The 71,545-nt window shown below is 40.9% G+C and overlaps 5 protein-coding genes and 1 pseudogene across 6 annotated transcripts; 1 reads left to right on the top strand and 5 right to left on the bottom strand.

The window, feature by feature from the left end:
* Positions 1-5,543: 5,543 nt before the first annotated feature.
* Positions 5,544-7,494, bottom strand: LOC107279697 (ethylene-responsive transcription factor 1-like; annotated as a pseudogene).
* A 22,059-nt stretch (positions 7,495-29,553) lies between these two features.
* Positions 29,554-35,280, bottom strand: LOC107276775 (light-inducible protein CPRF2). 2 transcript variants are annotated; one of them, XM_015765335.3, is made up of 6 exons: positions 35,050-35,280; positions 32,191-32,278; positions 31,511-31,664; positions 31,244-31,319; positions 31,040-31,165; positions 29,554-30,115 (listed from the first exon to the last, which is right to left on the bottom strand). In XM_015765335.3, exons 1-6 carry the CDS (start codon positions 35,164-35,166, stop codon positions 29,771-29,773), a joined length of 906 nt encoding a protein of 301 aa, XP_015620821.1. In that variant the 5' UTR covers positions 35,167-35,280; the 3' UTR covers positions 29,554-29,770. The 2 variants fall into 2 exon arrangements, with proteins under 2 accessions (XP_015620821.1, XP_015620822.1); XM_015765336.3 differs by lacking the exon at positions 35,050-35,280 and adding an exon at positions 33,001-33,159.
* A 3,066-nt stretch (positions 35,281-38,346) lies between these two features.
* Positions 38,347-40,363, bottom strand: LOC4352722 (auxin-responsive protein IAA31-like). The gene is made up of 3 exons (NM_001423614.1): positions 40,084-40,363; positions 39,623-39,985; positions 38,347-39,326 (listed from the first exon to the last, which is right to left on the bottom strand). The coding sequence occupies exons 1-3, from the start codon at positions 40,233-40,235 to the stop codon at positions 39,248-39,250; spliced, it is 594 nt and encodes a 197-aa protein (NP_001410543.1). The 5' UTR covers positions 40,236-40,363; the 3' UTR covers positions 38,347-39,247.
* Positions 40,364-49,739: 9,376 nt separating this feature from the next.
* LOC4352721 (auxin-responsive protein IAA30-like) lies at positions 49,740-55,039 on the top strand. The gene is made up of 5 exons (NM_001423613.1): positions 49,740-50,366; positions 52,630-52,877; positions 54,032-54,164; positions 54,321-54,382; positions 54,524-55,039. Exons 1-5 carry the CDS (start codon positions 50,014-50,016, stop codon positions 54,559-54,561), a joined length of 834 nt encoding a protein of 277 aa, NP_001410542.1. The 5' UTR covers positions 49,740-50,013; the 3' UTR covers positions 54,562-55,039.
* Positions 55,040-56,185: 1,146 nt separating this feature from the next.
* Positions 56,186-60,108, bottom strand: LOC4352720 (putative uridine kinase C227.14). The gene is made up of 12 exons (NM_001423612.1): positions 59,967-60,108; positions 59,678-59,826; positions 59,525-59,583; positions 58,773-58,850; positions 58,168-58,360; positions 58,061-58,091; positions 57,923-57,981; positions 57,768-57,841; positions 57,201-57,287; positions 56,932-56,993; positions 56,811-56,839; positions 56,186-56,478 (listed from the first exon to the last, which is right to left on the bottom strand). Exons 1-12 carry the CDS (start codon positions 59,998-60,000, stop codon positions 56,386-56,388), a joined length of 948 nt encoding a protein of 315 aa, NP_001410541.1. The 5' UTR covers positions 60,001-60,108; the 3' UTR covers positions 56,186-56,385.
* Positions 60,109-63,279: 3,171 nt separating this feature from the next.
* Positions 63,280-67,905, bottom strand: LOC4352719 (F-box/LRR-repeat protein 17). The gene is made up of 11 exons (XM_015763476.3): positions 67,346-67,905; positions 66,109-66,210; positions 65,596-65,740; positions 65,329-65,513; positions 65,114-65,218; positions 64,911-65,008; positions 64,591-64,829; positions 64,419-64,485; positions 64,240-64,325; positions 63,838-63,936; positions 63,280-63,711 (listed from the first exon to the last, which is right to left on the bottom strand). The coding sequence occupies exons 1-11, from the start codon at positions 67,846-67,848 to the stop codon at positions 63,646-63,648; spliced, it is 1,695 nt and encodes a 564-aa protein (XP_015618962.2). The 5' UTR covers positions 67,849-67,905; the 3' UTR covers positions 63,280-63,645.
* Between the last annotated feature and the right edge of the window lie 3,640 nt (positions 67,906-71,545).

Here is a 71,545-nt window from a genome sequence, read left to right as displayed (position 1 = left end):
ATTTAGAACCGGAACCGATACGATGCCGGTAACATCTCACCAGTGACGGTTTAAATAAAAACGACACCAATAATAATAGGAATTAATGATTTGATTCAAAAAATTAAGCACACTAACATATGAGGTATTTGTGCCAACTCGACAGACTCTCTAGATAATATGATTGTGTTGTCCAAGGATAAACTCTTCTAGCGAAAGGTTGGCTTTACCTGGAGAGTGGAATAGAAAAACAACAGTTATGTGTTAATTTGTCAATTTATCGAAAAATGGATCATCTATTACACACAATTTGAGGGCTATTTATAACAGTCCAAATTTACAGTCTTATGGGTCATATATAGGATTTTCCATTATTCACTACTACAAAAATACACAAAGAGGGCGATCCTATAGGTGCCGGAATTGCTAAAACCGACATCTATAGACATTTCCCACCTCCACGGGCTGAAAAAATATACAACCGGCACTTTAACCAATTGTAGGTGCTGGTTGTAGAGAAAAACTGATACTAGTACAATAGGTAACTTTTTTAAATGGCACATTTAATTTATCTTAGGTTCCAGTTAATTAAAAAACTGGTACATATAATTAATATATTAGGGAAAAGTCCGAATTACATCTCTAAACTATTAGGTGAGTACAAATTACCCCATCAAACCCAAAAACCAGACATCTTTCATCCTCAACAATTAATACCAGATGAATTACCTCCCGACTCAAACCGGAGTGGTTTTGGTCCTACGTGGTAGTCCAGTTAGCATTTCTTCTTTCTTAAATCGATGGGCCCCACCTGTCACCTCTCTCTCTCTCTCCTCCCTCCCCTCACCTCCATCTCTCTCTATGATCGAGCAGTCGTTGGAGACGGAGCTGAGGATGGCAGCTTAGAGCGGCGGCGAAGGGCGAGTATGGCAGAGGCAGCTCGGAGCGGCGGATGGGAAGCCGAGGATGACAACGGTGGTGGGGACGACGGAGGTAGCTCGGAGCGGCGTCGGTGGGTTGGGATGGCGGAGGAAGCTTGGAGCGGTGGAGCGGGGGGAGAGGGGGCGAGGACAACGACGTGCCGATGCCGACGCTCAATTCTCTCCCTCTCAACCCCCTCTCTCTCTCATCTCCCTCTGCGAGGGGAAGCCGAGGACGCTCACAGCCGTCTGCGTGCAGCTCGGCCTCGGCCTCCGCTGTGAGGACTCTCGCAACGACCAGCGCGTGCCTCCTCCTCGGCCTTCATCGCGAGGACGCTCACAGCCGCCGACACGTGGGGCACCTCCTCGGTATCTGACACGTGAGAGAGAGAGAAGTGTGAGAGGGGAAAGAGAGAGAGGAGAGAGATATGACAGGTGGGCTCCATTGTTTTTTATTAAAATATTTGTTGACTGGACTACCACGTAGCACCAAAACCGCTTGCAAAGCTGCTTTGGGGGAGCGGGGGTTTCATCCGGTATTGATAGTTGAGGATAAACATGTCTAATTTTCGGGTCTGAGGGGGTAATTCATACTCACCCAATTGTTCAATTGTGTAATTCAGACTTTTCCCAATATATTATAGGTGCACCCAAAAAACCGAGCCAAATCGAACCAACGAGCGGGAGGGAAATATTTTAGCCGAACCCATGAGTAGCACTAGTATTCGGCCTTATCCTCTCATCCCCCCTCTCTCTCTCTCTCTCCCGTCCTTCCCTTCCCCATCCCCCTCTTCTCCTCTCCTCTCTTGTTGATCGCCACCGGTATCATGCATCAGATCAGCGGCGGAGGCCGACCGTCCAGTCAGTTTCAGGAGGGAGATGACTGGGGACGCGGGATCCGCCGATAGAGACTTCTCCCGCGAGCGGCGGTGGCATCGATTTCTACCGTCCAGTGGTAGAGGCTCCTGTGGGCGGATCCAGTGGCGGCGGCGGTTCCCGCAGGGGCAGATTGTCCGAAAAAACCGTTTTTATAATAGTGAGTACTACGAATTTGGATATCATGACTCTGTCGAAATTAGAGATTAGTAAATACTATGATTTTACATCACGTACTAGGTTTGTTTTTTATGGGATAGAAAGAGTATTATTAACGGGATAATCTCAAGGCAATATAGATATTGTAACAGGTTTGTTTTGTATGTGATAGAAAGAGAGAGTATTATTAACGGGAGAATCTCGAGACAACATAGATATTGTACCATGCATGTTTGTTTTTTATGGGATGAAAAGAGTATTATTAACGGGAGAATCTCATGGCAATATACCATGTTTGTTTTTTATGGGATGAAAGGAGTATTATTAACGGGAGAATCTCGAGGTTACGTAGATATTGTACCAGGTCGGACTGTTGGTCTTGCGGTTGGACAGGGTCTTTTGCTGGACTGTTGGTTGGACAGGGTTGTTTACTGCTCGCAGATGCTGAGAAAAGGAAAGGCTGGTTCTGCTGCAGGCCTCATCAACTCTGATGCTGTGCATTGTACTAGTAGTACAGCTGATGCTGTGTATTGTTGTTGTTGGCTTGCCCACATTCCTTCTAGGTCTCTCTCGGATGTGAATATAGTATACACTGCTCCATTATAAAATTACTACTCCCTCTATCCTATATTATAAAGGATATTAGATGAATATGACACATACTAGTATTACGAATCTGTATCTTGTCCAAATTTATTATACATCCTAAAAAGTGGCTCATCCATCTAAAATCCATTATAACGTAGGACGGAGGGAGTAGTTTTAAAGCATTAGTACTTGTTACCGTGTCCTTTTCACTTCCTACCAAAAGTGGGTATGTTTGACATGAGAGAAAAAGAGAAGATTGAAAAGATACGTAAAATAAGAGATGTCATCAGTGCATAATTAATCAAGCACTACCTCCATATTTTAATATATGACACCGTTGACTTTTTAACCACGTTTAACCATTCGTCTTATTTAAAAAATTTATGTAATTATCATTTATTTTATTGTGACTTTTTATCATCAAATATTCTTTAAGCATGGCACAAATATTTTTATATTTGCACAAAAATTTTGAATAAAACGAATGATCAAACGTTGTTCGAAAAGTCAACAGCGTCATACATAAAAATACAAATACGGAGGGAGTATTAATTATTTTACCTTAAAAAATGAATTAATACAATTTTTCTATAGAAAACTTTTGTAAAGAAAAAGCCACACCGGTTAACGGTTAGGAAAATGTGCGTCCAACAAAGGAGGCTCTTCACTTATACCTTTCTTTGTGCTGCTCTCAAAGGCAGCAGCCTCAGAGGTTTCCACTCCCGGTAGTGCCACTGTTGCTGGTGGTGCTGTCCATCCACACATTTGCCTGCAAAAAATTACCACCAATAATCCATCTTCTTATCCCCATCCATGTATCGAGCAAGCCGCCAAGACAACCGCCGCCGTCGCCACGCTGCCACAATGGAGGAGGTCGTCGGAGTGGAAGACGACGACGGAGTTGAGTTCGATGAGCAGGAGGAGGAGGAGGACTTCCACGACCTTGAACAAGAGTTCCTCAGGTATTGCATGATGGACACCGACGACGACGACGAGGAGGAGATGGCCATTGCCGCCGTCTCGCCGCCGCCGCGCCGGACTCCGGCCAGAAGAGCTAGCGGTTTGTCTCTCGATCTCTCTCGACTCTCTGCATATTTTTCATATATGTCGTGTCTCCACAGTCAATAGCATATATACATAGCATTTACATTGTCATTCTTCCGATCCTTCGAATGATATGTCGTTCAATATATGCATATTTTCGTTCTCTGCTTCACGATGTTAATCTAATTAATGCAGTAGTTTATTTTGTCAGTTCCGGAATGTAGTGGCATCAGATTAAGTTGGATTTCGATACTAGCTATTTTCAGGTTGGCCATGCTTTGACATTTCTAACTACGGTCTGCAGCTAGCTGCATACTTAATTTGATTGCAGCTTGAAACCAGTTCCACTAGAAAGAAAGAGTAACTAGGCTTAACCTAAATAAATTGGTCATCTTGAGATTGATTCCACGCACAGCTAATTAAACAATAGTAATACTCCACCCATTCCAAAATACAAGGGATAACTACCTTTAGGCCTAGTTTTTTTTTTCTCAAGTCCAAATTTCAACTTCCTCATTTTTTATTAGCACGCTTTTCAAACTGTTATGATACGTTTTTAAAAATTTTCTATGTAGAAGTTGTTTAAGAAATCAAATAAATCTATTTTCTAAGTTTATAATTACTAATACTTAATTAATCGTGTGCTAATGAGCTTTTTCGTTTTGAGTGCACTAAAAGTCCTTCCCAAAAGAGTTGATCGAACCAAGCATTAGTCTAAAGACAAAAAAATAATTATTATCACCTTCCTGATTGTATTACCCTAAAAAAATACAATGCATGCATCCAAAATAATTAGAGATCTTGAGGGCAAAGGATTTAAATAATAATAATTGAGTAGAAATGATGTGCTACATGCATACACTTCTTATAAATCACCTTATATTTATTTTGGATTGGAGGGAGCACTTACTATCGTGATCCTTCTTATAATTAATCCGACGCACATTGCAGATTCCACTGGTTCCTTTTACTCTTCGACTTGGAGGCCTGCACCGTCAATGTATATGACTCAATGGATAAAAAAGAGTCTACGTTTGACAAGGTTTTCGAACTTATAGACAGGTACTGTCATAAGTTCCTATGTTAATTAAGAATCTTATTATAATTAATTGCTACTATGAATCATAGCTTTAAACTCCATGTAGGGTTTGGTATCAGTTCCGTCATTTGGTCCGCGGCAAATGGAGAGAAAGACTTAGGTGGAAGTTTAATTTTCCTGTGAGTACATAGGCTCTACATTTATATTGAATCTACAATTCAAATACATACAAGTGTATATTAATTAGATCTCTCGCCGTTTGTCATTTATTTATAGTACGCAAAGAAAAAGCAGGGAATTAACTTGTGCGGCTACTACGTGTGCGAGTATTGCCACTGCCTTGCAGACCAAATCTTCACCACAAGAGAGCTCGATGTACATACAAATAAATTCAAAATTTCATTGCGTACGTATCGATTTGTTGTTTAATTACTAATTAATTTCATACATTCATATAGTTTATTCGCATGAAGGATAACCTCACACACAAGGAATTTATCGCGGCGGTTCAAGAACAACTCATGGGATTCATCAACGAACAAATCCTTGATCCCAAGGGTGAATTCTACTACGACGGAAATACAATTCATACGTCCTTAGCTTCTAAGATAACGACTACTACTACATCGAAATCGTAGCTAGCTAGGACATCATAAAGGATTGTAATTAATACATGTCTATTTTTCTATATGCATGTACACATTTTCTTTAATGTAAATATATATTTAGGTCATATATATATATATATATATATATATATATATATATATATATATATATATATATATATATATATATATATATATATATAAACCATGCAGCAAAAGGGCCATGCAAAAAAAAAAGGAAAGATCGATCTTTAGTCCCGGTTATTTCACCCGGGACTAAAGATAGCGATCTTTAGTCCCGGATTGGTAGTCCCGGTTTGAAAACCGGAACTAAAGGGGGTTACGAAACGGGACTACAAACGCTTTCTCCACCAGTGCCGGCTCGTCGGCGAAGTTGTACACGGCGCCGCCTACGACGAGCCCCATGCAGCTGTAGGGCTCGAACTCCCACCCATTTGTTGCCTCCAATGCATTACCCAGCAACACCGGCGCCATCTCCCCGGCTGCCGGCTCGACGCCGGCGGGGGCTACCATCTCGGCCACCACCACCGGCTTCTTCCTCTTACTGTCCATCTTCTTGTTGGCCACGGCGGGAGCCGGAAGAAGTGGAGCCACCGGCGGCGGCGGAATCCGGAAGTTGGTCCGGGCGTTGGGGCCGTAGAGCCGCCGCGCGACGGCGTCGTACGCCCATGCCGCCTCCTCGGCCGTGTCGAAGGTTCCAACCCACGAGCGGGAGCCCTTGATCATGTTGTCCCTAATTTCGGCCGACCACCGCCCGCTCTTGCGCCGGTGGATGCCGTGGAAGCGGTGCCGGTGCTGCTTCTTTCTCGCCGTCGGCCGCCCTTATCAGCTGCGAACACCCGCCGGATTAAATATTGATATGCACGTTTTCGAGTATATATGTGAATCTGAAAAAAAAATACCATAACAAAAATGATTTGAAAAAAAAATCATTTCCCCCTGCCCGGCCTCTTTCTATTGCATTTGTGCTCTTTTCTTTTTAAAAGATATATAATGGAGAGCCCTTTAATTTGTCCTAGGAAAAACCAACTTCTAGAAGTAGTGTTATAATAAAGAATAAGAAAGAGGCTATATATGGTACATACAGAATGGCCAAATCGGTAAGAGCAAAGACCGTGATGTTGATCTTATGGTTTGGTAATTATATAATCAGCAGTAAGTCTTTAGGGTGTGTATTTTTCTCTCCCTTGTCTGTACAAAAGTTGTCCAACGCCCTCAAAAGAAGGTACACAGCTGATCGAGCAAGGACCAGTGTCCTTCCAATAAGTTGGGAGAACTAGCAATATAATATTATTAGTAGTAAGCAGGACAAGTGCTAAAGAATACTCCTATACTCCACTTCCTCCATCATATTTGTTGATTGACATGCTCATGAAAATACTCATCAAAGTAGTACTTCCTCCATTTTATAATGTAAGACTTTCTAGCATTGTCCACATTCATTTAGGTGTTAATGAATCCAGACATATATATGCGTTTAAATTCATTAACATCTATATGTATGTGGGCAATGCTAGAAAGTCTTACATTGTGAAACGGAGAGAGTAGCTAGTAATTAGAGCTGGAGCAGCCATACATAATATATTACTCTATCTTCATCGAAATAAATCAGCTTTTATATCCGAATTTATTTTGACGTACAGTGAGACAAGAGAGCGGTGTCTACTCAATCTATGGCCCTGTTTGGGGGAGCTTGTCCCAGCTGCAGCTTTTCTCAAAAACTGCTTCTGCTAGAAGTTGCCCTAAACAGTTCACAACTTCTGAGAATCTGTAGTTACAGATTCTGAAAAATGAACTAAGAAGCCAGAAGCTGGAGAAGCTGGATTTCATAGCTTTTCCAGATTCTCAGAAGCTGACTACCAAACAGCTGTTTCTCAGAATCTAAAGCTTCTTCAAACATGCCCTATATAATATAAACAACTACTTAACTACCATACATTAGACTAGCTAGCTAGAGATATGGAAAAAGGAAATGAAAATACTTATGAAATTATAAAGACGGAAAACGATGAGCACGCATGAAAATAACTATATATATATAGTGCCGAGATTATTAACCTTTGGCCGGGAGTGTGGTGTTTTCTCAGTACCTCCTGAACTCCTCCTCGTAGTCGTCGTCGTCGTCGTCGTCCGACAACACCACCACCACCGTCGTCTTAAGCTTCTCCTCGCAGCCGCAGGGGCCTCGCATTGCCCCCACCGCCGGCAGCCGGCGGCTGCTGCCGGCGGCGCCGCCATTGTCATCGTTTTCTCCGCACATATTATCGATCGAGATCAAGATATGTTTAGTCTACGTACTCCTATCTTAATTAATTAGCTAGGTCTTGATGCGTGCGTGCGTGTGTGTTTTTGTTGTAGGAGTAGCAGCAAGCAAGAGCGAAGCTTTTCCTTATTGGAAGTGGGAGGAGGCTGCAGAGAGCAGCACTGCATTTAAGTAGAGATCAGACGTTGGCAGCTTTAGAACGATGTGAACGTCTCAAAAAAAAAAAACAGAGAGGCCATTTTCCGGTTTAAGAAAAAAGGAGGGAAAAAAAATCGGGCCCGGGTGAAAGATTCTGCTGGTCTCTAAAATCACATTAATTTTGTCATAGACGAAATCATCACAAAACGTTTTATTATAATAAAAAAGTAATTAGTCGTAAATACGAAATCATGCTGAGTCACGGACTAGCTTCAACCTATCGCATCGATCGGATAGGTTCAGCCACATGAAACATATATAACAACCTGAGTTAGACCAGATCGGCTATGGACTGGATAGATCAGTGGATAACAGACCCTAAACATGCCTCATTGGCTATAATACTGTCTACCATATTTGATAAAGAAGCTTAACACAATATTGTGATGGAACAATATTTAGAGCAGAATAAGATAATATACCAGCTAATACCCTAGCACAGACTTATATAGGCAAATCAATCTTTATAAATATACTTCATCCGTTTCACAATGTAAGTCATTCTAGCATTTTCCACATTCATATTGATATTAATGAATTTAAATAGATATACATGTCTAGATTCATTAACATCAATATGAGTATGAAAAATGCTAGAATGACTTATATTGTGAATCAGAGGGAGTATCAAACTATGAGCGGTTAGCAGTTTAGATAGCCCAGCCGATACCGAAATAACTTGATATAGCTATATGGAGTGATCTGTCTATATAAGTGGCAAATATACATAAAACTTAGTAAAGAAGTATATATATTAGGTTAGATCAGTTGAAACTCCAATATTATACTTAATTATAATTGTTTCAAGGATAGTTTCTTGGGTTCAATAAAAGACTATGAATGATGCATCACAAAGTAGATAAAGAAACCTAGAGCCTAAACAAGTAAACAATCACTTTTCATGATGATAGATGTCTTAACTGATCTAATCTAGTAAGAAGATTTAGCTGAAACCGGCAAGAACCCTAAAGCGAGAACCAGCCGATAGGGGTAAATCTAGATACTAAGACTAGATTAGCTAAGACATGATAGCAGATGACCATGATAAAAGGACTAAAATATCTAAAGTGACATAATAGCCCCGATAGCACAAGCCATTGAGACGTGTTACCTCTTGCGAAGCGAACTCGTCGAAAAGTAAAAACGAAAAGGGTGGCGATGCGCCGAAGTTGTATTGGATTGTCTCCTGTATTACAATGCTAAAGGGGTCCTATTTATACACCGAGTACAAACTTAGTCCATTATGGACACAACTCAAACCTTGTTAAAGATAAAATACAAACAAAACCATATACGGCGGTCTCTTATCAAAATCTCTTACAAACTGACATAACTAACCTAATTAATACATACAATTGCCTTATTCAAGCTCTATCTATAATTGGCAATGACAATTATTTCAATCTAGGCCCATGTCAAACCCAAGTCATACTATATCGGCCGAATCGGCCATCGGCTTCATCAACCTTGATTAGCTCACACTTTGTTTTCAGCCGGTACGACATCTAGCCGATGCACAGTCCGTCTCCAAATCCAACTTGATTCCACACCAAATCCGCTTCGATTTTATTCCTTCTCCGAATCTGATGCAAAATTCCATTGTTAACAGATACCTTTGGTACTAGATTTGTTACCAAACGCTAGTGCATAAAGGTTCTTACAAGGCAATCAAAACTTATTTTTGCACTTGGTTGGGTGGCTCATCTCCCTCGAGATATCTATAAAAATCAGCATTTTTCTGAGGACAGCACAGAGAAAATCACTTTCCACGAATGGTTACTTATGTCGTTCGCCTATGAAAAAGGTCATGAAAAAAATAAGTCCTCAAAACCAAAACCCTAGCTCCTATCTGTCGGTATCACCATAGCCGTAGTAGCCGCCGCAGCAATCAACGCCGTGCACGAGGCCGAGGGAGGCGGAGCTAGTCACCCCTCCTAGGGTCGGGGGCGGCGGTTTGTCGTTCCTGAGTCCGCCATAGTCAGATCCACCCTCGTGGGACTCGTCGCCATTGTCGTCATCGAGCTAGCCACTATTGTTGTCGCCGTCATTGTCGTCGTCGTTGTTGCCGAGGCCCCACTACTCTCGAGGCCGGGGGAGGTGGATCCACCACTCCCAAGGCTGATGGCGGCAGATCCACCCCTCCTGGGAATAGGGCAGCGGATCTGCCACTCCCTAGTTCGGCGCCATCGGATCTGCCCACGCTCGGCTTATCGTCATTGTCATCGTCCCCCTAGCTGCCATTGTCGTCACCCTAGCCACCGCCGCCATCGACGTCGTCGTCATTATCACCGAGGCTCTGCTGCTCCTAAGAACGGTGAAGGGGGGATCCATTCTTCCCTGGGAGGCTAGGGGCAGTGGATCCACACCTGTGCAGCTTGCTACCGCCGTCATTGTCGCCTCGTCATCACAGTTGTCGTGGCCGCTCCCGTTACAACTGTCGTCGCGGCCGTTGCCCTTGCTCCCTAGGATGGAGAGGGGGTGAGGATAGAAAGGAGATAAAGGAGGAGAATGTGGAGTGAGTGGGGAGTTGGATTTTTTTTAACAGATGAGAGAAAAGAAGAGGGGGAGGGGGAGAAGTTGGCCCTGATGCTAGGCGAGCCTCTTAATAGCCTCACCTACGAAAGATAGGTTTATATTCGTAGGCGTGTCTGTTAGGTGGCCCACCTGCAAAAATTGATTTTTGCATACGGTTCTTGTCTCCTTCGCAGGCCAACATTATTGCAGGCGAACGATGTCATGTCTCACCTGTAGGCTAGAGGGGGTCTCGTATAAAAAAAAAATTAATAGTGAGAAGTACCAGACACGATTACTACATGGACCAAATCTGGTAGCTATACCACAATATATAAAGTCATCGAATATAAACTATACCATTGCAATGCTATGTTTTATAGTCCTTCAGATAATAATAACGATAGTAGAATTTGTGGACAAATCTTTTTTTCGAGGGGACAGGCAGGGAGTTCCTGCAATTCACTGTAGAAGAAAAGAGTTGATCTAGTTTATAAGAAAAACCGGACCCAGAAACCTTATAACATCACGGTTAATTAATGGAAAACCGGCGAAAACCCTGACATTGACATACTGAACCTAAGAACAGCTGTCCAAAAAGGAAAAAAAACTCCTAAAAGGAAGCCTTCAAGAAGGTTATGCCAACAAAACGATGACATCATCCGATCCTAACGAATCTAAGGTTTTCACTCGTTGAATTCTCTTGAAGTGGAGTTGAACGAGGGCTCCAATAGCAACGCCTTCAAGAAGGTGAACGACGCCCGAAGACGTTGCCGTTGCTAGCACCGGAAGCAGAGCAAGGCTTTCGCCTCGGAGTCCCCATCAACCATACCATCCATAGCGGAAGCCACCAATTGCCACCTGCAGACCGAAGTTACCTGCACTATTCATACCACCTGCCCAACGACCGGACTCCATGCCACCCCCGACCCGACCGAGGACACACCGGATCTGGACCTAGAGCCAGATCCGGTCGTCCTCCTCATCACCACCACCGGCCGACGCCACAACGCCACCACCAGCGTGGGAGTGCCACAATGCCATCGCCAGATGAGGGGCAGGCCACCTGTAGCACCGTCCACCGTCGGCTGCCCATGGGGGAGAGCGACGTGAGATGAGCCAGAGGATTTTCATGGACAAATTATATCTGGTAGTCTAGTTTTATGGACAAATCTTGTGTATCTCAATTAGTTATGCTTTATACGATAGTAGAATTATATTTGATATACAACACTCATTTTTATTTTTTATGTGTATTTGGTATATAAATATATTGACCAACACCATTATTATAGGTAATATAGGCCTACTATACGCGATGAGTAACAGGATAGATCTTTCTCGTTTCTTCACATTAACGTGCTACTATGCATATGTAAATTATTTCTAATCCTCAGAATTAATAAACATGTGACCCTTTTTATTTAGCCCGTCTCTTTAGGACCGATATATATATAGAGAGAGACATATACTATATCCGTTGTTAATACATGGCGCCATTGATTTTTTAAGATATGTTTGACCATTTATCTTATTAAAAAGATCATGCAATTATCCTTTATTTTACTGTGACTTGATTTATGATCAATTGGTCTTTAAGCATGACTTAATTTTTTTATTTACATAAAATTTATTATCCTTTATTTTACTGTGACTTGATTTATGATCAATTGGTCTTTAAGCATGACTTAATTTTTTTATTTACATAAAATTTATTATCCTTTATTTTATTGTGACTTGATTTATGATCAATTGGTCTTTAAGCATGCTTAAATTTTTTATTTACATAAATTTTTTTAATAAAACGAATAGTCAATTGTTCTAGAAAAAGTCAACGATATCATATATTAAAAAACGAAGGTACAGTATGTTCAGTGTATGCATGTTGTCCAATAGAGACTTGTGCAAGTTGTGCCAGCCCTCTGCCAAGACCCACCTGGCATCCTTGCCACTTGTGCAAGTTGGCTGGCCTGGGCCCACCATCAGAGTTTTGTCCTCAAGTGCTCTTAAAGGAAAAGAAGAAGAAAGGTCATTATTATTGCCTCGGTCTAAAAAGATTACAGTTTTGTATTTTTTATGTTCGACGTTTGACCGTTTATTTTATTTAAAAAAAATTATGATTATTATTTTATTATTATTAGATGATAAAACATAAATAATATTTTATTTGTGACTAATTTTTTTAATTTTTTTTATAAATTTTTGAAATAAGACGAACGGTTAAACATTAGATACGAAAATCCACGATTGCATTTAAATTGGGACAGAGGTAGTACTATGTATGGCTGAGTGATGAATTTGGTTGGGAGGATTTTCTATTTAAGTACCTTGCTCCTTCTGTTTTTTCGGTTTCTCATATGCATTTTTTTCAAAATGTTTTAATTAATGACTGGATTTCTTGTCTCACTGATGGTCAACTAAAACATTTATCCTATCCTGTTCTTTTTCCATGGTTGAGCGTACGCCTTGTCGCTCCCTAAATTTAATAAAGAAGTAAGAGAGAGATAAAGTGAGTCCACAGTATAATTAGTGGAGTAGTATTTTGCAATAGTTTGATGCAGCGTAGTATTATTATCTTTAGATGATATATGATGTACAAGTTGATTCTGCTATCAAAACTTGGTCAGTACTAGTAGCTAGTTTATTCTTCACATATATGAACTATAATTTTATGCTATTATTATTTTGTATTTTTCACTATAGTATATTCGGTAGTATCATGTTTTGTATCATGACTTGTCATTTTATTTCATTAATTTTTTTAAAAAAATAATAGTATAATATCTTATAGTTATATTGTGGGATGAAGTTAGTAAGAGTAAGGATAATAGTGAGTTATAAGTCAGCTATACGTTTAATATACGCTTATATGGAGAAAAGAGAAAATAAAAAAATAAAGGGTGTTGGTTCTTATGCAAGAGCTAGATCTGCATGTGCTCTAAGATAAAAAAATATATATATTAAAAGCATAGGTGAGAAAAAGAGAGAGGAGAAGAAAAATTGAAGATAATTTTATAGCTAATCTATTATATATGGCTAACATGAATTAATAGATAACAGGTAGCTTTAGGGTGTATTTAGTTCCACGCCAAAATTGAAAATTTGATTGGAATTGAAACGATGTGACGGAAAAGTTAGAAGTTTATATGTGTACAAAAGTTTGATGTGACGTTTTTGGGTTCAAAGTTTGGAACTAAACTCGGCCTTTATATTAAACTTGCTGTAAAAAGCTCATCTTTTTTTTTCATGACATGACTGTCAGCTGCGTATGATGATGGATTAATTAGACTTAATAAATTTATCGGAATCTGTAATTTGTTATGCTATTATTCTATGTTTAATACTTCAAACAACATGTCTCCGTATATCTGATGTAACACGCCAAAAATTTTCGTTGGCGAACTAATTAAACAGGCCCTAAGATGAATTAATAGGAGTAAACAGGCCCTAAGATCGATCCATATTCATCATTCATGAATGCATGACCGAGATGCAGTGTCGACTGTTCCATCGTACAGTACAGTATTATTTATTTCTAATATAAATGCAGGACCGATCCGACTATAGCTAAAAAAACGGAGTATATGTGTAAATTTGAATAAATATATATTAATTCTTACCGGTCTTACCGGAATAGAAAGGTGCCAGATTTTAGTACACAATTGACACTTTTCTCTCATAGGATAATTAAATAGGTATAGATTCTATTTAAAAACCAATCTCTATTCATGGAGAAAGGTGCTGGCTTTTGGTAATATGGCTCTCCGTAGGGTGGGCGCGTGTGCGGGAAAGTACTCTATAGGTACCGGTTATACCATTTCTGGCACCTATATAGTATGCCGACATATTTGTCCGTTTTTGCAGTAGTGCGTACCACGGGAGTTATCCTATTGAATTTTAAACATGTCCGTCCTGGTCTTATCCGAATAGGTCTTCCGCATCTTACCATGTGAGATGGTTCTCTATTACCACTCCTCTGGACATGGTATCCAATCCGGATATATATATATATATGTGTGTGTGTGTAGAGGATGAAGGTATATTTAATTTATACTTGAGAGGTATTCCATATTTGTTACACCGATGAACAATACATATATATTATTTTAGCGAAATGATTAGGCAAATTCTTTAAATGAATATAAGGCATTTTATATATTTTATATTTTGAATGAAACAGAGAGAGCCCTGATATTAATTCACATGCACATATATATAGATAGATCAAAACACAAAGAAAACCATACTAGCTAGCTATATTGTACAATACTATATTTCCTAGCTAGTTACACATACAGAGACGATACAGTATATGCATGGGAAATATAGACCCAAATTAAAATAGCTTAATTATTTTTGTGAAGGAAGGGATTGGATTAGTTAGCTATGCTAGCTAGTCGCGCATCGTCAAGAGGAGATAATCAAGGCGGCAACCGTATTAATATTGCTGCTTGTTACGGGAGGCAGCAGCCAGCAGCCACATCGCCGGCCGGCGGCTCGGCTCCGCCGCCGTCGGCTAGCTGCTGGTCCACCTCGCTGAGGACCTTCATGTACCCGGCGCCTCCACCATGCCACCGTCTTCTTCTAGGCCGGCGCCGCGCCGCCATTGGCATCTGATCAGATCAGGTGTAGTCGTAGTAGCAGCGGTGGCCGCCCGACGGCTTGGGGAAGCCGTGAATCCTGCGCGCCTCGACGGTGTCGTAGACAGGCCAGCGGCGCCGCCGCCTCTGCCGTACGTGTCATCCCTGATAGATCTCTGCCGCCCACCGGCCGTAGGGCTGCTGATGAGTTGTTTAAATTATCCATGATTCAACAGTTCTAATTTGTTAATTATCAGAGATAATATAACCATTTGACTCTTGATTTTTATTGTATTTAATCTTATACTATCTCGGCTAAGTCCAATCTATTAAAATTATGGTCAATAAGAGAAGAATGTTAATAATTATATTTTATCTGATCATAGCAAATGACGATTTATCTCTTTCATACAAGTTGGTGATAATTTCTATTATCAAGGCATCGGCCCATATTCGGATACTATGTAAGTACTTGATATCTTATATTTACTCAATTCAATCTTATACCGTCTCGGTTCAATCCGAACTATCAAGTTTAGTTCTTATAAAGATTTAGATTGATTGCAATTATATTTCATCTCTGTCGTGGCGGCTGTTTTCTCAAACTTAGTTCTTTATATCTAAACTCCATCGGTTATAGCCAATCGGTCTAGAATTCCATCGGCATTGGTTGGGCACATGATACTATATCGGCAACGTACCCCATGGCCCTTAGATCCGACCTTGCCATTTTTATCTTGCTAGTTTCATTATTAAACTAATTGGTATCATGGTATATCCTAAACCCGATTGATAGGATCTACATTAGAGTTAAACAGATCCCTCAGACATTTGTGTACGACAAATTTCACGTCACCAATGAGGCACCTTCTATAGCAGTCGGATACTGGTCGTGTAGACATCTGGTATCCATAGTCTCCACAGGCATGTATCAATCGGTACCTGTTTCTTAAATTTCATTAATTATTTCTGGCTATGCACGTAAGGAGGCAGTATCCCCCTGTGTGTACTGTACATGTAGCCACTTGTGCAAGTTGGCCTGGCTTTTGTGTACCCACTTGTGCATATGCTCTGTCCGGGGAAAAAAAAGGAAAAAGTAAAAGTTTCAGATCAATGTGTAGATCAAAAAAAACACCAATGATATGGAGCACTCAGATAATTTCCATATCGGGATATATTTCCTCTATAGTCTATCCAACTTTTAAGTGCAGTCGTGTGGGTTTTAGTGTACAACATTCGATCGACCGTCTGTCTTATTTAAAAATGTTATGAATTTTTTAAAAAAAATTAAACACACATAAAATACTAATAATAAAAACAGCGTAAAAACTACACTATTTTTAATTAGGACGGACAGTATCAGATTGCTAGTTACTGTACTTGGGGAGGGTTGGAAGAGTCGTCGATCCGGAATCCGGCGCCGTGCTCCCAGGCCCCTTCCGCTGCGCCGCCTTTCCCCACCTTCGTGAGATGATGTCCCCGTTGCGAAATCCGGCGGGGTGAGCACGGACGTAGGCGAGGGCATCACGGAGGAGGGAAGGTGCGGGTGGGGCGAGGAGGGAGGAGATGAGGTGGAGGGAGGTGGTCTAGGCGTGGGCGCGATGGCGGGCGGAGGTGACGGCGACGTCGATGGTGGGGACGGCGGTGTGACATCCTGGCCCAAAGCTTAATAGAATTAATAGAATACTCATACCAACAAGTTTCAACTTCTTTTCTGGAAGCCGATCTCCAAAGAACTCTGAGGTTAAGCGTGCTTGGCCTGGACCGACCGAGAAATTCTTCCGTGTGCACACAAGTGAGAACAAAGTTTGTAGAAAAGATTTGTGTTGGTCTGTGAGGGCAGTCTATGTCCCAAAAAAAGCTGCAAGATGTAAGTGGGCCCGGCCTAGGAGAGGCAGAAAAGCTGCCAGATGTAAGTGGGCCTGGTCTGGGAGAGGCAGGATGTTACAGAATGGTATCAGAGCCGATTCTCGCGGTTTCATGGGCGCGTCTGTCGCACTTGCGTAGACATGGTGTGCATGGCTGGTGTGGACCCGGAGTGGTCACATAGCATGGCACATGCGCTGGCACTGGACACACGCACGTGGCTAAGAGGGGATGTTCCTGGCTTGGGGTTGACCGACGAGGACGTCGATCTCTTAAGGGGGTGAGGATGTGACATCCTGGCTCAGGGCTTAATAGAATTAATAGAATACTCATAGCAACAAGTTTCAATTTTTTTTTCCGGAAGCCGATCTCCAAATAACTATGAGGTTAAGCGTGCTTGGCTCGGAGCAATTTTGGGATGGGTGACCGACCGGGAAATTCTTCCCGGTGCACACGAGTGAGGACAAAGTATGTAGAAAATCGTACCAACAAGTTTCAATTTCTTTTCCGGAAGCCGATCTCCAAAGAACTCTGGGGTTAAGCGTGTTTGGTCTGGAATAATTTCGGGATGGATGACCGACCGGGAAATTCTTCCCGGGTGCACATGAGTGAGGACAAAGTGTGCAAAAAAGACTTGTGTTGGTCTGTGAGGCGGGACATTATAGACGGCCGGTGACAAGCACTGCCTCGTGGCAGCCACCGGACGCTGACTGTGGATGGAGCGGTGTCGATCGGCGTTGGGCGAGAGGAGGAGGACGACCCTGTCGCGGGCCCACAGGTCGGCTGCAGCAAGTAGAAAGGAAGGATCAGAGGGAGGCATTCCCGTCATTTCAAAATTTCTCTCCTCTCTTTCAGCCTAGAAAATATAAAATAATGACTCCGGTGTCTTACAGTCAATTACATAACTTTTGTAGTGTCCACGGGCAGTGTTACGTTTTTACGGTGTGTCTCAGCCAATTACATGATTTTTGCGTGTCCTGTATCAAATTTTGCCTTTTCTTTTTCTCAAGGGAAAACACTATTAGGCATTGCCCAGTGCTACCCCCATCCTAGAAAGACCTCGTCGTTTATGGTTATTTTATATCTAAAGAAACATTAAAATAAGAGTAATATATATTTAAAAAAGAAATAAGATAAAAAAATCACTAGTGGTTACAAATGTTGTAACCAATCAGTTCTCGAGAGATTCTTAAAAACAGTCAGGTATATATATAAAAGCTGTTTTAATTAATTTGTTGCTAGCAGACAAGTATATACTCCCTCCGGGTAGATAATACTTGTCGTTTGGACAAGAACACAGTCTTAAAGAATAACTTGGACCATTATTTTTCATTATAATATGTATAAAAGTGTTAACAAATATATTATTTTATTAAAGTACTTTTAAAGTCTAATCTATACATGTAATCATCATATTTGAAAAATAAATATTTTAAAAATAATTCATAATAAAATATTTTAAAGTTTGACCTCACACTTGTCGAAAACGACAAGTATTAATTACCAGCCCGGAGGGAGTATGTAGATCCAAATATATGGATTTGTGGAGCTAAAAATACCTAGCTTCATAAAATTTTGGATCTAGAGCTATGCCAAAGAACACCTCATTCATATTGATCCAGGTGACTCTGTACTTATCTGAATAATAGCAAATAGAATCGATCCTTAATTTCATGGACAACTATTCATGTCTTCATGCTCAGTTACCTAGCTACTTATTTTATTTAGTGAAAATTGGGAAGATTTCAGTTTAAGTAAGAAGATGCCAGATTCACGTTCACGTAGCCTCATGATGAATTTAATCATGAAAAAATTGTCGGTAATTCATGTCTTCGTTGTCAAATGTCAATTCATCCATTAATTTGACAACAGCCAGTGAAAATTCAGTGCCGCGACATGAGCTGAAATCGATCTGCATCATGATCAACAAAATCTTTAGGATGAGAATTTAGTAATTTAATTAATTATATACATATCATCCACTCAACAAGTAGATACAAGGAAAATATGCATGTGAAATTTTGGATTCATTTATCTCTTCAGTGGATAATAACCAATAATGAACCAAAATTATTCAGAAGCCAAATTGGATTTGGGCATTTTGGCTAACAATATAATGGGCCTGGTGAATCAGAGTCGGTAAACTGTGCACATGAGCTAGCTGCATTTTGATAAGGAACATATATAGGAAAACTAGCTGCGTTAGAAGTAAAAGGAAAATTTGCTGGCAGTAGTGTGTGGCTGAACTCAGATTATTTATGAATACAACAATTTCAGTTGTGTACAGCTAGAATGCCAGTTAGTTTTTTTTTTCATGAGAGATGGGGAGAAATGGAGAATTGCCATAAAATGTCGGTTTGTATTTTCTTTTGTTTCTATTTTTTTTCAAAGATAGGGAGGATATGATGGTTACAATAATAGTATGTCTGTTTGGATAACTCTATAAAAGGACTTGGAATACAATCTTGGATATGCATGAGCTTACATAGTAGTGTACATGCATCCTTTGTGACTCCTGAGATCAATAAGGCTATGTTCTTCTCCTTGCTTTCTCAACTTATTTTTCTTTTTTTTTACGAGCATGTTTTCTAAACTGTTAAATGGTAGTACGTGATCTTTTGCCAAAAGTTTTCTATTGAAAACTTTCTTTAAAAAAATCATATTAATATATTTTTAAATTTTTTAAACTAATACTTAATTAATTATACGCTAATGAATGTTTTGTTATATACGTGCCGGCCGGAGAGGAGTGGTTCACATCCGCTCCTCCCAAACAAAGCCTATAAGAATGCAAGTTATCCATCTATATAATTGATTTCTTGTGAAAATAAAATACTACAAGTAGCTGGAGTATCTCACTGGGAATGAAGAAGGAATATATTTCATTTAGTTGTGCGTGGAATAGATCTATCAAATTAAAATGGTAATAATAATAGTATTAACTTTGTGGAACTTTCAAGCTGCAATAAGGGTGTGTTTGAGGAGAAGCGGATGATACGCAAAACGAGGTAAGCCATTAGCACACGATTAATTAAGTATTAACTATTCGAAACTTTAAAAATAGATTAATATGATTTTTTAAAGCAACTTTCATATATAAATTTTTTATAAAAAACATATCATTTAGTAGTTCGGAAAACGTGCGCGCGGAAAACGAAACAATCTTTCTCTCTTTCTCCTAACCTAGTTAGAAATGTCAAAGCTAGCATGCTCATCCTGACGTGGGATTTGTGTGTATCCCAACTTAATCTAATGTGCAGTAGATTCCAGAACCAATAAAAACACACACACACACATTCCATTCCATTCTGTAAATCTAGAAAGGAGAGAATTAATGGCCGATTTGGGAGGAATTTTTTTTTTAAAAGGATCATCAGAAGAAAACGCGCGCAGAAGAACCTTTGCCTCCGATGGCCGGAGGCCGGCGCGGCGGCGAGACGGCGATGACCTCGTCGTCGTCCTCCTCCTCCTCCTCAAACTCACGGTGGTCGTCGTCCTCCATCGTCTTTCCCGGCCGGGACGGCGGCCGTGTGCCATCAACGCGGCGGCGGCGACGGCGTGGTAGTTGTCGGGCAGGCTCCTTCTTCCACACATCGATCTTTCGTCGTCGCAGCGGCAGCGGCAGCAGCAGCAGCAGTGACACTGGAGGTAGTATAGGTAGCTAGCTAGCTATTAGGGGTCTATACTGTAGTACTCTACTGTCTACTCTGTTGTGGCCTTTGAAGAGGAGGAGGAGGAGGCAATACCCAAAAATTAATGGTGACCCTAATTTTACGCTAGGAGAAGAAGAATTAAGCAATGAATCGATGAAAGCTTCACAGACAGCTGCAGCTTCACAAGAGGGGACACGTACGTACGTATACAGTACTGGAGAGAGGAGCTGATCAGCAAGCTAGCACCATCAGCAGTGGAGATATGGACACGGATGGGACCAAATCGAGACAAGACGACACAACACGCGGCTCAACTTGATTTGGGGACCTGCACCTAGCTAGCTTTACCCCCATCTTTCTGACAAGTGAGAGCAGGGCCATTGCCATCTCGATCCGACCAAGAAACCCTGGGCTCACGCAGGACCGACCAACAAGTCCAAGGTATAGTACTCCCATCCATCTCTCTCCTAAATTAATGTTATTTTTTCCTCTATCCTATAATATAACAACTTTTCACTCTTAGAATTTGTCTTAAAATATAACAACTTCCTAACCAATCACAATCCTCCACCGTTCACTTTTATTTCCTAACTACATCTACTACTCATCCAATCGCAACCCTCCACCACTCACTTCTATCTACTTTCTTAATAACTGTGTCTAATCCTAAAACTGGGACGGAGGAAGTACGAAATTATAATCCATGCTTAACTTTAATTAGAGCAAGAGTTAGTACAATACATTTACATCAGCCGGGTATAAGGATGTGTTATGAGTTGGCTCAACCATTATCAGATGTGTATATCTATTTTTTTTAATACATATGTCCAGCACGAGAAATCTTTATATTTTGGAACGAGAGTAATTACTATATACTAGTCAGACTATATACAATTGTTTCAAGATAGGACGGTATATCCAACTGCCTAGCCAAATAACTTTATTAATTACCACTCATGTTAGGAGTCGTTTGTTGTAAACTGGTATTGTGTTTTTTTAAGATAACAGACAACGTCCGGCCTGTACATTCTAAGGTGAATGCACACGGCCAAAACTGCTATTGTACGTGTGTGATGTGTACATATAATGTATCCGTTTGTATAGCCAACAACTAATTAATTAAGCTATACACATTATTACTTCCTCTTATATATGTACACTTAATAATATGGTCCCGTGCGGAGCTTGCAATATTGGGAAGCTAGCTAGTTAGGGCACAATGGATTCGATCGAATTTTCAGCGGGAACCATATATACCAATCGTTTTGCTAGAGTTGCTCGGCTGAGAGCTGGAGCTTCTGGCAGTTAATTAATTGATATTTTACTGACCCTATTAGCAGCGCAGTAACCACTGCTAGCTAGCTCATCCGAGAGCAAGGCTAGTAATATTTCGATTATTTGCTGTTTGGTTGTTTGCATGGTTAGTAACCCTGGTACGTTTGATTGTTTGCTAATCCAGGCTATAGCTTGGCTGGGCAAACCAGCTCTTTGCTCAATTACTAGGCTTGCCTTGCCTCACCGTTTGGTTAAATTGCTTTTGATGGCAAGATTTAGCAGCTAGATGTTTGGTTTGTGTAGCATGAAGGTTAATCAATATGAAATCAAAGGACAGCCCATATTATTTTACCCTTAATCGTATGGAATCAGAGGTTAATCAACTTAACAGATCGAATTCAGAAGACACAGAAGGATCCGTGCGTGATGAACATGTATCGATTAAAGAAAAGAGATGGTCTGGAAGAGGAACAAAGGTATCGGGGTACAAATTCAGGAGCCGCTGCACTCGACTTTACCACCAACGTTTTCACGCGAAAGAAGATTGCCATCGGAGGAGAGCTGAATTGGCTCTCCCTTGGAAGCGAGCCTTTTCTTGCCCAATCAGGCTAGCTTGCTTCCAGAAGCGAGCCATTTTTGCTGCTACCAAATGGCATGCTAGCCCTAGCCTTAGATCCAAACGTACCTAATTGATTTAATTTTTACAACTTGAACTCTTCAAACCCACACATATATTGAACTTAGCTTCTTATATATGTTGATTAATTAAGCACGGTTCACTATTGTTGCCATTATTGTTGCGCCTTCCTCCGTTTAACATCGGAATCCTCTGCCAGTACTGCTCGCTAATATATGAACCCGAGGATCTATAAGACCCACATATAAGTGAGTGTGTACAGTACAGTAGAGGAACAGCATCTCATCGCTTAGCTCCACTGCCAACAAGTCCCATGAGCCTTTTCATCACAACCTAAAATACTCCTTAATTTATCCTAAAATATATGCCCATATTGTCCCGTGTTCTCTAATCCGGATTTATATACGTGTTCTTAGTGATCTGAAAACAAAGGCTGAAAAATAAACTTCGATAAAAAAACCCTAAAATTAACTTTAAATTTAAAGTTGCAAATTCAAATTCTGGCTGATAAGTATAAGCATAAGCGAAAAGACGAGGCTGTAAACCAACAATGTAAATTCCTCGTTACTATTAGCCACGTGTCACATAATTGCGTGATCTTGAAAATATTAGACCCTTCAGACTTTGATAACACCTGCTACCTCGATCAGTCTTATAATATAATATATAGGATTTTACCCGTATAACTATATGGACAAAATCTAGGATGATGGTAGTAATTAATTACTTCATCTCTCCCAAAGTACAATAACTTTTAGCGTTTAAAATTTATCCTAAAATATAACAATTTTTTCACCAGTATTCTCTTTCCAGCCTACCATTCAATTTCTCCACTTACATTCCCTTCTTAACTAATCATAACATTTACTAATTAATTCTATCTACTTTTTTAATTAATAACCGGGACGGAGGTACTATATATTAGCCAAACAATAGACAGCTAAATTAGACGTTGTATCAATTATGTCAAGACTAAGGAATAATATATAATTTAATTTTAATTTAATCTAATCACATGAGATTTGTATATACTCCTAGTATATGCATGTTTAGGGATGGCAATTGTGCCCGTTTGCCCGTTTACCCGTGGGTAAAAACCCTATTAGGGTTGAGTTTGTTCTCTATTTTATACCCATGGGTATCTTATTGGGTCAAAAGCTATGCCCGATAGGTAAATGGACATGGGCATGGGTCACTACCCATGCCCGCTTTACCCGTTTACCCGCGAAATCTAACTTACATGTAGGCTAGGAGCAAAATTCACTAGAATACATAAGCCACGTTCTTTGTTTTTTACAGTTTCCCTTTTATTTTCCTTATTATTTCTCTCCCCTTACTCTATCGCTGCCAGAGGAGAGACACGATACCAAGGCGGAGAATATTTGATGTTTTAAGTTCGATTCGAACTTAGAAACTTGTAGACTTTTTGTCAACTGCTTTTGTTGTGGCGGGTAAACGGGCACGCCCGCGGGCATAAGGTGTCCGCGGGCAATGGGCATGGGCAACCATCCTTACCCGTTATGTAGTAATGGGTATACCCACGGGCACAGATAATCTCACAAGCATGAGTATGGATAGGCACTACCCGTGCCCGACGCGTCCGATTGCCATCCCTATGCATGTTTGGTTGTTTTCTCTCGCTGTTCCGGGACAGAACGTACGTACGGTTGATGCAGCCGCAGCGCAGCTGCTGCATTTGCATGTGACAATTAATCTGCACCAATCAAAGGCTTTAATAATTAACCGCGTGTTAATCCCTGGAGTACATGTCCTTTTCTCTGTCCCAATCGTACACTAATTAACCACACATAGTACTACAAGTTGTGCAAGTGGTAGTGGCCACTAAAGGAAATATTAAATTAATATAAACAACGACCCTGCTCTGCTTTATATCCCGTCTGTAACAAAATAAGTTAGGCTAGTACTCCTATCCTGACTTTACAAAACCGATAAAATTTCATGAGAACCGATCAGTTTTTTATGAAACCGTTAGATCTCAATTTGTGAAAACCGATCGCTATTTTTTATGGCGTTGAACAAAATTCATCGGTTTTTACCGGTTTTCGATTAGATTTCGGTAAACCGATGAGAAACGGTTTTTAACTTCAAAATCGAAAAGTTAAACTATGCTCCTATCCTAGCATAAGATATGATCATATATCATAATACTACGGATCTAAATGTACACATAAATATTCAGATTCATAGTATCAATATATCATATCCGATACTATTAAGTTATTTTGGATAGAAGGAGGCCAGTATGTATATTTTTCTGATTCAAAGATACTCAATTTTATAAATAAATTAAGCATCATATCCATCAAGCTACTCCAGCTATAGCTGGGGCACACAAGTTGCATTGTACGGTAATACTGCTATAGCTAGGGAGTACTGAGTACAGAAGTAGTACTATGTCAATAGTTACTGTACACTGTACAGATGAGGATGAGCATGAATATCGATCTGCAGCTAGTAAATTTTGCACACTGGAAAACGACTGCTGCCCCTGGTTTTGCACGATTCATTCCTTTGACCATGATCGGGGAAGGTGACGCTGTGACTAAATATATGCATGTATATAAGACACTGCTACTCTATAGTATAATAGGTAGATGATTTTGTAAATTTCAAGTTCTTATTAGTTAGTATATTATATCTTTATTACTTGAGAATTTTTGCGTCCAGCATTTTGTACCTCCCGATACTAGTACCTATAGGTACCAAAACAAATCAAAACCGTTTAATTCCGGGTAAGATCGGGAGAAAAAAATAGCAGAGTAGGTGGCGGCAGAGGAGGAGGCGGCGGCGGGGTGGTGGGGGCGACGCCACGACGGCGGACCAGGCGCCGGTGAAGGAGGCGGTAGCCGCGGCGGCGGCAAAGCGTTGCTAGCGGAGGAGGAGGTGGCAGTAGGGGCGGCGAGGTGACGGAGCAGGAGGAGGAGGAGGCGGCGACGGTGGAGTAGGCGCCCGCAAAGGATCGGAGGAGGAGGCGGCAGCGACGGCGGAGTAGGTGCCGGCAGCAGAGGACATGCGGAGGAGACGAGGCACGGCAGCTGGGACGAACGAGACGACGCACGCCTATCCTTCCGCCCGTAACTCTCTTATCCATCCGCACGCGAAATTACATTCTTGCCCCTCCACCTCTATTTATCGCGAAGTACCAAATCAGGGGCAGAAGTGGTACCTGGCGGGTAGGGATGCACGTGGGCCGGGTTAACCCAACTACCCAGCGACCCAGCCCATGAAACATGGGGTCAAAACCTCATGGGCTTACCCATGAAATTTCATGGGTCATCATGGGTCGACCCACAGTGACCCATGGAGCATTATGGGCCGACCCATTAGCTAGGTTTCAGGTCGAGTACCAGGCAGGCAGGACCAGCTGCGCTGCCGCATCGCTCCTCACACTCCGCCGCCGCCGCATCGCGCTGTGGAGCTCTGCCCCTCTGCCGTTGCCGTCTACCATGGAAGAGCGAGATGCGCACCCTCAAGATCGCCGCTTGGATGCTCCATTTCTCCTCCCTGCAGCGCCATGCGCACCCCCAAGATCGCCGCGCAGCTGCCACCAGCAGACCTCCCAACCGGCCATAGAAGAAGGGGATGGATCATATGGGCGGATGCTCCAACTTTCAGCGCCTCACCCACCATCACTCTCGCCGCGCCGCCGCCAACGATGGACCTCAACATGTGTCGATGCTGCAGGTATGCAAGATTCTCTATTTGCTTTGAATCAAGAAATTGGGAGGAATTGATTGGATGTGTGCATTATATTGGGAATTTGGGATAGATTTAGAATCAGTTCCTGAAGGGCAAAGATTCAATGAAAGCTAAGTCAGGTTCCAAAAGGAAACGTGAGTATCATCGGATTATAGTGAGAACTGAGAACTGTGATTCAGTTTGCCCTGGACCTTGATCTGTTTCTTTTGGACCTGTTTAGGCAGAGATATGTTTTGTCTCCTTGGCTGCCTTAAGATTTTTCTACAGACAATGAGAAATTGGTCTTTTCCTGCCTAATACTATGTCTCTACTCTTTAGTGACCTCTGAATAGTATCTAGAAATTTCTGCTTGGCCTTATGTTTGAATACTAATGTTAGCAATGGTACTTGGTTCCTATCAGTTTGTCGGTTTTAGGTTGATTTTAGGCTGATGTCAAATGATTAATCATCTAAGAATTTTTGGCTTGTATGCTACGTGCTGCGTGCTGCGGTGCTGGTGTCATTTTGCTTGTATGATGCCCTGCAGTTTGCTTGCTGCTGTTAGCCGCGGGCCGCCCCATGGATGGCTCTTGGGTCAGTGGGCCAAGCATGTTTTGTGGGTCGGCTTGGGTACCGTGGGTCAGACCTTAGGTCGACCCAGCCCGACCCACGTGCATCCCTACTGGCGGGGGTGTGGCTAATGGGCGATCGATTGTGTGGATCGATCACCACCTATTCCCCCTATACGCTCTTACTCCCCTTCTTTTCTTCCAACTACATCATAAATTTAAAAAAAATAAAAACGACGTTGGAAAACATTATGTATAGAAATACTATATATAAAAAAATATTTGAATTCAAATTCAAATTTGAAACGGGTATAAACTTTAGGTGTATAAACTTTATATGTATATAAATACTATATATAAAAAATATTTGAATTCAAATTCAAATTTGAATCGGATATATAAATTTTTGACTTATAAACTTTAGGTCTCTCAACTTTAGATGTGTAAACTTGAGGTGTACAAGCTTTAGGTGCATAAATTTATTTAAATTTAAATAGAAAAGTAATGTGGTGCCAAAAAAATAAAACCACGTGGAGGAGGAGAGTTGATCGCTCCAAGCGATCGATAGTCCGTTAGCCTTTTCGATCTGGGGTACCTAACTCTGTCAACCGTTAGATCTGGCCCAATCCAACGGACATAATTTGGTACTGCCAAGTACTGTTGGACGGTAAAAATCTTATTACTTTCGTTTTGGTTGCCGATTATTACACGATGTTCGCCATAACGGCGTTTAATTAGCAGCTGACGCCCTAGCTCGCTGCAGGCCTTGTTTTGACTTTCTCATCCCACAGCCCGGCCCAAATGCTTCTGATCCTCTCAGATGGGCCTGTCAATAGAAAGAGAATTTGGCCCATGATATTTCTCTTTCTTTTTAGGAAACAGTACACCGAAGGTCCCTCAACTTGTCATCGAGTTACAAAATCATCCTCAAACCGTAAAACCGGATACAACACATCCCTCAACTTACAAAACCAGTGCAAACTAGGTCCCTCGACAGTTTTGACTCCAGTTTTATCCGATGTGGCAGCTGACTTAGCTTGGGACCTACGTGGGTCCCACATGTCATCCTCTTCTTTCCCTCCTCTCTTCCTCTCTCCTCTTCTTTTCTCTCACTGGCAGCGCAGCCAGCGGGTGGGGAGGAGGCCGGTGGGGGAGGCGGGAGTCCGGTGGCAAGGCAGTGGCGAGGCGACGATGCGGCGTCGCCGACGGTGCGGGTGCGGTGTTCCATCTGCTCGTGCGCCATGTTGCTGGCGTGGTTGGCGGGGAGGCTGGAGGAGTACTTGTGGGAGGTGGGGAGCGGCGTGGGCAAGGCGGCGGCGGTGGCGGCACGGTGGAGGTGGCGGCGACGGGGAGGCCTTGGAGGTGATCCTCTCAAAGCTGAAGGTGAGCATGGAGGAGGCGGTGGAGGCCTCGATCTTGAGGTCGTCGTGCTTGCGGAGGACGTTCTGTGCTATGGCCTTGACGTATTCGGAGCGGTTTTCGGCCTCGGCGACGGATTCCTCGGCCTTGCGGTGGAGGGGCGCTCCTCTTCCAGGTTAGCAGCCAGGTCGTGCAGGCGCTACGCCTGCGCATGGGGTTGGGGTTTTGAAGGGGATGGGGATTTTTGGGAGGAAGAGGAGGAGGTGGAGGGAGGGGGCGGGAGAGGGACAAAGGGTCCTCTTCGCCGTGTCGTCGCCGCCGGCTTCTCGTCGCTCGTCCACTCGTTGGGAGGGAGGACCGAGGTGGGAGGATGTCGTTAGGCGGTGCAGCGGTCGGGCCGAGGTGGCGAGCGTCGACGACGACGAGGCGTGCGAGCTGGTAAGCGGTGCGGACCTCTTCATCGGTGGCGACGTCGACGATGAGGGCGAGGCGTCCGCGCATACCTCTTTCGCCTCCCCCGCTGGACGCAACCACCCGGGAGCCACTGTCACCGGCCGCACCACCCTCTGGCCGTGCACACCGCCGCCTGTGCGAGAGCAGAGAGCGAGTGGGAGGAAGGAAGGAGAGAAACAAAGAAACTGAAGAGGGGAAAGAGAGCAGGTGCTGACGGGGACACCCTGCCATGTGAGGTCCACGTGGGTCACACGCTAACTCAGTCGTCACATGGGACAAAACCGGGGTCAAAACAGCCGAGGGATCTAGTTTGCACTAGTTTTGTAAGTTGGGGGATGTGTTGTATCCGGTTTTGTGGTTGGGGGACGATTTTGTAACTCGATTACAAGTTGAGGGACCTTCTGTGTACTTTTTCCCCCTCAGATCACATCTCTCATGGTCCATAGGGGCGGCTAGGCCCAGGCCTGCGTCCATGGGAATTAGGCGCACAAACGCGCGCGGCCCAGTCGAGGCTTCAATCTCACTACCTGAATGTATTACTGCTGGTTCGATTGAAGAAGAAAAAAACAAAATATGGTAGACAACGTATATAGATTATGTGATTATGAATTCATTGACGTTTTCTTCCGGATTGTAATTAAGTTTATGGTTTAAAGTTTGAATTGAGAATTCGGACGGCCGAAATAACATTGAAGATATTTATTTATTTTACCTAGTCATTGTTCTTTTTTTCTTTTTACTTGTATATGCTCTGAGTTTACACGGTGAACAGTCTGTCTGAATTTTGACACATCCCTGCATTTGGTAAATTCGCATTCAGGCAGCAAATTAAGAAATCACTCTGATCAAGAACTGGAAATTTTAACTTCAAACTAGCTGATAACTTTTCCATTGTAGTTTGTAAGCACTTCATGATATATAATTCCAACTATATTCCGCTAAGATAGCTCCTAGCTTGTGAACTCATTTCTCCCAAGTATGAAATGTACTTTCAAACCCTTCCATCTATTTTACAATATATTATGTGCTTGTATCCTCTAAATGGGCCAAAACAAGGACTGTAGTGGTTTAAGCTTATAGGGCCAAGACAATTTATAACTTTATATGACTCAATACAATGATACTCCCTCCGTTTCACAATGTAAGTCATTCTAGACATATATATCACAATGTAAGTCATTCTAGCATTACCCACATTCATATAGATGTTAATGAATGTAGGCACGCATATATATCTAGATTCATTAACATATATATGAATGTGGGCAATGCTAGAAAGTCTTATAATATAAAACGGAGGAAGTATTTACCTTTGAGACAGTAAACACAAAAACCTCCCAAAGAAATTAGATAGTATACATAAACTATGTATGCATCCAGGTACATTGATGCCACAAACTCCATTACCAAAAACCTTAATACGCCAGAGCACCAGAAGCTGGTTTTAGAGCAGTATCAGTATACCTGCTGTTACTACTTATTATCACAGGCAGTAGCTTCAGGCAATGACAAGGCTGATGCTGCCTCAAAATGTGTCACATCTCCAGCATGGATTCTCTTCTGCAGGTTCTCCAAGCTTGCGACACGCCGCACGGACGGTGACCTCAAGGCCATTGCTGCACTTGGCACAGGAATTGCTTCATCTGGGAGGCTACAGTTTGTCCAGTCGTCTTCGACGAGAGCAGCAGCAGCAGCAGCAGAAGCTGCGTCTGATACACCTGAAGAAACGGGCATGCTGCTTGCAGGCATTTCAGATGTAGTGAACAATTGAAGTCCTATTCCAGTTACTCTCCTCACCGCTTCTTCAGCTATATTCACCTGAACACAAAGCACTTCGTTACAACGTAAACGATATGAAACCATAAGATTATTAGCAACCACAAGCTACATTAATATAAATTATTTTGAGAAGAACAATAGTATAAATCAGTGTCTCAGTTGTAGCTCCACAACAGATCTATTACAGTAAACATTTTACAGAATTTAAGTTAAACCCGAGCTGATGTTTTTGGGAAAACAAATTCAACTTTATATATAAAGGGACAGAACAATAGGTTCTTATGTATACATGTTCCTTTTGATATCTCTTTGTGTGTAGTGTTGTTGAAAACAGGATTGAGAATTTGAGACTACCAATAAAGCCTACTTTGCAGCAGCAGTCATCACTGTACTGAATGTTTTGAAAAAAAAAAACACCTTACCATGCAAGACATAAATACAGAGTTGTGCATATACTCACATACAAGCATTAAACAAATGTTTGTATGATTGTGCCCTGTTTGGACTCCTCATATGAAGGTTTTCGTTCTTCTCAGAGAAAAAAGCCCTTCCATAAGGAGCAAACCATAGATTTAATGGGACACACTCTTGGAGCATCACAACATGGTACAAGCGCTTTTAAAATGTTTTGTTTCTTTTTTTACAACGCCACACCTGTAAGAGAACATTGTTATTCTTAAAACCAAAACTAAAACAAGAAAAATATTAAAATACACTAGTCTCTTCCTATTCCACATAGAGAGAATAATACGTACCTGCATCCTCAGAAGAAACAGAAAATTAAATCAAAATATTATAATGCTATGTAAATGGGCTGCATTAGATCGAAACATTTTAATTATAGAAAGAATACTATGTAAATGGACAGCTTCTGGACTACAATCAACAGATTCATAGCCCTTCAATGGGAATAAAAGAAGTGCTGGATGTAATCAAACGGTCACAACAACAAAAAGAAAATACCTTTCTCCTCATAGCGTTCATGTCATCTTGAAGATTGCCATATTCTGTGGTAGATTGCTTATATTTCTGAGTCATGTCAGACAAGCGCTTTTGCAGAGATGCATTCTCAGATCTTAACTGGGAAACCTAGATGATAGTGTAGTAATTAGCATTGCCTTCTCAGTTAGTACTATACTTAAGCATTCATGGTTCATGATTTGAGACCTGTGATTCTAGATCGTTTAGGTGAGCTTGCTTCCTTTTTCTTGACCTCCTGGCTGATTCCCGATTTGACAGCATTCTAATCACAACATAACACCAAGAGATTCATCAGCACGTAAAAGGCTGCAATAGTTTTCCAACACTGCAATGTCATCGATATAAATTCTAGAACATGTTATATGCTTGAAATAAGAAACTGATATCAAGATTTATTTCACGGTATGACTGTATCTTTAACAAACTAAGTAGTGGAGGAATCTAATCCAATACCTCCTTGTCCGCTTTGCATTAACGGGGTCCGTATCTTCCTCAAGATCGCCATCATCATCTGACTGTTCCTTTGATGTACCACTATTAGCTGGTTTACCTTGATCGTCATCTTCATGTATGGCATTTGAGTTTGTTACTCTGGTTGATCCATAGCCTATAGTAAAGAAGTAAAGAGACCAAAAGAGTAAAAGACGATAGTATATGATAGTGACATTTCAATTGCTGCAAAACCACCTAAACGCGTTCCAAAGCGTCAATTGTAGGTTCCCCTGCACCCATCAGATGGTGCAGAAATTCATCTGCAGTGCGCATTGCCAGGAATCATATTGGTGGCAACAAGGTTGCATATCCAATATATGATGACGGTGTTCCACGTCACAGAAGCAGGATCAGGGTACATATCTCCCATCTTTATATTGGTGGCACCAAAATTTTACATGTACCCCTTTTTTATCATTTGGGCATTAGTTAACCTATTTACTGAAACTGTTGATGAAACCAGATTCTTCTGAACTCTGTTTCTGTTAGCTTTCTTATAAAGCTGTCAAGGCAGATGATATTTGGCCAATCTAAGAAAACACTTCTTTCAGACAACTTCCTCTAGGATATAACTGTGGCACGGTTTTTTTCCCAAGTTGCCATAGATTGATATATATGCGACTATGGAAGTTCATACATACCATTAAAAGAATCTTGAGAAACCAATTGTGAAGTGTCTGAGGCTTGTAAATTGAGGTAGCCCAAAGAAGATTCTTGCAGTTTAGCTTCCTGAAATGGATGTAGATAAATATCTATATATCACAAGCAACGAATGATCAAGGGGCTTGTCACAGCCAGCACATGGGACTTCTACCGCTATAAACTCCAGAAAACTGCTCGTATGTAATACATCAAAAGGTATAGCCCATAATTCTCCAGAACTACTGAGGAAGAACCTACAATATTGTCCAAGGTTTTCTGTTATGTACTGAAAAAAAACTGAAGAAAACAAACATGTGTTGTTTTTAACTGAATCCACAATTGAGGATTGTGTAACTAAAAAAAAAAGAAGCAAGGATTTAAAAGAAAAGATATTTTGTGAAAAGTGGCCCTCAAGACCTCAACTAGCAAGTAGCTTACTCCTAGAGAAATAGCTCCAGAACTACCAGTGATTTGAAATTGTGGCAACTAGTAACAGAGAACAAAGTGTTGAGGTTTCTATGGGTAGTGAAAAGACCCCAAACCATAGAACAATGAAACACTCATTTGAAAACCTCAGGTTAGAATTTACGCTAACAAATAAATGATCATAGGAAAGGAATCAATTGTAGCTGAACCGCTGAGTCTCTTTTAATAGATACTGCTTAAGTTTTCAAATGAAACAACTGGTCAACGGGGCATCAAAACTATAATGAGAGAAGTGGAATGAAATAGTGGACAACATATCTGGCACAAGGATTCCAAAAACCAGAAATCGGTCCAGAGTCAGGGGCTAGTTAGGGAGTAATTACCAGCTGGAAGGCCATGAATTCGAATTCAAACTTTGAATTTTAAACTTAAATTTAGACTTTTTCTGTCCGATTATTGCCGTGGACCAATAATCCCTAAAACGGGTTGTGAAAACACAGAACCCTGTCTGATGCTCGAAACTGCAGAGCTTATGAAGAAACCATGCCTCTTTATGCATTAGACTTCAGATATTATTAGTTTACCTGTCTCTTTCAGAAAAAAAGAATATGACCAAACTTTTTCACAACACTAAAAAGTTGAAAAAGAAAGGAAAATCCTACTGGTTCAACCCTTAAAACGTCACATTCATCCAGTCCTTTGTGATCCACTTGTCCATGAGAGAATATCTTCAAGACTGTTCATGTGCTCCCGTTGACAAGTCAGCTTCCCTCCATGCCACAAGTTAAACCATACCAAATCAACGATCTTACGTATCAGTACATCAAGATTCATCAAAGATCAAGCATCCAGAGTTCATCTCCCCTAGCCCCCCTTGTCTTCAGGCAGAAAAGCCATGGTGCTACTTGGTATCATGGTATCATTTTCATGTAAAATCATAAGCAAACCAACGAATTGCCGTAGTACTTTAGACATTTTATTGAGTCTTATTTTAAGATTTGATCCCAAGGTTGTCTGACTATTCAGACATGTGACTGAAAGATACCGTCTTAATCAGACATTTAGTTGGATTTACAATTTCCATTAGTTTCATTAATAGAATTGGTTACTCATGCCACCCATTCATTAGCCAGAATATTTTCTCTTTTCACAATCCATACTCTCTCTTCTTCTTCTTTTTTTTCTATTCATAATCCATACTTTGCCTGTCTATTATGGTGCAGTTGGCCATGAACCAAATGGTCCTATGCTACGTTACCCCGATACGGCAGCTGACCCTCGTATCAGTATCTGATACGCGTCCGGATACGGATACGTGCGGGATACGGCCGGATACGTATCCCGTACGTATCCCTCATTTTTCTCTTTTTCAGATAATTAAAAAAATACCGATACTCCTCCGATACGATGGGATACGTAACTGATACAGGGGAGCCCGAAACCACACAGAACAAAACGCATCTCCCGTTCTCCCCCTCCACACGCGCCGCCGCTCGCAAAAACCAATCCCCATCGCAGTGCCGCCCGGCCGCCCCGACCACGCCGTTGCTGCGTCGCTGCGCCGCCTCGTCGACGGCCCACCGCCAGCGACCGGCACCGCGCCGCGCCGCCGCCTACAGCCTTCTCCGTGCCCCCTCCTCTGCACTCTCCTCCAGTAGCTCCAGACTCCTCCACGAGGCGTCGCGCCGCTGCCTCTGATCAATCCTGCATCACGCCGCTGCCTCTGATCATTCCTGCATCACCTCCGACGAAGACGACGTTGAGGACTTGAGGTAAATCCTGCATCATCTACTATGTGAACAATGTTGTCTAATGTCTACCATCTATTTGAAGAACTATGTTATTTTCATGATTTCATCTACTGTGTAGTCTTGCACTTATTTATGCATGCCTCTTCAATAAATGGTGACTTGGTGAGATGCTGTGAGCCTGTGAATCTGTCGTACTGAGATATCATATATATGATGATTGGTGCATTGGTGGTTTGATGCTGTTTGCTTCCTATTTTTTCAGTCCATATCTCACACTCAATTTTTTTTGTATTTTTTAATTATTATATATATATATATTCGCGTATCCCCGTATCCATGTTTTTGGGAAGATGGTGTATCCCGGTATCGCCGTATCACGTATCCGTATCCGTATCAACGTATCGGGGTAATGTAGGTCCTATGAACGCGAAAAATAAACAATAGTAACTCTAAGAAAGTGTCATTAGCTTATGGCAGCATAGAATCCTCAAATGGAGCAGCAATTTCCTAATTTTTTTTCTTTCTTCATAATTTCTTAAACTTGAAAATCGCAGCAGAAAATCCTCCTAAATGGGGGATTCAAGAACTCCCAAATGGCCTCAAAATCGAACTGCGCCTCAGCGAATCGAACAAAAATAAAGATGCGATCTTTGGATTAAAAAAAAAAGGTACGAGATTTACCATCGATTTAGCCACGGCCGCGCAGTACAGGTCGAGCTTCGTCTTCAGCACCGCCGCGTAGGCGCCCGGATCGCCGCCGCCGCCGCCGCCGCCGACACCGGCGCCGCCGCGCTTCATTCTCGCAAAGAAAAAAAGTTGCCTCCTTTTTCAGAGAGGAGTAGATTTTTTTCAGAGAAAACTGAGCAACGGCAATGGTGGTGGTGAGTGGTGACTTTGCTTCGGCCGGGTGTAACCATAGCAATTTATATTGGTGGAGTGGGGCCCACATGGCAGTGGCAGGAAGGGCCCAAGAGCCAATGAGCGAATGGTTTTAGATTTTTTGTTCACTACCTGAAATGCCCTTGTTTTGTTTGAAAAGATTTATTCTTTCATGTAGGAGAAAGGAATATATTTTACTACTACTGTTCTTTTTTTTTCTTTCTCCTTATCTGGAACACTGCAACATGAAAGGGACAATTAATTAGTGTACAAAATGTGATGTTTAATAAAGTTTTCAGGTTCTAGTAACATGATTGTGATGTGGTACTTCCAGATTAGTAAGCCATCTTTAACTCAATTAAGTAAGACTGTTTGTGATTCTGTTGATAGCCAATGATGAATTTTAGGATTTGTTTTGGGGGTTTTTTTTCCGATGCTTTCATTGCCCACCTTTTTTTCAAGGTAACTTAAGAATTTAACATTAAAAATTCAAAATTGTTTTGAGTTTTAAGTGTTCAAAATTAAACGAATCCCTGTTTTACAAATTTCGAAAAAAAAAAGTGGAGGTTGTGGATTACAACATCGCTTTGTGGTATTTACATGGTTTTGGAACCCCCTACACTTTGGCTTAAACAACACTCTAAAATTCACAAAATAAAGATTCTCTAAAAATCAAAGCCATTTATAAGGAAAAAAGTTACAAAGTAGTTATAATTTACATCCATAACAAAAGAACATATTCGTGTTATGATAGAAAGTAGTAATATCCACTAAACTCCCAAATAGGTCCAACCATGACAAATTCAAGTGTTTGATAAAAATTAAACTTGTTCCAAAGCATAATCCAAAAACAAGTTGATCGAATTCAAAGACAGCCTCTTTTGACAAAGGAAAGAAGGACCGGACACCTTTGCAAAGTTCAGACCATTTTGTACCATAGGCCGTGTTTAGATTCAAATTTTTTTGTCAAACATCAACTTTTCCGTCACATCAAATGTTTGGACACATGCATGAAACATTAAATGTGAAAAAAAAACCAATTGTACAGTTTGTATGTAAATTGCGAGACGAATCTTTTGAGCCTAATTACGCCATGATTTGACAATGTGATGTTACAGTAAACATTTGCTAATGACGAATTAATTAGGCTTAATAGATTTGTCTCGCTGTTTATAGACGGAATCTGTAATTTGTTTTGTTATTAGTCTACGTTTAATACTTCAAATGTATGTCCATATACTTAAAAAAATTTGGCACACGAACTAATCATAGCCTATAGCATCTTTTTCACAAAGAAAAAGAAAAGTAGTCAGGGCATGAGCAGTGCATGGTACTTAAACTTATGTCCCAACTCATCACATAGGTTCCTATATGGTGGACACCAGCTCTACAATGGTTCTCCTACTACGTTTTTCGTTTCAAACTTTGATTTCTTGTATGCTAGCCATTTTCATATTTTGTATTAAAAATCATCCAAAACTTTCATATTTTACTCCTGTAACAAAAATAAAACTGCATATATACCCTACCTACCAATGGACCTACTCGTTAGGTACCGTAGCCGAACTTTTTCCTCCCCTTCCCCCTCCCCCTCGCGCACACACACATTTCAATTCCTCCCGATCGCCTCCCATTCACCTCATTGCATCCTCTCCTCTTCATCTTCGCCGGTGCAACCTCCTCCTCATCGCCTACTCCCCTCTCCATCTCCATTAGTGCCACCCTCCTTCCTTTGCCCCTTCCCATCCCCCTCTCCTCTGCAATGGTAGATCGAGCTCCGACGACACAAACCAAGCTTGGCAGCGGCGGATGGAGCTATGGTGGAGCTGATGGAGTTCTAACAACGCAAATAGAGCTCCGGCAGAGGGATCAAACTTTGGTGGCAGCGGATCGAGCTCCGACGGTCGAGCGCCGAAGTGTTGAACCGAGCTCCGACTCAGAGCACACACGGGGATGGCAAATCAGGGCGATGACCTCAATGACAACACGCGTGGGTGGCTACGTGGATCTGGAGTGGCCGAGGTGAGTTCATCGCATGGTCTTCCTCTCCTGAGCACTTCTTCTCTGGCCGCCAGAGCTTGGGGAGACACCGGGGTGTGGGGTGTGGGAGTTGCGGGGGCACAAGGAGGCGTGGGCATGACCTCCCCAACGCGATTTCGAGTCGTCACCCGGTCGGTGTGTCACACATCTTCACCCTAACAAATCCCGACAAGGCTCTCACGTCTTCCTAGGGCTGAGGGATTTGCTTAGGACATAATTGGCACACACGCGTGGAGGGGAATCTCCTCGCTATCACCTTGGGGCTGAATGCCACATAGACGCACTATGAATGGCCCCGTGAGAAGAGTGAGAGCCAAGTAGACAAAGTATCCTCGTCAATTGTATTCAAAGATAGGAGGACAGACACAGCACAATGGACAGAACTAAAAGCTATCAGAGCTATAGCTTCTGCATCAACCATCCAGGCTGTGCTTGCACTGACACTGTAGCTAGCAATCCAGCCAACCAGCAACCTCCACAATAAATACACTAACACATATAACACCCAGCTCTTGTTGAACCTAACATAACATCAGGAAATTAATCAATCATGCAAGCAAATCTGAAACCAGACAGGGACTCTCCATCTGACATATGCATCAATCTTCATCTCCCAGCTCATTTTCCTTGCTGCTTCACACACACATGCTTGGACCCTACTACCCTCTCAATCTCCAGGCATTATGTTCTCCATTAGCCAAAACCCATCACACCATCCCAGAAGACAAGGAGTATAGTGCCCTTGCATTGGATGCTACTCTCTGAACTCCCTGTTTCTCTCTCTCTCTCTGATCAGAGTGAGGCTAAGCTAGATGGATGATAGCCTTGACCAGCATTAATCTTTTCCTTGGGTTTCATGTGCACCACATGTAGTCTGTCTGACTAGCTCTAGACAGGTGCATGTTACCATTGCTGGATGAGTTGTGTGTGTGTGGGTGTGTAGTTTCAGGCACACAGATTAGTTCAGCACTGACCATGGAAGGCTTGTCCCTTGATGACCAGCTTGATCTATCTGCCTCTCTGGCTAATAAAGCTTAATTACTTTGCTTGGTTTTGTCACTCTTGACAAGTGGATCAATGGTTAATTAAAGATTTAACTGGATCTTGGATTGTTAAAACTGTTAATCTCTCCCTCCGTACATGTTTAAACCTGCTCAAGGGTCAAGACAAGGAGCATCTGATGAAAGGACAAGATTTGGACACACCAAGCAGTTGTATATATTTATAATTTTCTTTTACTTCAGTCACTTGGGTGAATCATAGCTTGTCCCTTTTTTGCAAAGTGATGCTGTCTGAAGAGGAGAAAATTGTCTTGTGTTCTCTGCTTCTTCTTGGAAACAGAGCAATGACTGATGGCTTAAGTTTGTGCCTCCTAATTGAGATTCAGAAAAACCACCAAGAGTGTGAAGGATTAGTGGACTAAGTGAGCATATGGTGAAGTTGTTACTGATTAGTTAACCATAATGAACGATGCAGAAGTAATTTTCTGCCGTTCTTGCAAATTGATGATAATCTGGATGGAAATCAAAGCATTGAAGCCAGAGGGAGAAGTACACACAGCCCATGCATACATGCATTCTTCTTCCCTCCAGTTACAAAAGTAATCAACCATTCATGTAAAAGAAAAAAGATGTTTGCTTTGTACAAACACACATGGAGGCTCAACTCGAACCTCCATTCCTTCTGTGTTTTCTAACACCTAATTAAGAGGAAAAAAACAAATTAAAGCCACACATCCACACATGCATGCATGCTTTGCAATCTGATGACTCCAATTAAGCTTCACATATTTTTTTCACTGCATCTTTTTTTTTTTTGCTTTCCTTTTCTTTCTCTCTCTCTCTTTCTTGAAGGTTGCAATGAGGAGATGAGATGATTGCATGTCTTGGAGAACCCAAAAAGAACAAAAGAATTGCTCATGCACACATGATGATGATTTCTTCTTGTTGTTGTTCAGTTTTTAACCCCTTGTTGCTCCTAGGCCTCTTGCTTCAGACCCCTTCATGATCCTCAACCTCTTGCACGTACTAATGAACATCCTATTAAAAAGACAATCATAGAGTTAATTAGAAATAATTCAAGTAAATAATTGACTCATACTATAAGTCGTTCCAATTTTCTCTGATTCATATTATAAGCTGTTCTGATTTTATTTTAGGCAAATTTTAAGTTTAACCCAAATTTATAGAAAAACATAGTAGCATTTAAAAAGACAAACATATATACTATCAAAATATATTAATGTTAGATTTAATGATACTAATTTATGATACTAGAAGTTGTAAAAAAAATTTATTAAACTTAATTAAACTAAAAAAAATTGGAAGCAACTTACTCGAATGGGACGTCGCCGACGAGCATGAGGTCGCCGTCCTTGTCCTCGTAGGTGACGGCGAAGTCGGACGGGTTGACGGCGGCGTCGGCGGCGGCGCCGCCGGAGAAGCAGAGGAACATGGCCTCCAGTGCCTCGCGAAGCTCCCGGTAGCCCTTGTACACCTTGAGGTCTATCTTCCTCAGGTATGGAGCTCCGTCCATGCTCACCTTCACGAACAGCCCACCGGCGCCGGCGACATCCTCCTTCTGCTGCGTCTCCGCCGCCGCGGCAGCCGGCGGCGGCTTGCTCTTCGTCGTCGTCGTCGTCGGCTGGAGGCAGCTCTTCCTGTACGACCTCACCGGCGGCCATCCCACCACCTGCGCCCTGCAGCAGCAGCAGCAAACACGACACGTATCAGAGCTAGCTCTGCCATCCATGGCGGCGACGGCGACGAAGACGAAGAAGAACTTGATATTAATTACTTGGCGGCGGCGGCGGGCTTGATCTTGGCCTGATCAGGCTCGCCGGCGAGGGCGCGCTTGCTTCCGGCCCTGGGCGTCGACGGCGGCGGCGCCGCCTCCTCCTCCGTCCCCGGCAGCCCGAGCCTCAGCTCCGTCGCCTTCAGATTCTCCATGATCGATCTCTCCGGCGAACTCACCAACTAAACTCCGACGAGCTCCTCCTCCTCTTCTTCCTCTTCTTCTTCCAGCTAGGTAGCTCGAGACGATGAGCTGTGTGACCTCTGACTTTGTCTTCGTGGCTGCTAGCTGAGCAGCAATGGCGATGTTTTATAGACCTAGCTAACAAACCCTAGCTATGTGAAGAAGCACACACATGTGGATGTGAGCACACGAGTGCATGTACGTACATCCATACGTGCCACTGCCAGGCCACACGCTTGGGAGGGTGGTTGTGGGGGTAGCTAGGGTGCAGCCATGAGGGCCATGCCGGGTCAGCCCGCGACAGGGGCGGGCCGACCCCGTGGGCCCCCTGACGCCTCATGCAGATTCGTCGGGTAACGGGTTTCGGGTCCCCCACTACCCTATTGTTCATTGTAATACGGGGTCATCGGTTATTGATCCTCGTAACCCTTATCCGATAAGTGTTATTTATAATGTATGCATTGCTGGCACGAGTTTAAGAATCCAGCCTACTATGTACCTAGTTGCAGCATTGTTATTGGGTATGGATCGTTTTCTGTACCTGTGGATCCGGATAATTAGTTAGGGGGTCTGAAGGTTTTTTTTTTCTTGAGATAGTTAAACAAGGGTGCCAAAGCCATGATTAGGATGCTATCATTAGAGATCTTTGGGGGAGCATCTTTTGGCATATACAATGCTGTTTCCCCCTCTCCATATTGTCCAATAAGATATAGTGGCATGGAACAATGTAACATGGAGTGTATACATATGTTGCAGTATTCTATTGCATGCTTCTCATCATGTAGTGTATCCCCTTGTGAATCTCTCTCCACTACCTTTTGTTTCTTCTTTCTTTGGCCTTTCTTCTTTTGGTGTTGGCCATGGGGGCCTAGGGAAATTAAAACACCTAGTGGCTGCTTGTTTAGTGCAAACATTATTTCCCAATTTCTGAGTACTGTTAGTTGTTGTTAATTAACTAACCCTTTTTATTTGAAAGCTAGAAGCTGCAAACTAAAGTATGGTTTGTTTGCACCGGTGCTGTTTCTTTAACTAACCAAAGCTAAGCTAGCTGCGGCCTCTCATATTTTTCAGATGAGAGCAAGCAGCTGGTCCCTTGCTTAGGGGTAAATTAGTTAATTAAGCTTTAATTAATTAATTTGGCCTATTGGGTGTCATGAATGGTTGGTCCAGCTTGAAAGAAAACTGAAAAAATATTTGCTTGGCTTTACAAGTTTATTTCACTTGTCTAATTGACAATTTAGTAATTAACATATATCTGCACTAGCCAAAAACAGTTTAGGATCCATCAGAGTTCATGCAGAGAGTACTGGTTGATCTGTAGATCGATGTTCCTAATATTGACAAGACGATTGATCTGTCCCAACTTGTTACATTTTATATCCTTTTATTAACTATGAAAAGTTCTCACCATCAATCTATGCAAGATACTGTGATGTACAGTGTCTCATTCATGTGTGCAGTGAACCAGTCTCTTCCCTGTAACTACTACTAATTTAATTAAACTTTTGCCCCTCGATTTGCTGAAACCACACAGTGATATGCTTAGCAACAGCACTAGCTGGCTACTAGCATGGCATCAAAATTTGATTCCCTCTGCCAATTTTGCTACAACCTATGATCAATTGCACCGAAATTTCGAACATCATGTCCATTTGACCATCACAACTAATCAACAAGATGCCCTATGCTGCTGCAACCTCCTACATCACAAATTAGAATAATGATATGTTCAGTTCATCACCAAATTAAAGAATCTTTTTAACTAAAATTCGCGGCGAAAATTAAGCGTGGCTTCTTATTAGACCACATTTATATATAGATTTGAGCTTAATCAATTGGTTAGAACATGAACTGTTCTGTAAAAATATTTGCTCAAGTACTGATATCGTGTCGTTGCACTGAAGCTTCTTGGATTCCGGATGGGAGCTGCACAAAGCATGCAAAGATGCATAGAGCTAGCTTTTGTTTAGTTAAATTAGTAGCAGAAAGTACAATGGATTAAGGATTGTATATTGTTAATTGCAATGGTTTTGGTAGGAGGAATCTTTTGATCAGGTTTAAGGCCGGGGAATTAGGGGCGGTGCATGTTTGACTGTTTGTTTCTTGCTTGCATGCTTGACTTGGTACATATTTCACCGACTAGATGTTGCATGCTATGCCACTGATGGTGCAAACTCCTTAAACTTTGTGTCTCATGTACTGATGACTATATATAATACTCTGTATGTGTATTACACAAATTAAGTTGAGAGATTCCAGTACGATTAATATTACACAAAGTTAGCATTTGCATTACCTAGACTTTTATTTGATGAAAATTAAAAATCAATTTATGTAGGAAGAGATTCCTTGTGTTGCAATAACCTCCCACATCACAAGGATTAACAATTGCACTTATGCTTTTATTGTACCCGTGAGAAAATTAATTAGTTGGTCGTTTGTTCCTGTAACATACTCCCTCCATTCCAAATTGATATATATATTTCATAGACACACCAAGACTAAGAAAAACTAATAACTCTCTCATACTATATTTACTCTAGCAACAAACTCAATGCATACACCGTCCCAATATTTTCTAGCCAATAGCAAATCAAGATATTGCATGTGGGTTATAAATAATTGTGTGCATGGATGCATGCATCAACGTTCATTTACTCCAATGCATAAATAACGAATAGACTCAATAAATAAACACAAATATGATGTAGATCATTTAGGAATAACCTAAAAAACTATATGTAGATCAATTTAGAATGGAGGAAGTCCTAAGTACTATTCTTGGAGAAACTAAATCATTAGCAGTAGTATACTATACTGATCGATCATGAACTCTTTGCATGCATGCATGTTAGTGTGCATTAGTTTTCCACGAGTTATATAAATATATAGCATAAACGCATGTTACTTACAATAGCTAAGTTTCATGCATTGATGCACTGACTTAAACTAGATTATGTGCGCCATTAATCAATTGGATCAATGGATGTGTGCTCATCCTACAGTGCATGTAAATGGACAGTGACAGTGACTGACAAGTGAGATGTCGCATGCGTGCATGCATCCATGAATATCAATCTATGGCTGTAATTAACTACTATCAGCCGGCTGGCTAGCTGTAGTTAGCTTTTGCATGGATGGATGCATGCATCTGCCTTTTCATTAACTTTCCTAACTATGAATTTAGGCATTTAGGGTCTGATCACTTTGCTACAATTTTCAACCTTATCAAATTTTGGTATTACTAAATTTTAGTAAGGCTATCAAAATTTTGACAAGGTTATCAAATTTTAGCAAGATTTGAGATGTACTTACTAAAATTTGGCAACAAACTAAATGTAGCTATTTTTTAAGTAACTTTGCTAAAAAAAAGATAAGGTTGAAAATGGTAGCAAAATGAACAAGCCCTTAATTATCTAGATTCATAATTAGAATTTGCTTTTTGGTACAGGACACATTTAATTACACATTATACACTGTGTGTCAAGTAAGCTAAGTACATGCAATTAATTAATTAGTTAGTTCAACTAATGAGATGGGCATCGGGAGAGATGACAGATGCATGTAATTAAGCTTTTTGGTGTGTGTAGGTGTGTCCATGTCAATGGCGCACGTATGCATCCTGTTAATGGTGGCAGTGGATTCGGATGGGGACATGCGTGCGTGCACTAGCTAGCTCACTGTCACTCATGAACAGAAGCTTAATTAATTGTGTTTGACGCTAACAGTTACGTGCAGATGGACAGCCGGCAGGGCTTCATGGATGATAATTGACAGCAGGCCGGTAGTCCAGCTGGTATATGTTGTGGTTGCAGATTATTATTAAGTTATTAATGAACTTGCTGAATATACGGAGTACTGAAAAAAAAGTACTAACACAGTAACACTGAAATTTAATTCATCCTCTACCATAGATAATGATATCACGCTATCACAAAAACCCCTAACACTGCCAGTTCAAAAACCTTATCACTACCAATTTAAAAACCCTACCATTTCCGATTTTCGAACCGGTGGTACACTGCCGACATTAATTGTTGTGGGAGAGGTTTTTAATTAACTGACCGTGCTAGCCCAGCATATATCATTGCTGGTTCAAGATAATGCTATAGTTTGATTTGCATCACAATATTGAATCTCTGCTATCTACAATTTACCATTTAAATCACAGAGCAATCGTATATACACATTAAGGCCCTGTTTGATTCAGCTTAGGATTATTATAATCTAGCTTATTAGGAGTAAGCTGAAACAAACAAGTAGATTATTATAGTAGATTATTATAATCTATAAGCTAGATTATTATAATCTGATAAGCTGCTCTAGAGGAGCTTTTTTCAGATTATTGAGTGGCTAAAGACCCACTACCCCTACATACTTGAGAAAAATTACCCACCTATACCATCAGCCGAACAGATAGCTGAGGGCATTATAGACTTTAGCCATTCAAATCCAATAATCCATGTCTTCAATAATCCAGACAAACAAACAACTCATAGCTTATTCTATGCCAGCTTATAGTAATCTGGCTTAATAATCTAGATTATAATAATCATAAGTTGAAACAAACAGGGCCTAAGATTTCATTCATATATACACAACAGAATTGCAGGGAAGAAACTGAAAAATGTAGAAATGTCATCAAGCTAGCATTTTTTTTCCTTTTGAAATTGCAAATGGCAGGAGATTTGTCTGATATATTAGAAGAAATAAAATTTGCAATTAGTACAATCAGCAAGAGAAGGAATTACAAACGGCTAAAGAGCAAAGACTCTTCGGGGGATTACAGTGGTGCAGGGAAAACGTCTAAGGAAGGGAACTAAATCATCAAGCAGTTATACAAAATTTCAACAATACGCAAATCGACAACTTTGCATTTCCACTGCATCTTGCATTTTGATCAACAACAACTCAAACCAAAGAAAATTAACACATCCAGCTTCAAAGAACAGATCGACAGGTTCAAACAAATAAACCTTGTGTGCAAGGGTGGGGGCAGCTAGATCTGGCCAGGTCATAGCCACCACCGCACGGACCACTCCGAGCCACCACCACTACCACACGAAGCACTAAGAGTGTGTTTAGTTCACGCCAAAATTGAAAGTTTGGTTGAAATTGGAACGATGTGACGGAAAAGTTGGAAGTTTATGTGTATAGAAAAGTTTTGATGCGATGGAAAAGTTGAAAGTTTGAAGAAAAAGTTTAGAACTAAACTTGGCCTAAGAGTAACCGCAAATCCGAGCTCTCTAGGGCAGCCCAATCTAGAAGTGATGGGTTAGCAGGGGCAGCCTTTTATGTGGTTAGAAATTAAATGTGGAGGGAGAGAAAATTTTGCTCTAATATAATCCTTATGAGGCAGATGAATTTAAATTTTCAAAGATGGGGGAGAAATCCCTCCATGTTAAATTTCCATGCCATTATTGTTATTAGGGAAGCTAAGCCTTCCATTAACATATAATAATATCAATTTGTACATCTCAAATCTTTCTCTTTCTTTTCAAGGAACAATATTTTTCATATGAGCCGATCAATAATGATATCATTCTAGTACGTATTATACGTTATGTACATGTCGTAACACTCCATCCCGGCCGACAGGTCATATATCTGTCCATGGCATGGAACGTGCATATGCCGACCTGTCAAATATAACTCTCTTTCAACAATTTCGAGTCGAGAGAATTAATTCAAGTTGCCTGTTTTTTTTTTCTTATTTCTCGATCGTCTAAATTGGCACCATTACTTTTTTTTATCATGACCGACCGACGACAATGTATACATTGTTATGAAATCGGTCATATGACGATATATATTGGTGCACTAAGACATCCATGCAAGATCAAATGGCATGCGTGAACATCCGTATAGGCCGTACTTATGTAGATACATTATTGCACGTACAATAGCTATCACCTCGATTATATCGTGCCTATGTATCAACATATGCATGTGAGGATGCATGAAGAGAAAGGAACAAATGAACATGCAGATTAGCAATGAAAATTTTGATAAACCAATGTGTAATTATATCTCTACTACTTTAAAAGCGAAGTCGTCCACCTTTTCTCTTCTTGTATGGTAATTAACCACCGCAAAATTTTGGTCCATGTTTTCGGTGCTTTATCCTCAATCTATTCACCCGGCCAATCTCTAATTATACGAGTATGGTCCGTTGTAAAGTACGAACATGTTACTATTATGGAAGAAAAAGGTAGCTAGATGGATATACTCCTAGTAGATAGGAAGGTGATCATCATAGATGGACAAGATGGCGTGGGTGAGCATGGCCAACGACATGGACATGGACACGATCCAAGCAAGCTGGGGTAACGTGATCGTAGGGTCACTCTCTAACTGTAGCCCATTCATGTGAAAGAAGCCAAGCAAAAGAACTAGTTGAAGCTTTTTAATTGATTTTATCGACCCCTTCTTTTCTTTTTCTTTTTCCAAGCTGATGCATGGCCAAGCGGGCTCCAATTAAGATCGTGCATGTTTGGAACATATTTTTCACGGTTTATTGAGACGGGTTGGTTACTTAATTAACAAATGGTAAATTAATATTTTCTTTTAAAACCAAATTTGGCAAATAGCTTATAATAAGTAGTCTAAACGATGCAGTAGAGATTTGTTTTTAGAAAGCGTATTTTTAAAAGTGTGGAATAAATAATCCGTGACAAAAAAAAATATGGTAAAAAAGTTTTAAAAAAATAAGAATGGAAACTAAGTAGATCATGATTTTAGTTTAATTTATTTAATTTGTTATCAACTTGTCTTACACTACATTAAAATTAGCTTGGTGTGTACAATCGATTATTATTAATTAGCAGTACGTGTAATCGATTATTATTATTATACACACATCGACAGCATACATGCATATCGTTAATTTTGGGATCGTGTTGAGTAGTTGGTCGATCGACGACTAGTTTAGCTCTATCAATTAAGATGCATCGATCGATCATGTACACACATCAAATTAAAGCATCTAAATTAATTAACTCACACGTGGATTTAATTAAGCTACTCCCTCCGTTTCACAATGTAAGACTTTCTAGCATTGCCTACATTTATTTAGATGTTAATGAATCTAGACATATGCATGTGTTTAGATTTATTAACATCTATATATATATGTGGACAATACTATAAAGTCTTACGTTATGAAACGGAGGGAGTAGCATACATATAGACACGAAACCATAAAAATCTTTTGGTAACTGTAACTACTCATAAAAACTGCAGTATTTTGAGAGTTTCTTAACTGTAGCTACTCCTAAAAACTCTAGCTTTTCGTATATATTACAGATTTCATCTAGTTTCTATGAATAAAATGAATAGTAGCCAGAAACTAGATTTTCCAGCTTATCCAGATTCACGGTACGGATTTAGGCCTCATTAATTAGAAGCGAAGGATTTTCGCTTAAAATGTTTGAAATGATATGCTTCTACAAGGAAAGGGAAAATTATTAAATTGTAACTACACTGAAAAACAATTGTACAGGTACACATGATACAAAGTGTAAAAAACCAGAGGACCCACTTTGCATAGAGTAACCAGCTGGGTGTGCACGTAGCAATATTGGGGCGAGAACTAAGAGGCATTGAGAGACACCCCGGCAGGTTCACATGGTCGCCGTCCGTGGGGCCCTCCAAACTCGAATCTCCTCACATGCAATGACGGCATATATATATGCCACATGTACCCGCTTCGTGCACCCAGCACAGCACGTCGGCCCCACCACCAGTGAAACATATTTGGGTTTCTTGATTTTTTTTTCTCTTTTTTAAAAAGAAAAGTAAATTGCAATTTACAATGGGTAGAATAAGTATCTTTGGGCATGTTCACTTTGATGCCAAAAAAAACCTTACCAAATTTTGGCATAGTTACCAAAATTTTGGTAACTTGCCAAAATTTTGGCAGGATTTCTTATATAGTTACTAAAATTTGGCAGAAAACTAAATGTAACCACTTTTTTTTGTAACTTTACCAAAATTTGGTAAGGTTGAAAATGACATCAAAATGAACAGGTCCTTTGTTTCACTTTGCGCGAGAGTATAACTGAAGAGAAACTGTAAAATGCGAGTGGATTAACTTATTGAAAAACTTGTGTTGAATTTAAACCATGTTTCACCAAGTTTCGTTCGGATTTTGTGAAACTTTATTGTTTTTCTATAGCTATAGGTTAGATGATATTATATATCCTGGTTACCTACTACTGTTAAGTGAAATTTATTTCAATACTGGTCTAAAGTGAAAGTATGTAATATTTTTTTGGTCTAAAGCAAAGCAAGGTGTGGTTTTTTTTTCTGTTCCTTTTAGAGCCTTGAATTCAGTCGTAATATATCGCAAATTCGTAATGGACACTTAATGAAAACGTGCACCTATGCGGACTTATAGTTCGATAGGTAGCAAAGCATACCGCCTCTACGTACACAAGCTACCCTCCCACGATTAATTAATCAACTGCTTGGTGCAATCGAAGGAAAATAGTAGAGTAATTGAACAATTGTTTTTCATTTTTATTAATTAACTGTGACTCTACTGTCAAAAAACAAATGTTGATTGTTTATTGCTTTGTGAGTTTACCCGTTCGTGGTTTTTAATGTCAATTATGCCAAACTTCTAAAAAAATGTCAATTATGCCTTATTGAGTTTAACTAAATTCCTAAAATTGAACTAATGTTGGATCTAGAAAAAAATTGAGAGGGTGAATTGACTGTAGCTCAGTAAGTTAGAGGCTCATTGTTCGCCCTATAGCTTATAAGCCAATGTCAAATTTTGAATTTTAAAAGTTGATTTTGATGTTTTTTAACTTAGTTTCTTTTCCAACCTTTTCTTTTAAGTCTCTAAGGACGCATATACAAAAGTTTAATTTACAAATCATTTTTATCACTAAATAAGCCACTACGGCTTACAATCAGCCGTAAGCAACCGATCGATGGGGACTTTAGGTTTCTTGTGGTAGAACCTGCCAACCCAAGTTTGATAAGGTCCTAGATTTGGCATGGGTGCTTGTATTTTATTCTTTCAGTGATAGATGACGTATTATTAGACAGTGATGCGCTTGTGGTGGCTTCATCAATCCTGACTTGAGAGAAGTAAAATGATTCATACGGTATCCAATTAGAATCGAGAAAAGTATATATTACATGCATTACAATCTCTCTACCTCTCTATCTTATAAGTGGTGCACCCAAGCAATAATGCAAAGTATAATCAAAAGAAAACATGGTAACATAAACTACACACATACAATAAATTAATCAAACCTAGTGATAATTGCAAAATTAGGAATTATGCAAGGGGTGTAGACACAAAAGAGGCAGGGGCCATGCATTATCATCATCATCGATCATGGCCCTATTATTCTACACACACATACCCCATACTGCTGCTTCTCTCTGTTTGTTGGTTGTTGCCCATATTATCATTTCTTGGCCCCCCCAACATCACCTCTCCCTTCTCCTCTTTATCTATTTCCATTTGCATTTCCATTTCACTCCTTTACATCACATTTCTAGCCACCCTCTCATCATCACCATCAAGCTCAAACCAACAAGAAGAGAGCTAGCTTTTGGTACTATTAGCCACTAGTAGATAGCCAAGAAGAAACCAAGAAATTCTTTGAGCTATCTAATTAGCTAGGTCCATTGATTCATCATCATCTCCATTGATCCACTTAGCTTTGAAGAAGAAGAAGAAGAAGACATTTAGTTAGCTAGCTATATTGAGGTGAGGTGGCGGCGGCAATGGCGGCGGACCTGGCCTTCGAGGCGACCGAGCTCCGGCTCGGCCTGCCCGGCGGCGGCGGTGATGGAGACGCCGCGGCGGCGGCGGCGAGGAGCTCCTCCGGGAAGAGGGGCTTCGCCGAGACCATCGACCTCAAGCTGAAGCTGGAGCCGGCGGCCGCGGCGGTGGACGACGACGACGACAAGGAGGAGGCGGCGGCTGACGACCGGGAGAAGAAGGTCGACATCGTCGGAGCTGACAACGACGACGCCTCGCCGCCGGCCGCCGCCGCCGCCGGCGGGATGAAGCGGTCGCCGAGCCAGAGCAGCGTCGTCACCGCCGCCGCCGACCCCGAGAAGCCAAGGGCTCCCAAGTACGTGCACAGCTACCTTAGCTTAGCTAATGCCCTTCTTAATTTTGCATGCATGCAAATCATGCAATAATCTCTCCAAATAAAATCAAGTTCAAACATCAAACATACATGTAATCATCCTCTCCAAATAACAAAACTTAGCAAATTTTAAACCCTAGCATAACCCACCTCTAACCTTACATAACAAAAGAACAAGTAAATCCTTTTCATGCCAAGATTCGCAGATATTCATCCTGCAGTTGATTTGCTTTTGGGATAAAGAAAGCTTTATTGATCTTAGATAATTACAACAGCCGAGGCAACTGATTAATTAGCTACATAGTTAAGTTAATCAGTTAATTCCTCGATTTATGTATGTGTATCACAATGATGAACACCAAGGATATCGATCGATCGATCGATGTGAACCAAAGCGCAAAAAAATTAGTTAATTGTTTTTTTTTTGTAAACTGTAATACTAGTATATGAATATAAACCAAATTGATTGCTACTAGGAGAGAAGAGAAAAGAATTAATTGGTGTGGTATGTATGGCTGGATCTAAGGGACAGATATATTCATTGGTAGTAGATGCACAGAGAGAAAGAGCAAAGCAAAATGTACAAGGTACTAGAGAAGAAGGCAGAGAGACATGGGCATGTTACTTGTGGGTCACAGGGGAGACACTGCCTAGTGCCGACACGATAAAAGAAATAAAGCCACACATACTACTAATTCTCTCTCTCTCTTTCTTGCACAGTTCATCTTTTGTCCACATCACCATCATTTCCATATCACTAGCCCAACCTATAGTTCTTGAGATGTTACCACACATGCATGCATGATAAAGACGAAATAAATTAATATTTGGATACACTACGGCCATTCCCAACCCAATGACTAGGATGGTGTCCATAGCATTAAATAAGCTGCCACCTAAAATAAAAAATGATATGGCAAGTGAATAAATGAAGAAAGATAAAAAAACCATGAGACATGGTTTCTACACAATATTAAAGACATCATGTGAGATAAGTAGCATTAAATTTAAGTACGGAATAGTGGTGCTTGCATTGGAAGAGTAGTGTCTAGTATTAGTTTCTTGATGATGTGGAGCTTATAGAAACTATGTGGAACTAATATCTTAGGTTGGGAATGGCCTACTACATATGTTGGCCATGCTTGTTGCCTTTTAGTTCTTGAGAGTAAATGTATTTATACATGCATGGCCTACCATTTTGGATCTGTCTATATACTCTACATGCACGGATGCACCCTTGTCGAGAGTCTTCTGTTCATATTTGGTTTTATTTTTATTTACAGAAGGAAAATAATTAAAGGTAGGTTTGGGTAGCCATTGATGTTGCAGGAGTGTGTGTGTGTGTGTGTATATGGGGGGTTTTTTTTATTAGTTGAAGATGAATTGGAAATGTGATGTGAAATGTGGTAAATGTTGGGTGTTGTGTTTAATTATGTGGATGAAGAATAGGTTGTGTGTTAGCTTGGAAGGTACATGCATGTGTGCCACCACAAAAGGTTCCTCCTTTTTCCATGATTTGATGCCCCTCCCAATAGTCTCATGGACCAGTTCACCTATATAATACAAGTTTATATACAAGTAAAAGGAGAATCTCATATAAAACAGAAAAGGGAAATGTAATTTATTCTGCATATGGTGAAAACTGAAAACAAGTAACCATGTTCACTAGACAAGGCCTGAAAGTACCATATTGACGGGAGAAAAAGAAAGAGCCATATATACTCCATTATATTGGTCTATTTGTGGATTAATTGGATTACACCATGTACATTGATTAGATATATATACCACCTCCAGTTTGAAGCACCATTGACTTTTCTACAAAGTTTTCCTTTAAAAAAAACTCTTTCTCCAAAGTTTGACCATGCAACAATATTTACTTAATTACTTAGTTAAATGAAGTGAAAAGACTCAAAGAGTACTACTATATCTGTTACCAAAAGTACTTTAAGCATACTTAATTTGTATCTCTATCGATTTACATAAATATTTTTAGAAAAGATCAATAATCAAACGAATTAAAAAAATCAATGGTGTCATGCATATATTTTAAACCAGAGATATTATATTACAGAGCTACTACCACCATTTACGAGAAAGCTAGTATTAAACCTTAAGAAATAAATAAAAAACACAAACAATTCTTCAGTAAGATATTTGGTAATAATATTATAGAGCTACTTCTAGTAACTAGCTACTCTTAATTATTAATCGGTGAAAAAAATTGGTTAAATCTTCTTCACAGGGCACAGGTGGTTGGGTGGCCGCCGGTCCGGTCATACCGGAAGAACATCCTGGCCGTGCAGGCCGACAAGGGCAAGGACGCCGCCGACGGCGGCGGCGACAAGTCCGGCGCCGGCGCCGCCGCCGCCGCCTTCGTGAAGGTGAGCATGGACGGCGCGCCATACCTGCGCAAGGTGGACCTCAAGATGTACAAGAGCTACCTTGAGCTCTCCAAGGCACTCGAGAAGATGTTCAGCTCCTTCACCATTGGTAATTATATTAATTACACATAATATATGTTTTTATATATACCATCGTATTTTCATTCATTCCACATATTCGCATTTTAAATGTCTATTCCTTTAAAAATCTCACGCTCAACATATCTATCCTAAAATATAACAATTTTTGATAGCTATACACATATCTGGATAACAACTTGTTCAGATACAAAGCTATAAGTTATTATATTTTGGTATAGATGTAGTATTTATCATATAATTTTACAAAAGCTATAATTGAATTATATTGTTTTGTGCAAAGTTAGTGAGAACTTCCAAGACCTAAATATATAGGACTTTGATTAGGGTATTGTTGCCTAGCTTTAATCTTTGTGCAAAGTGAGGTTATAAAGTTAGTAGCAGCTAGCTTAGGTGGTGCATGATGAAGGGTTGGGGTATATGATTGCATTTGGGGGGGCATTTGCATGTGTGGTGGTGGTCACCATGTGGTTTTTGCCAAGGAGTGCACTCCATGATTTGATTAATTTGCATCCTTTGGTAGTAGTAGGTGTGTCTGCCTGCCCTAGTTGTCTGGCATAATGCCATTGTCTCTCATCTCTCTTTGCTAGCTAACACATGTACATGGATATCATCATCATATATATGTTTGCTATCTATAGATGTTAATTTGCTAGCTAAGCTCATGATCAAGGTTGCATATATCTGCTTAATTAGCTACTAGCAGCTGGAGTTTGGTCCATTGATCATTGGCATGTGCTGCTCTAAATCCAAGTGCATAATAATCAAATCCACGTGTTGATGCATGCATCTTTAAAAAAGATATGGGAAACATATGGTATTGTTCAGAGAGCCAAAAGATGATTAAATTGGTCGGCTTTTTAGGTGTGCAAGTGTGTGTGAGGTTCGTTTACTGATTGAGCCTTGACACTTGCTTTTAATTAGTAGATAGCTAATTACCTCAATCATTGTCATATAGAAGTGCAATATAATTCTCCATTCCAAACTGAACTCTGAACAAACCTAGCAATGCAAAAAAAAAATACTCTGGAAACTGTTAAATTGCAAAGAAAAATAGACATCATTTTAATTAGGTTGTACTGTATAATCAAATTAATCGGCATGGAGTTGTAGATGCTTAATGTTTTTGGTATGAAGCTTAATGTCTGAATTAATTTTCATCAGGAAACTGTGGGTCTCATGGGGTGAACGGCATGAACGAGAGCAAGATTGCTGATCTGCTCAACGGCTCTGAATATGTGCCAACCTACGAGGACAAGGACGGCGACTGGATGCTCGTCGGCGACGTCCCATGGGAGTCAGTAATCTCTACTTAAATTTTCTATTATCTAATATCTAAGTGTTTAATTTTAATAACCTGAATTAAGGTACTAGTCTGAATCTCTGATATGAGTCCATGCTCTGCATCTGTGTTCTGAATTCTGACCATTTTGTTTGGAAATGGAAATTTCAGGATGTTTGTTGAATCATGCAAGCGCCTTAGGATAATGAAAGGATCAGAAGCTATTGGCCTTGGTCAGTGCATATCAAGTTTTATTTCTACATACAAATTAGCTCCTTTGGGTTTGATTTTAAGTTGGGGTTTAATTTAAGTTGGATATCAGTTACTGACAGAACAGTGAAATATAATATATTTTTTGTTTTGAATTGTTTCAGCACCGAGGGCAATGGAGAAATGCAAGAACAGAAGCTGAGAAAGAAGAACATGTCGCCATCAAAAACGGATGGATCATCATCAGATGCAACAATCTATCTATAGCTTTTCTTAATTGCAGCTTTGCCTCATCCCTGTATCATACTCGCTTGCTGTCCTCATCTCCAAGTCTGTACCTTTCCTGATCAGTGAAAGTCATTTTGGTGTTGTGGTCAGTTTCTGTTCTGTTGCAGTCATTAAGTTCCTAAGTGTGTCATCTTGTCTTATACATAAGAAAGAAGCCAAGAACATGTACCAGTAGTACCTGTCCCATAATTATGTCTTTTTTGCTCTCCCTGTTCTTCCCTTTCTCTCTGTTTTTTTTTTACCTTAATGGCACAAAATGTAAAGGCACCCTGCTCAAAGGGACCTCAATGTATTTTGTCCATGAAAAGGTTGTTTAATTATCTTCATGGTGTATCCATCAAACAAATAATTATTACTGCAAGGTGTTATGTGTTAATTAATTGTATTGTATGAGGATGGTGTCTGCTCTGCTCCCTGCCTTCTCTTAATCAATTGATTAATGCCGCATTACATTGAAGTATTGAATCAGTATTAGGAAAGGAGGATTCAATTCAATGATGAAGATGCTTTGTTTGGTGATGTGTGGGCATACATTGCCAAGTCTACCTGGCTGAGTATGTTTTTTATAATGTGGGGCCAACTGGTTTAGAGAAAAGTTTCAAAAAAAAAAAAGAACTGGTTTAGAGAGAAGCATGCCATGTGCATAGTAATGGAAGCTTATGTTTTTTGTATACACATTATCATCAGGGGAGGCATCACAGCTTGCTGCATCTTCTGCTGTCTAGTACTATATATATTTTATGGCAAATGTTTGGTACATTGTGCCCTAATGCTTTGATAAAGGGTGCAGGTTGGCCAAAGTTCAGTTTTTTTTTTCTTCTTTTTTTTGGGCCCTGTTTTCTAGGAAAAAATGCTTGAAATGCTGGAAGGTGTATGTGTGTTTGTTGCCATGATTTTTGGGGGCTTTCAGATGCACCTTCCTTGTAATGAGTATCATCTCTCTTCTTCTTGCCCAACTAAAGGTGGTGGTGCCTTTTGTCATGTTAAATTAAACTAAGCAGAAACATATTTTCCCTTTGGAGATCATGTCCCCTTATTACAATCATGGCATGCAGCTTTGAGTCTTTTCAAGGTGCAAGTTTGTCCACCTTTGAAGACAATCTTGTGCTGCTTTTACCAAGAAATGTGTTGTGGTAATACATGTCACTAGGGTCATTTGTTTCATCCCAACGATGCAGCATCTTTTGATTAACTTATCTACGGTACATTGTCTTGTCTGATTTTACCCTGATTACTTGGTAGCATGAATTATTTTTTCTCAGATTGAGAAAATTTTAGACAGTTTCCCAGTTTGTGAAGATGATTTTTTTTATATCCATATTTACTCTCAATTGCACTCCATCCATAAAAAAAACAACTTTTATACACAAATATGAACATAGGTTATGTTAAAATTCATGTATAAAAGTTGATTTATTTATTTATTTATTTTTTGGGGGGGGTGTTCTAAGCATAGAACTGTACAAAGAGAGCTGTGAAGAAGTAATATAGTTGATGTTGGAAACATATTCTTCAAGAGTAGGAAAATTGCAGAGAATGTTGTTGAATAAGTTATTCATCATCGACTGTACAACCAAACTGGTTGGGGATAAGTTTATTTGATCTACAAAAATCACCATGGAGAGATGCATTGAGCTTATTATATGTACAAAGATCTCCATGGAAACAACCATTGGTAGTGTCTTTCTCTGAACATTATTAGAGCAGATATCTAATCAGCAATTGAAGACATGGACTCTTATCTTGACAAATCCACCGATCTGATTACAAGATCTGCAGACTTTTTTGACTTCATGATAAGCTCTGCGTTTGGCCGGTCATTATACGAGATCTGATTCACAAGATCAATTCAAGACTATAAGAACATGCAGTATCCAGAAACAGGGGTGAAGAACATGACGGCATATTAGTAGTATCTTGATCTGAACATGGTTAGCTGTAAAAATCCACAGGGCATAGCTAATTTCATGCAAATTTTTCTATGAACAGCTTCTATGATAAAATGATCCTAAAGAAGGCAGGGGGAGCCATTTTGGTTAATTGCTTATATGCAACTCTAAAACAGATTAATTGTAGTGTAAGACATATTTATTGAAAGGAAACTGTAGTGCAGTTTATGTTCACTTGTGTAACAGAGAGGAAGAACCAAAAGGAGAGAATTACCCGCCATGCTGCTACATCTGGCTCTTTTCCTGGCAAGAGGAGCAAGAACATCAAATAAGATGGATAAATACTGAAATAGTAATTTATCCCAAAGAAAAGGAAGCATTAATTAAGGGAAAACCTGTGGCGACATGTCTCTGGAGCACTCTTTGCATGGAGACATCAATGTCAATATCGATAAACCTATCACGGTAAATTTTGACCATTAGAAACACTGTTATCAGTTTTCACTGTTTCAAGAATCAATAAGAAATTAAAATTTACTGCTCCAAACAGGAGCATGTTATGTTGAGTTAAGTAACAAGCTCCAAAATTTGGAACTCACTGGCTCATGGCACGATCAATTATATCGCTGCAAATTATTTATGATTGTAAAGCCAGCATACTCACCATTTTTCATCAAACAAGGCTCTAATGTCCCTCCAGGCATCTTCTTCCAGTAATAGATAATTGCCTTCGACAATCACTATTTTGTGTCTGCCAAAATCATAGTAATTAGTAACCAGCATGTGCTGAACATACTTAGGGTAAATTACCTGGCTTGTTTAAAATAAACCATTTTTGGTGCGAGAGCCATAATCTGTTAGAAAGATAAAGCATAAAACAAAACTTCTCATAAAGGTATCTGCTTGCGGCTATTCACATACCGCATACAGGCATACAAAGTTCCAAACACAGGTATTCATTAAAAAAAGATTAATTAGAACTTGGCAGTGCCTGATAGAATATGATCATTCCACACAGCATAATAACAGCATAAGGTTCCAGTGTTAGGTAATGCTAAAAGTGAGTTGGTCTAAAAGGTTCTATAAAGGCCAGTGTGTTCAGCATCTGAACTAACTATATGAATAACTCAGGCATGCTTCACATTTGATTTAAATCGAAATAAGAAACTAGAGTTCAAGCATTCTGCAATCTACAAAGAGAATATATTCTGGATCTGCAATGATAACTCACTGCGGCTTTACAAATATGTCATTTTCAACTGGATCACCAACACCATGATCAAATGATGGAGCATAAACTGAACCCTGCAGACAAAGATGTTTCAGCGATCAGTCAAAACACAATGTTATGTGTAATAGAATACTTGACAGTGAAACTGGTAACACCTCTTCTCTCAGGGTCTGTAGGCATTTCAAAAACCGGGATGGATCGAATGTCCATGGTGCTAAATTTATTGAATTAACTGTTAGTACTCATGTAAAAAGTATTTTATCGAAATCAATTAAGTGGAGAAAATGTCCTACCTCCTCTTCTTGCATGTGCTTCTTTTGGATCCTACAATGACAACAATATCAATGATTAGAGAAAACAATATAACATTCAGGTATGGGTTGCATAGAAGAGAACAGACCTCCATTGCATCTAGTTGGGACCGATAAAGGTGGAAACCATCCATGGGAAGCATCGTGGCAATTTCTTCGGTTGAAATAAGTGAACTACCATTCTCGTGCTTCTGGGACCAGCGTTTATTAACACGTTGAACAACTTCGGAAGCAACTGTAGACTTTCCCGCGCCAGGTGGTCCAGCTATACCAACAATGTATCTGTTGAGAGCAGTACTCATAAGTGACTTAAGTGGGAAAGTGGTTCTTAGAAATGAAGCTAACACAATCAATAGTGCTCCAAAAGAAAAATCAAAATACTGGTTTTATTCAGATTCAAATTGTCAATACAGGAATCGAGGTAAGTTCTGGAATGTGAAGTGTTATATTGTCATGCCTAAGTGATGACACTATTACAGAGTATTTTACAGAACAAAGATAAAGTAGTGTTGTTCTAGTCTAGATCAAGCAGGTTGAAAGTCACAAGAAAGCATAAGCTTATTTCTGTTTCACAAAACAGATCACTGCGCGTGTTTGATTTCATGATATTCAAATATTGAAGAAACATTATGCGCTACTACAGTATGACCAAGTCAATAAAGCAATAACACCACCCAGAACGGAATCAGCTTACTTTGAGTCAAGATGTTCAATGTTCTTCAAAACAGAAAAAAGGTGCTCAGCCAAAGCATCATATACCTCCTCCATTGACCTACAGGTTTTTTTAAAAAAAAAAACAGAGTTAAACTGTAAATAGAAAGCTCAATTGTACCACTCAACGCATGTCCTAAAAAAATTATACAGCTCAACTAGTACAGTGATCAACTTTGAAAAAACTACACCATAGTCAAAACTACTGTAGATATAGTTCAGTTTATACATTATATGAATGCAGCAAAAACAGAGCCAATTACAGTAGATTCTTTATATTGTAAACCTCCTGTTAGTACTCCTTTTAATCCAATATTCAGGTATATGAGCCTCTCCCCTCAGGTGACCACTACAAAAACTTGTGGTTGCTTTGCAGATTTATGAAGTAATAAGTTTACATTGACTGGTGCAGAAGTAGCAAAACAGTAATATCTTTTTCCCTGACTGGTGGCACCACCACATCAGGAGATTTTATTATGCCTTATATTTATTTATGCCCTCTTAAAAACATGAGTTTTGCTCTTGATCTAGGAACGTACATGGCAAGCAAGAATAATACATGGATATAATTTGGCACAAAAATTGAGAAGTGAAAAGGGGGAAAGGGCTATTGCTTTCACTAATAAGACACTACAGTCCCAAATCTACTACAAGAACTGTGTAAAAACAAATCGATGCTAAACTAACCGTATCGATTGGTTCATTAATAAGTTATAGAAGAAGAGGTAAATTTACTTGGCTTCGATCTGCGGAGCTGGAGATGAAGCTCCTTCTTGCCTCTGGTAGCAAGGAACCTGGATGAAACGAAGGATAGGGTTCAATCAATCACAACTACACACACTATCACAATTCACAAAAACCTGCACAAGAAAGAACAACTCCACTGACGGTGTGTCTCTTGTTCAGTATGGCAGCCCGAATGGTTCGTCGAGGCAATTCGATCCGGAAGCTGGTAGGGCAAAGCGCCATCATCATCTTCACCGCCGCCGGTTTGCTCCTCCTCGTGGTGGTAGGGCAGTAACAGTAACTACTCCACCCTGATGGATGAAGAGCGCCGGTAAAATCAATTATTACTCTAGGGTTTGAGCTGCTTCCGCCTCGCCGGAATCGAGTTCCTGAGAACCCAACGGGAAGGCGAAAGCGATGGAGAAGCGAAGGGAGGAGAGAGACGCCATACCTCCGAGCTTGACCGTTACCGCCGCCGCCGCCATCGCCGTCGTCGTCGCCGCCGCCGTCGCCGTCGTTGGGCTGCCAATTCGGGCCCTTGGGCTTTTGGGATTTTTTTTATTTGCTAAACGGGTGGGGATTCAAATTCGGATGTGAAATCCTCAAAATGAATTCTATTTGAGAAGAGAGAAACATATTACAAACGCTCACAACACGCGCACACTTGTTCTCTAAGAACACACATACGCACTCCCTACCTCTATAAGCACATCCGAAAGATTACACCAGCATATGTTGAGATTTACAAAATCATCGGTCACCATGGGCGTCTCGTTGTCGAAGACGACGTTGTCTACCACTGAAAGAATAATTAGTTGTAAATGCGAGCACTCTTGTTAAATCTAAGCCTTGAATCTAGATGGGTTGGTTCCACTATAAAAAAAAACCTAACCAGTTGAGCTGATCTATTTGTTTTGGGTGGAATTTCAACGTTTGGTTGCCCTAGTTATACATGACATTAGTCATGGTGTCTAGTTTTACAAATTATTATCAAAGATGAACCGTTTGTCAAATCCCTAGAACGTTCTGTAAAATTTAAAATAATTTTAAGCCGAACAATCGAAAATCACCTTTAGGAGAAGGTTGGTTTGTCGGTTCAACATGCAAGGAGGCCTTCAGAAGAAGGTATGTAAAGATGTAAAGCCAAAAATAACTTTTGGTTACGGAGGAAATTTTTTTCCTAGACAAATGCTGTTTGGGTAAAGAGCAATGGTTACACATGTTATCCCAAAATATGTTCTTACATATAAATTAAAATAAAATACTCTAAATCAATGATACATACTATATATGTAGATATTATTCAATGATATGGATACTTCTGTTGAGTCGGTTTTGGAGTTGGATGAGACTGGCTAGTCTATTGGGCGAGGCCAGCCGGAATGTTGGTGCTAAGCCGGTCCATTATAGTGTTCCGGTTGGTCATCCCAGGTGTCTAGAAGGCTTCTAGTTGAGTTGGTGGCCATTCGGCCTAGTAAGGGAGGGCTCGGCCGATTCCCTATTCTAGGTCGCTGGCCACCCTCAGCTCGAAAAGACGGGTTTGTTTTTCTGGATGTTGTATCTCTTTCGTTCGGACTCTAAATCAGGTGAACCATATATCCGTTTTGATTGTCTCGACGAGGGCTTTAATATGGTGGAATCAAATATATGATTTTGCCTCATCTTATGGGTAGTTATGATGCTCCTTTGTAACTCACTCGGAAACATCCCAATATGTCAAAGAAATGTCCTTATCTGTGACCTACGTGCAAAACAAGCTAAACCTAGCAAACTCGTGGAAATTCATTAGTATAAAATAAAGCGATACAACAAACTACGAATTTACCCATTTATTCAACTATCACCATCAGTGCCATGGCCCATGGTAAATAGTCGTATTCATTGTCCGATCACTACATATCTTTTCCCTGACATTGGATACAGGTACTACTGCTCACTGTCATGTGGGTCCCACAAACCATCAGGCCCACGTGTCAGCGAGCGGTGCTGCAGATGCCCTGATATCAGTACATCACCCACACCTATGAACTAGCGAGTAGGAGGTGTTGGTATCTGAACAGAAACAAATAGTTTGTGTGTGAGATAGATGATGCACCTTAAAATATTGTAAATTTTTAAAATAAATATTTAAAAAATATAAAATTGGTCATTTCTCCACTATTATAAAAGTTGAAGATGTTTCGGTGGTCCGTCATCCATATTTGAGTCGGTTATAAAAATTGAAGATGTTTCCACGGATCGTCATTCGTGTTTGAGTCGGTTTTAATTTTATGTTTTGGTTTTAATCTATATCTCTTCTCTACTATTATAAAAATTGAAGATATTTTTGTTGGTATTTTGGTACGTCGTCCGTGTATAAGTCAGTTTTAAGTTCATTTGCTTTTGGAAATACATATCCGTATTTGAGTCGGTTTTTAATATCGTTCACTTTTGGTAATACAAAAGGAATTATATAAGAAATCTGTTTAAAAAAAACTCGCATGCTAACTTGATTTTATAAAAATATATATATCCAAGTGAACTCACACAATAAATTTCATGTTAACTAAACCATATAACAACAATAAGATTAAAATAGACTTCACCCGTTATAATGCATGAGCATTTTTTCTAGTATATAATAAATATTATAAACCGGTCATAATGTACAAGTGATGCATAATGGATGAACATACTGAGTATACTTGTTAAAAAAGAGTTTGGCAATTGTTTTCATTCACAACAAAGCCAAATATTACCCTCCAACAAGCTTGGCAATTGGATAATCTGTGTCTTCTATCTTTCAGGTGCCGGCTTGCCACTCTCAGCTCAAGCTTATGATCAGTTCAAACAGTTACAAACCCTCTTTGAAGAAATTGACATGGAGATGGAGAAGATAAATGGACATACATGTGAAACTCAGAGCAATACACCTTAGTCAAAGCATACAAGATTTTTACAGGAGTGATCAATGTCCCAAATTCTTTTAACTAGCTCTGGAAGAGTAGTGTGAAAGCAAAGCATAAGATCTTTTTTCTGGTTAATCCTAAAAGACAGAATCAATGCAAGGAACATGTTAAGAAGAAAGTTTGAGCGGCCAGATTATAACTGTGTTATGCAATCTACAGCAAGAAGAAACCTTGCAACATCTGTTTTTAACATGCTCCTTCACTCAAAATTGTTGTTTGCCCTACAATAAAAGCAGATCTCTCAGTTCAAGAAGCCATAGAAGATATCCAAAGAAATGCAAGTGCAGTTCTATATGGAAATCATCATTTTAATGACTTGGAGTATTTGGATTACCAGAAACAATAAGGTTTTCAAAGATATCAACCCCACAATTGGTTTTTGCAAAGATAAATTCAAGATGGAGTTTGCCTTGGTTATCCATAGAAGAGAAGATAGTTTAAAACCTTTTATGTCACAATGGCTAGACAATTTCTGATTATTTTTTGTTCTGTATATTGTATATTTTATACTTATATTAATATATATGCTGTAGGAGACTCTCCTACAGTAATTTCATTAAAAAAAGAGTATGTGATGGGTAACTGGTTACAGAGAACATGAATCTTATACCATGTTAAAATAGATGAATTGGAAGTTTTGAATGAAATGTTTTAAACATTCATAAAAATATATAGTTAGATTAAAATTCTACTGTTACTACACTATTACCACTAGTAGAATGCACCATAAAAATGCACAAATATTAGACATAATCAGCCTTCCATTAAAAAAAGAAAAATAATTGTTTCAGCATCATGAATAGAACACATAACGCATTATGAGATACAGTTATCGTCTAAAATGAATATTGTCAGAGTACAAAGCTGGTTTCTTATTGTTCTTCAGAAGTACACAAGGGAAAGGCTTTCCAAGTACAGGGAATTGAATGATACAGAGTACAGAATAACAAGCTACACAAATTCACACATGACACATTTGACAAATTGGTTTGATCCAATTCCAGTTGCAGTGCACTTAAATTGGAGGGTAGAAAAAGCTCCATTCTGACGATGAGACGGCCTCACCTCAACTAGCTTCATCTGAAGAAATGTCAAGTTGTCAAGTAGCCTTACAAGCTGACTAAACTTCAGCTATCTTGTTCCTCAATCCTGGTGGCTGCAATGGTTAGGCTACTCCATCGTTTAGCTCAGGTGAACGGTGCACTGGCTCCGCTTCGACCCGCTGCCCCATTTCTCCTCCTCGAATTGCTGAAAGAATCATGCAACCGATCAGACAGCTGATGCAGCAGACAGGTGGATGAACTCCCAAAGAAACTCTGCCTAGATGGGGGCAATGGTGATCTGCTTCCAAGAAATGAAGGTTTTCTGTTTTACCTGTTCGAGCATGAAGTGTGGGACTTGTACACGTTTTGAACCATCCGCTAGCCGCTTGCAAGGAACCCGAGGCTCTGCTGAAGCAAACTCATTCAGAACCTGGCAAAAAGAAGACGTTTTGTCACGCTTTTCGCAAATAGATGTGGCAATTAGAGGTAACCATGTTGTTGAAGTATGGTATTTGATTATGTCCAGCCTTAAAAATTCTACTTCCCTCACATGTTCAGTTTATTATTTAGTCATCATCAATTGTAAAAAGGCTAGCACACATTTGCTTCTGTGGTGTTTGATCTAAATTACTAGGACTCTGGAAACAAGTTCATCCAGTGATCATGTACTTGAGTCAGATCCATTACAACGCAAAGTGTCAATGCTTAACAAACAGGATCAGCGAAGTCCTACCTGGTTTCTGATTGCTCCAATCAGCATGTCACGGCACCCAGAGGCATGTACATCCTTCAAGCTTGGGCACTGAAGAAGCAACCGTTCTGTATAAACGTTCTCAAGCTGTTAACACTTGCATTTTAGCGGTTAACACTGTAGGAAAGTGGCACCTGCATTTTCAGGAAGAGACATCGCACCTGGATGAAGATTTGTGCAACAGTTGAGATTGAGATCACTCAGCTCTGGACAATTTACATACAGGGCCTGAAAAAGAGAGAAGCGGTAATGAGAACTCAGCTTTAATATGTTGTGTTTATTAGCAACCAGATGTATGAAAGGATTGATGATGGAAATATTCAAAAGACTTACATCCAGAGCTGAACAGCCCCAAAGGCTGAGTTTCTTCAGGTTAGCATGTTTTATTATCAGCTTTTGGTAATTAGGCTGCTGCTTTCTCTGGATAGGTAATTTTGAACAAAACTTAATCCCTCCATAAATTTCACCAAAATATGATCTCTCTGCTTCAGGCTGCGAATTAGCACATAAGCTCTTGCCACAGTCCATGAGCTGAAGAAGTGGCAACTGTGAAGTAGCCACCTGCACCCCACCTGTAAATCAGATGAAAAGGTGTTACTTATTGTCTTCTTTATTCTTTTTAAATCAATAGAAGAAAAAAAATTAAGGCTTACATGAGGTGATATTTGGGCAAAGGGCAAGGAGAAGCCTGGTTAGAGTATGAGGGAATGCCTTGCAGATCATCCCAAGCCCATTATCAGTAATGCTAGATCTGAAGTTCAAGCAAAGTAAATTCAGACATTGTTTTGCAGGAACTTTGTGACAAAATATCAGCCATCTGATTCAAAGAATTTAGACCCTACAAAACAATGCTTACCCGCTTAAATCAAGCAAATCCAAGCTTGCGTAAGAGCGAACAATAGATGCAACAGCTGCATCTGTTATTTTTGAACCAAGAATCAAGGATAGCATGCATAGGCCCCTGATAAAACAAGAAAAAAGATGGGTTGAGGATTTAACTCAAGAAATTATAATTATAACAAGACTCCCCCTAACATGATTCATGACAAATGAGCAGCATATATTAAGTACCTGAGATTAGCACTCTCTAGAGAAAACACAGCTTCATTGCATAAATGAATTGAGGATATGTGCAGGTTTCTCAAATTTGAGCAGGTACGACCCAGACTATCCATCAGACTAATCAGATCCGTAGAATCATTATTTTGTTGGGTAAATCCCAGTGAGAGTTCATTCAAATTAGGACAGTTTATGACCTGCAAAAAAATTAGTACCTCAATTAATTTATGCAATGGTAAATCCATTTAACTGAATAATTGTAGGAGCAGGTTGTATTACCGATTTCGAAAGGGAAGAAAGATCTGATAGCCAAAGCGTTGAAAGGCTTGAAGAGCTTATATTAAGAAAATTGAGATTACTGCAACCATCTAATTTGAGAACCGAGAGAGATCGCTTCTCTGAGACAAACCTAGTTAGCTCATCCCTGTGGAAAAACAGGTCACCGAAGTCAGTTAAGAGACTCAAGGCTTGAAATGCAAATCGAAAACATATATCTATTAAACCAGAGTTTCTTGAGTTACAGTGACAAAAAGCAAAAAAAAAAAGATAAAGGTGTAGTGTGAAACAAAATTCTCAGAATATACATCTTAAATCATATAACACTAAAAGTTTGGTAGCACACAATTGCAATTTTGCAAATGTGTTCTTATTAGAAACTAGTCGTATACACATTGCTTTCTACTCAAAATGAAACAATAGAAATAACACAAAGTTAGCTATCACAGGAATACAATGTATGGAAAGGTGGCATTTCACAATAGACTCAAAATATTTTGGAGATTTTCACCGTACCCTGTCATTCGGTTGGCTGCGCTTCCGACCATGCTGATCTCCAGATATTGCAAATTAGGGCAAGAAAATGCAACGCATGCGAGCATAGTAGCATCAATATCACTGCATCAAAATAACAAAGAACTCATTAGACAATTGCTAACTTGCTAGCGCATTCAAGAGATTGAATGAAACGTATGTTTTAAACATTTATATTCTAAAGATCTATTTGAATTCGGCCCTCAGAGTAGATCTAGATGAACCAACAAAAGCAGATCGACAGTGAGACAGAATTTCACTTTCCCTCACTGTAAGAGCTGCATTTTGCTGGCTTTCTGCAGGACACAATCCATATCCACGACAAAGTTCACATGAAGAAACACCAGATCCACCCAGTAATCCCCCTATTTTGCCTAAATGACCAAGACAACTTCTGAATCACCGAATCAAGCAAATCTATTCTTCCAAAATCCGAACTAAATCTTGTGGCATGGTTAACCAGAATTATGTACTTAGTGCACATAACAGGTTTCGTTCCTCTCTGAAGATTTTCATCTGTTACCTTTGTTCCCAAACACCAAAAGAAATATCTTAGCATCACACTATATTATCTTAGCATTTGGGCACACATATTGTGCATCACAGATGGACAACTATCAGATCCATGCTTCAATCTCACAAGCCCATCCAGATCCAGGCACCAATCAAAGAAAAGAAAGATCCATAGACCAATCTCCCGGAACCAAGATGATGACTAGATCCTCCCCGATAAAACCCCACATCAACCAAGAACCCAAAATTCGGACAGACAGATCGGATCAGCACCACCAAACCTTTGCTTATCCCATCAATCATTTCACAAACACAAATGTTTCGGTCGTGGGATTTCTTGCATCGTGAGATGCGTGCGATGAATCTAAACCAGGCACCGCTCAAAGATCCACAGGTGGAGAGATCTCACGGCACCAGATCAGAATCAGATCGCACATCTGCACCGTGTTCTTCTTTTAGCTTAGCAATGTCACGGTGAATTTTTAGCGAGATTTTCGCTGTCCGATTCGTTAGCTAGTAAGTTAGTTAGTTATATCCCGGTTTCCAACAAGGTTAGCGGATTGCATCACCGATGTTCCATGGTGCGTTCATGGGAAGAAGATCCACGGGGATGCGGCACGAAGCGAGACCAAACTCATCGATCTCGCGGATCCATGGTGTTCGACAGGTGGAAGGGAAGCTGTTTGGTTATTTTTTGTCTCCTCACCTTTCCATGCGGAGCACGAGCCTGGAGAGCGCGGGGCAGCGGGGGAGGAGGGCGCCGACGGGGCGGACACCGGCGGCGCGGAGGCGGAGCTCGTCGGCGGCGCGCCACACGCGGCGCGCGCACCCGCGCCACCCGCGGCAGACGGCGGCGGACGCCGCCACGCCCCTCGGCGGCAGCCTCCGCATCACCTCCACCACCACCTCCCCCGGCACCCGCCGCCCGCCGCCCACCTCGACCCACCCCCGCGCCTCCCTCTCCTCCTCCTCCGACGAGGAGGAGTCCACCTCCACCACCTCCACCTTCACCTTCTTCTCCGGCGGCGGCGGCGGGGCCGCCTCGTCGAAGTGCAGCGCCCTCCTCGGCGGCTTCTGCTCCTCCCCGGCGACGGCGCAGACGTGCCCCTTCTTGGGGAGCCCGCACCTGCCGCAGTTGTAGCTGCCACGCTTCTTCCCCACCGCGGCGGCGGCGGCGAGGGCGGAGGAAGCGTCGGAGGAGGAGGCCATGGGGAGCAAGCGAGCTTGCGGAGGCGGAGATCTGAGAGGTCGAGGTGGGGAATGGGTAGGGTTTGGATTTGGGAGGGGGAGGGAAATAGAGGGGGAGAAGAGGCAGAAGAAGGCGGGAGATTGGGGGAGGGGTTGGCGCCATTTTTGTGGCGCGAGAGGGTTTTTTTTTCCTTTTTTGGAATTTGCGGGTTCGCGCCGGCGCGAGCGGGACGGGGGACTGGGTGCGCCGCGTGGACTGGGTCCATGGTGGGCCGTGGGCCGGTGGTGGTACACACGGTCACGAGGGTTTTTGGAAGGCTGTTACGACAGTGATGTTTTATACTCGTTGGGGGTGTGCATCAACCTCTCGTGCTTTAGATTTGCAAACAGTTTATGGTAGGTTTCACCTAGAGTTTTAAAAATATTTTGAGATCACTACTTAAAAAAAATAAATAGTAGTATAGTAAGCAATGGTTTACGTTTACGGTACCTTGACAGGCTAGGCTGTAAGCAAAAGAATATACACTATAATCCAAATCAATTTTGGTACTCCTACATTTGATCTATCTTTTTTTATGGTTCTTACTCCATCCGTTCCAAAAAAAACTCAACCTATAAGAAGATGTGTTGAGTTTTTTTAGGATGGAGGGAGTACATCTTATCTGTCACGTATTATCAAACAACAATAATACTAATGAACAAATAGAAGGCTTTATCATAGCATACCCTACATGGGCCTCCTTGTCTCATAGTCTAATGAAAATTAAAGCACTGAAGAGTCAGATCTCTCTTATAAACTCTCGCGAAACCTCCATATGCTAGAGAGAAAAACTTTCCCCTCCTCCTTTGGCCCCTCTTCCTCCTTGAATCCGGTGACACAAGGGAAGGGAAGGGGTCGGATCTCTCTTATTATGTGCTAATAAGGTTTCTAGTTTTACGTGCACCAAAAATCCAACTCCCAAATGGGAGATCGAACGGGGCCTTAGAGCAGGTACAATACAATAGCATACTACTCTCTCTGGGCTAATAATACTTGTCGTTTTAGACAGGTGTGATGTCAAATTTTAGAATCTTTGATTTTGAATCATTTCTAAAATATTTGTCTTTCAAATATGGTGACTACATGTATAGATTAGTCTTAAAAAGTACTTTAATAAAATCATATATTTGTTAACACTTTTATACATATTACAATGGAAAATAATGGTCAAAGTTGGTTTTTGGAAATCGTGCCCTTGTCCAAAACGACAAGTATTATCAATCCGGAGGGAGTATAAGCCAGCTATAAACACATGTTGAGATGATAAATGAGGAGAGAGAAGAGCAGCGGGCTACAGATTTGTAGCCAGCTGTAGTACAGATTACAAGACGCAATGTGTGTATTACATGTGGGACCAAGTATCACTAGTGTAGTATATATTTATAGGTAACTATTGTATGAATTAGCTATTAAATTAACTATATACTCTCTTCGGGCTAATAATACTTGTCGTTTTAGACAAGGGTGAAGTCAAACTTTAGAATATTTGATTATAAATCATTTTTAAAATATTTGTCTTTCATATATAGTGACTACATGTATAGATTAGTCTTAAAAAGTACTTTAATAAAATCATATATTTATTAACAATTTTATACATATTATAATAGAATATAATAGTCAAAGTTATTTTTTTGGAACCGTGCTCTTGTCCAAAACGACAAGTATTATCAATCCGGAGGGAGTATGATTTATAATTAGTAGCTGGTTATACTATTAAACTCTTATGGTAATGGCTTATGGTAATGGCTTGATACTGAAGGAACAAAAGGAGTAGTAATAATACCTTTGAGGGTTTGGGTGACTGAAGTTACCACAACAGACAGCATCACAGGCTCACAGCACAATGGGATAAATCGTGAAGGTTAAGCTATTTAGCTTTCTTGTTATGAAGCAAGATGATGATGACGACGACGACAACGTGGAGGCGAGGACCACTTTGGCTTTGGTAGACCCAAAAAAAAAAACACTATATGAATGATATCATGTAACAAAAATGGACGCGATCCAGCTTTGCTGGGCGCTCGTCGATCGATGACGGATCGTCCAAAGCACAGACAGGAAAGTGGCTTTTTGGCCCACGCAACACTACATGCATGACTCCGAAAGGAAAAAAAAAGTCCAATTTGAATCCCTTAAATATAGGTTGAATCTAATTATTACTTCCTCCGTTTCACAATGTAAGTCATTCTAGCATTTTTCACATTCATATTGATATTAATATCTATCTAGACTCATTAATATCAATATAAATGTGGGAAATGCTAGAATGACTTACATTGTGAAACGGATGGAGTATCTCTCAACGGTAAAATCGAGTATATTGTATCCTCCAACTGTTAAAACCGTGCAACATGACTCCCATGACAGTATTGACGGTGGTATTCGCTGATGTGGCAGCCTAGTCATCACAACAAAATTAATAAAATAAAATAGGGCCTACGTGCCATCCTCTCCTCTCTACGCAGATCAAGTATGCCAAAAGATCGAAGCCCATCCAGCCCATTGGGCTGGAATATATATCTATATAGGCCCAACAAGCTACAACCTTCGGCCCACAAACAACGTCCATTTCCAGAAGAGCACCGTGTTCTAAAAAAATTCTAAGCATACAATAATCTCAACCGTTTCATTTAGATATATAAAAAATATGTATAATATAAAATAGGAAAAAGTATGAATTACCCCCCGAACCACAAAACCAGACATATTACACCTCGATCTATTGATACCGGATGAATTACCCCCCCCGACTCAATCCTAAGAGGTTTTTCTCCTACGTGGCATACACGTGTCGCTGACGTGGAAATTCAATCAGCAAAAAAAATAAAAGAAAATATAGGGCCCACCTGTCATTATCTCTCTTCCTCCTCCCCCTTCTCTCTCTCAGGCGTGTGTCGACGGGCAGTGGGCGGCGGCAGCGGCGCGCGGACGGGCGGTCGGCGTGCGGGGGGCGACGGCGGAGCGCGGGAATGGCACGGCGGGTGACGGGCGGCGCCGAGGAGGGCAGTGGAGGATGCGGCCTACGTCGTCATCATCGTCCCTCTCTCTCTCTCGGCTCAGGCAAGCGGCGGGCGACGAGTCCTTCCCGTGGAGGGCGCGGCGGACGCGGTGGGGAGGGCGAGACGGGCGGTGGGCGGCGCCGAGGACATTGGAGACGGCGGTCGTCTCTCTCTCTCTAGTGCCGTCGGGAGAGCCGAGCAAGGAGAAGGGCGGCGGATACTGACCGGTGGCCTCCAAAGAGGGGCGGATGAGGTTGGAGATTGAAGACGACGACTGCGATCTCGGGCGCGGTGGCGGCGATGGCGGTGGCCACGGCCATGTCGACTCGCTGCCGTGCACGCCGACCTCCCGACGGCCCGAGAGAGAGGGGTGAGAGAGAGAGACCGACGGCCCCAGGTTGAAGACGACGACGAGGAGCTCGGGCGCGGTGGCGGCGGCCGTCGGGGGCTCGGAGCGGAAGGGCGGAGACGACCTCCGCCTCCACCCTCGCCACTTCACCACACTCCGCCGCGACAGGGAGGGGGGGCACGGCAACACGAGGGCAGCGGGGCGGCGCGGCAGCAGGGGGGCACGGGCGCCATCACGCTCGCCGCCCACCTCTCCACCACGCCCGCCGCGCCTCCGCCACACCCGCCGCGCTCGCCACTAGCCGCACCCCCGCCACGCCCGCCACCC

Source organism: Oryza sativa, chromosome 12, assembly GCF_034140825.1.
Source record: "Oryza sativa Japonica Group chromosome 12, ASM3414082v1".
NCBI classification, from domain to species: Eukaryota; Viridiplantae; Streptophyta; class Magnoliopsida; order Poales; family Poaceae; genus Oryza; species Oryza sativa.
The sequence above is the reverse complement of the archived record's forward strand: the minus strand, read 5'-3'. Positions and strand labels throughout refer to the sequence as shown.

Coding starts and splice junctions, on each gene's coding strand:
- LOC107276775 (XM_015765335.3), bottom strand. CDS start 35,166: ATGAAGCGCGGCGGCGCCGGTGTCGGCGGCGGCGGCGGCGGCGGCGAT. Junction 32,279..35,049: donor CGGCCGTGGCTAAATCGATG/GTAAATCTCGTA, acceptor CATCCATTTCAG/GAAGCTAAACTGCAAGAATC. Junction 31,665..32,190: donor TTCTCAAGATTCTTTTAATG/GTATGTATGAAC, acceptor TCTTTACTATAG/GCTATGGATCAACCAGAGTA.
- LOC4352722 (NM_001423614.1), bottom strand. CDS start 40,235: ATGGAGAATCTGAAGGCGACGGAGCTGAGGCTCGGGCTGCCGGGGACG. Junction 39,986..40,083: donor AAGCCCGCCGCCGCCGCCAA/GTAATTAATATC, acceptor CTGCTGCTGCAG/GGCGCAGGTGGTGGGATGGC. Junction 39,327..39,622: donor GTCGGCGACGTCCCATTCGA/GTAAGTTGCTTC, acceptor TCTTTTTAATAG/GATGTTCATTAGTACGTGCA.
- LOC4352721 (NM_001423613.1), top strand. CDS start 50,014: ATGGCGGCGGACCTGGCCTTCGAGGCGACCGAGCTCCGGCTCGGCCTG. Junction 52,878..54,031: donor GTTCAGCTCCTTCACCATTG/GTAATTATATTA, acceptor AATTTTCATCAG/GAAACTGTGGGTCTCATGGG. Junction 54,165..54,320: donor GTCGGCGACGTCCCATGGGA/GTCAGTAATCTC, acceptor TGGAAATTTCAG/GATGTTTGTTGAATCATGCA.
- LOC4352720 (NM_001423612.1), bottom strand. CDS start 60,000: ATGGCGGCGGCGGCGGTAACGGTCAAGCTCGGAG. Junction 58,361..58,772: donor ATTGAACATCTTGACTCAAA/GTAAGCTGATTC, acceptor TGCTCTCAACAG/ATACATTGTTGGTATAGCTG. Junction 56,994..57,200: donor GCCTTGTTTGATGAAAAATG/GTGAGTATGCTG, acceptor TTACCGTGATAG/GTTTATCGATATTGACATTG.
- LOC4352719 (XM_015763476.3), bottom strand. CDS start 67,848: ATGGCCTCCTCCTCCGACGCTTCCTCCGCCCTCGCCGCCGCCGCCGCG. Junction 65,741..66,108: donor GCAGCCAACCGAATGACAGG/GTACGGTGAAAA, acceptor GTTTTTCCACAG/GGATGAGCTAACTAGGTTTG. Junction 65,514..65,595: donor TTTCTTCCCTTTCGAAATCG/GTAATACAACCT, acceptor ATTTTTTTGCAG/GTCATAAACTGTCCTAATTT.